At 42.2% G+C, this 72089-nt stretch overlaps 1 protein-coding gene across 1 annotated transcript; it reads left to right on the top strand.

The window, feature by feature from the left end:
• Nucleotides 1–27365: 27365 nt before the first annotated feature.
• On the top strand, nt 27366–65400 carry lrrn1 (leucine rich repeat neuronal 1). Its single transcript, XM_078209430.1, has 2 exons — nt 27366–27710; nt 62173–65400. Exon 2 carries the CDS (start codon nt 62402–62404, stop codon nt 64547–64549), a length of 2148 nt encoding a protein of 715 aa, XP_078065556.1. The 5' UTR covers nt 27366–27710; nt 62173–62401; the 3' UTR covers nt 64550–65400.
• The last annotated feature ends 6689 nt before the right edge of the window (nt 65401–72089 follow it).

Here is a 72089-nt window from a genome sequence, read left to right as displayed (position 1 = left end):
GTTTGCAGAGTGAGCTGCATCTGTTGTTCCTGCCCTCAAGTCAGATAAGTTGGTTCGACTTTGTGGAGACTATAAGCTTACTGTCAGTAGGGTTTCTAAACTGACAGATACCCCATACCCCGGATTGAAGACCTGTACGCCAGATTAATTGGTGGCCAAGCATTTTTAAAGTAGGAACTGAGCCATATGTATCACCAACTTGAATTAGACATGCCACCCCAGAAGTATGTGACTATTCAAACGCAAAGTCCTATATGAGTACACTCACCTGCCCTTCGGGATCTCATCCGCACGCACCCATTTTTTAACAAGTCCAATAGAATAGAATCACTAGAATGCAGAAACAGGTCATTCAGCCCATTAAGTCTGCTTCGACCCTCCAAAAGAGCACTCTACCTAGATTCACTGCCCCACCCTATCCTTATAACCGCACGCATTTACTATGACTAATCCACCTAACCTTGGAGTGTGGGAGGAAACCGGAGGAAACCCATGCAGACATGGGAAGAATGTGCAAACTCAACACAGTCACCCAAGGTCAGAATCAAACTCAGGTCCCTGCCACTGTGAAGGTGATAGGGTGCTGTCCTAATGTGCTTGATTCCATTGGGTTTGCTGAACAGGTAGTACATGAAGAAGCAACCCGCAACATCCATAGAGACCAACCTGACACGGTTTTTATTCAACTACAGGAATGAGATGGATTGAAAGCTGGTTAGCAGGAAGGAAGGAAAGGGTTGGCACAAATGTTTTTTTCCTGATTGGCAGTCAGTTACTAGTGGGGTTCCGCAGGGATCTGTGCTAGGACCCCAACTGTTCACATTATATATTAATTATTTGGGAGAGGGATTTGAATGTATTATCTCCAAATTTGCAGACGATACAAAACTGGGTGGGAGGGTGAGCTGTGAGGAGGATGCAGAGCTGCGTGGGGCGACATGGTGGCACAGTGGTTAGCACTGCTACCTCACAGCGCCAGGAACCCGGGTTCGATTCCCAGCTTGGGTTACTGTCTGTGTGGAGTTTGCACATTCTCCAGTGTCTGCATGGGTTTCCTCCGGGTGCTCTAATTTCCTCCCGCAGTCCAAAGATGTATGGGTTAGGTGGATTGGCCATGCTAAATTGCCCCTTAGTGTCAGAGGGACGAGCAGGGTAAATGCATGGGGTTATGGGGATAGGATCTGGGTGGGACATAGATTAGTAAAATCAGAATTGAAAATAGAAAATATAGGAGTGCATGAAGTTTAAAAAAAAGAACAGAGAGAATGTTGAGAGTATAACAGTTTGAATATTGCTCTTTGAATCCTGCTCAAATTGATCAGATGGGAGATTCTTTTTCCTTTTGATAAATGAAGCCTAGGTTAAATGAGTGGTTCTAATCCTATTTATTGAATTGAAGGTCTGCAGCATGCCAGAATCTTGTACTATTTAGCACAATGTTATCAATGCCACTTACCACACAGTTTCTCAGTTTGGGAAACAGAGATGGCACACTCAACAGAAAAAAATCTCTCTTTGGAATTAGGGATTTGAGACCTCCCAGTTAGTTCACTTTGAGCCTTTCTCTTCATCAGCCTCAAGCCCTACCTGACCTGAGAGTACTCCGAAGATAAGAAAATGATGATGACCCCTAATCTTGAGGATAAAAATAAATCGCTATAAATGAAACAGTGAGGGAGCTCGAAAAAGGCTGAAACCACAGGAAGGAAAAGACAATGAAAGGCGAAGAGAAAAAGAAAGAAACAGAGGAGAGATCCAACAAGCAAGGAAATTTCAGTGTCAATAAATTCCGTCATTCAGAAATGTGCAGGGAAACACAAAAACATTTTTGATGCTCAATGTCAAATGTATATAGGGTGGAACTGCTAAAAAGAGAATTTAGCATGCCCAATGCACCTAACCAGCACGTCTTTCGGACTGTGGAAGGAAACCGGAGCACCCGAAGGAAACCCATGCAGAAACAGGGAGAACGTGCAAGCTCCACACAGATAGCAACCCAAGCCGGGAATTGAACCCACATCTCTAGCGCTGTGAGACAGCAGTGCTAACCACTGTGTCACCATGCCGCCCAATCACATGAGGGAAGAGATGGGGGAAGCATGGCGTAGTGGTATCGTCACTGGACTAGTATATCAGAGACCCGGGTTCAAATTTCGCATGGCAGATGGTGGGAGTTGATAAAAATAATTCAATAAAAGTTGGCATTAAAAAAAATCTAATGACGACTATGAAGCCATTGTCGATTGTCATAAAAATCCATCTGATTCACTAGTGCCCTTTAGGGAAGGAAATCTGCTGTCCTTACCTGGTCTGGCTTACATGTGACTCAATGGACAATTAATGCCAGCCCAGTCAGTGAGGCTCACATCCCCTGAACGAATATTGAAAACAAAATCAGTCCTGAAGCACAAACAGGGATTTATTCACAGTCAGATAAGTACAGACTCGGATTATGTTTTTATTATCTTCTGTTGATAATCCTATGAGTTTTGTATTCTGATCGCAAGTGTGTGTCTAATCCTTCCAGTGTTTGTATATTATTAAAGTGATAGCATCAAACATCAGATAAATGATCTCGTAATGAGTTGCACACTGAAAAACAAATGAAGGCAACCAATTAGTTAAGATGATGCTTACATCAGGTTATAATAATAGAATGGTTCGCTGTGAGGTTAATTTCTGGGAGGTTGCTCGGTGATGTTAATCAAACACCAATATGTTCTTCTCCACCCATACCCACAAAATGTCATTTTTTTGCTGTTAGCCTCACTGTTTTAAAGTATGATTTTTACAATGCAAATGACATGCTATATATTTCAGCAAATACATGAAGTGGTAACATGAGCCTTTATTTTTTTGTATTCATTCGTGGGATATGGGCATATTTGATGAGCCAGCATTTATTGCCCATCCCTAGTTGCCATTGAGCTGCATGGTTTGCTCTGCCATTTCAGAAGCCAGATGAAAGTCGACCACGTTGTTGTGGCTCTGGAGGCACTTGTACGCCAGACCGGATAAGGACTGCAGATTTCCTTCCCTTAAGGACATTAGTGAACCAGATGGGTTTTACCGATGATCAACAATGGTTTCGTGGTCATCAGTAGATTCTTAATTCCAGATATCTTTTATTGAATTCAAATTCCACCATCTGCCATGGCGCGATTCGAACCCGGGTCCCCAGAACATTAGCTGAGTTTCTGGATTAACAGTCTAACCATAAAACCACTAGGCCATCATAAAGCACGATGAAGGGAACTAACAAACTCAATGTACCTGGGAAGTCTAAAATAAGAGTATTTAGCAAGAGCCCTGAGTCCTTATCCCTTTTGACCCGGCAGAGTGTGTCAAGGGTGGAGTCTGTGTCCAAATGCTGGAGGTTAGCAATTCTTTACCATCCCTGGAAACTCCTGAAACGAACTGCTGGGTTGGATCTGATTGTTTTAAGTACTAATATTCAATCATAATACTTCTGAAAATTAAACGTGGTGCATTTGCATTGCACCTTTCATAACTTCAGCATGTTCCAGAGTGCTCTGCAGTTAATTAGCTATCTTTGAAAGGTAATGTAGGAACTGGGGTGACTGATTGTGTACAGCAAGGCCCCACAAGCAAATGAACAATCTGATCATCACTTTTAGGCGTTAAGCTTTGAGGGATAAATGTTGGCCAGAATCCTGTTCGCCTTTAAATAATGGTGTGGGATCTTTTGTGCTCACCTGAGATGGTGGGTGAGGTATCAGTTCAATGGCTAATCCGAAAGATGGTGGGGGTGATATATTGGACTCTCCACGTCTAGCGCAGAGCGCAGCAATCCCAGAAAACTGCGCATGGGCCTAAAAATGGGTTTTGAGCCAAATAGTTTGCAATCATCCTGGTTTCTTGCTACTGGCACAAACCGGATCTTGCCCAGAAAGGGTGTGATGCTAATTAGCAAATTTAAAGCAGCATTTAAATGTGCTTAGCCCATTCAATGTCAGATTCTCCTGGCTCCTGGGATCTTCTGGCGTGAATCCGGCGAGAGTTAATAATAGTCTCCAGTAACAGAGACCAGGCGTGATGACCATGGCGGGGGCTCGGAGACCATTGAAACCCCTGGATGATCGGGGACATGGCTGGGCAATGTCCATCTAGCAGTGCTTACCTGGTACAATGGCAGTGCCCAATTTGCACTGTCGGGTGGGTGCTGCCAGTGTGCCAAGGACAATACCAAGGGGCTGGGGCCTGAGTAGAAGTAGGGCCTGAGTGGGGGTCATGGAGTGGGGGCTATGAAATGGGGAGGGGTTGTGAAGAGATGGGACATGAATGGAGGGGCACTGAGGAGTGGGGCATAGGGGGGGGCATGTCAGGAGTCATGAAGGGTGACCCATTGGGAGGACCACAATGCCCTGATGCCAACAATCCATGTCAGGGAGGGGGTGGGGAAACATGCCACCAATTGGGGGGCAGGGGGTGGGGGGGGGGGCAATGTCTGTTGTGGTAGGTAAGGTTCTTCCAGTGCACTGTGAGATCAGGATGCCCTTTCAAAATGGTGCCCAAACGCTTTACAGCCAGGCTCACCACTGTGTTTAGGACCCACCCTTCCAGAACCAGCACGCAACTCTCTACTCTCCCAAAAGACTGATTAAGTGTGGGAGGATTGTGGTCCAGGTCCATGCCGGTCAGTCGCTTTGATTTTCCCACCATTATGACATTTAGTCATTTTTTTGGAAAATTCTGCCTGGTATCTCCAACAATGCAGCACCACCTCAACCCAACATATGTACTCAAGTCTTTGGAGAGGGATTTAATCACACAACCTTCTACTCAGAGACAAGTGTGCAATCAATTAATGTCAAAAAATCTAGTTCATTGAAGCCTTTGGGCATAGATTTCATCAGTTAGAAATAATGTTTGTTCTGTGTGGCAATTGCTATCACAGGTCACTTTGGTACATTTTAATGCTGCAACAACGATGGCGCAAAGTAACTGAGGAACCAGCTGCAAACCACTGTAAAAGCTCTTTGATTTAATGATGTAAATGTTGTTTCCTAACAAGCTGCCTCTGTCAGCAACTCTTTATGATTATGAGTCAAAACCCCCATCCCTCTTATTTGTGGAGGAATGTTGTCACGAGAAAGGATTTAAGATTTCTGTCTCATTATCAGAGTTATTGGCTGGATCTTCTGGTCGTGCCCACCACTGGGATCGTCCAGTCCCACTGAAAGCCAATGGCAGGATTTTCTGTGCATCCTGCCATGTGCTTCGTGGAGGCAGCCTGCCATTCGCTGACAACTGGATCTTCCGGTCCCCACCATTGTTAATGAAGTTTCCCTTTGAATGTGCTCCTCGCTGCCATGAAACCCGCGGTGGGACGCACCATCGGCGGGACAGGAAGATCCCGTCAGCATGAGCGGCCAGAAAGTTCGGCCAATAGATTTTTGGTTGGGCTGCCACGTCCCCCACAGTGGGTCCCACTTTGGCCGGGCCAAACAAACCTGGCCACTGTCTTCATCCTCAATCCCTAACTGTCCTGGACTTTTGGAGATTTTGAGTTTTCAGTTAGCAGAAAACTGTTGGCTCTCTTTTCAGATCAGATCACAATGATAAAGTCAAGAATAGATTAATGTGTCATTTGTCTTTACAACTCTCTGATCACAAACATTTGTTATCAAGAATCAAGCAGAACATTCAGGCTCCTTATCACAGTTTGGGAAAACGCTTATCTTCTGTTGCAGTCAGAAAAATAATGTGTTTCAGAAAAGTGATCCAGTTCCTGATGCCTGAAGATATTTGTTATTATTGCACAGACTCCCAACCTTGCATTCAGTTCAACCCTTGAGACTTTTTCCTTCAGGTTGATGCTAATACTGAATGAATAATGATTATTTTTCTCTTGCAAGTTCGCTATCAACAAATACACAGTCAGTGTTCGGCATTTAATCCAGTGTTGCATTAACTATACATTAACCTAAGTGTAATCAGCAACTCAGCCCACATGAATAGAACAGACTTCCAGCCCGGTATTGTGTAGGAATCCCTATTCAACTGTTTCCAAGCAGCAGAGACTCGGAAGTGTTAATGATTGATGCCGGTACCGTGCGCCTGAATGGGAGATAAATTAGAATTCTGGTTATGTTTCATTCAACTCATTCCCTGCTATCCACTCCATTAACTGCAGTAATGCACATGGGGAAGGGCAGAGGTTGAGTGAATGCTGAACCTGAGAAGAATGGAGTGACCTCCGAGATGACGTGGATAATAATTGCTATTGACCATTTACATGCAAAATTGAAAATGATTCAGACACACATAATGCAGACTGACAATCCAGTGAGGTACTGAGGGAATGCCACACTGTTGAGGTGGCATGCTGAGGCTGTATTTGTAGGGGGTTAAATGATCCCACGTTCAATTCGAAGAGCAGCAGGGGAATTCAACTTGATGTCCTGGCAAAGAATTATCCCTCCACTAATATCACTAAAAAGATTATCTGGTCATTATCATATGTGGGATCCTGCTGTGCCCAAGTGTTTCCTGCCTTACAACAGTACTCTTCAAAAGTGGTTGCAAAGTACGTTAGGACATCGGTGGCTGTGATAGGTGAATGCTCTTTCGTTTTCCTTCCATCTTTTTATCAGATTGTTCTCCATTCGAACAGACCGAGATCCACTATGGTGGGTACGAGTTAATTCTACCTCACTATGTACATCCCTGCAGAATGTGTGACAATGATAGCAAAGTTTTTAAAAAATTTATACTTTTCCAATTCAATCAAATCAAATCCAATTCAGAGTCTCAACAAGTTGAGACATTTCAGATCCAGGCTGACAAGACAGGGCGAGCGACCAAACCACCCTGTCCTGGGCCTGATCTACATGAGCCAAGCTGATTGGAGAAGGGGGAGGTTCCTCCTCCAAGACTTGAGCTCATTTGCATCTTAGCCAAAAGGCCGAGATGCCGCTTTAAAAAATTGCTTCATATGAAACATATGAAGCTTCAGTGTAACCTAATGACCTCAACCAAGTGCGGCCGACCATGGGCTGCCGACCATACTACACTTGATCTTAGCCAAAAGGCCGAGAAGCAAGCAAAGTTATCTACAGGCTGAGTGAGCTGAATCTGACGGTAGGTATGTGGATGGTTCATAATTCGGAGTTTAAACCTTGCACCACATCACAAGTAAATGAATCTGCCACAGTTACTTACCCGCCTGAGTGTGCCCACAGCATGACATCAGCATGCCACCAGCAGACTGCAGTGAATGGAATTACATTTCTTGGTTGTTTCTGCAAAAGCAGAGCACAAATGTTGCTGTGGCTGTAATTTAGATTCAAGCAGCACGAATGCACAATTTGAATACGTTCTACTATCCAATTCATTTAGAAACAAGTCAATTGTTGCAATCTGGATAAACAAAACTGAGTCCCCGGCATCGGAATATCTGCCCTCGGGAATGACCTCCTGAGGGCAAGGTCCAGTTTAATAGACTGTCATGGGTTTGCAATCCAGAACTCATGTCACGTTTGCCATCTGTGGCCAAACAAATACATCAGGGTGATTATTCTTTATTGTGTAAAAGCTGCTTATCAGCAGGGACAGATTGTAGCACAGAACCCACATGATTCACTCCTCATCTACTCTCACAGCAACAGTGTCTCTTACCTGTACAAGAAAATAAGCCATTTAAGATGCCATTCAGCCTCTTGGGCCTGTTGCACATATGCACACATGCTTGATGGCATGTGTTCCTACAACCTATTCTACAGATAAACACAAATTCTGGGAGCACAGGGGCAAGCATGACAGATAATGGCCATAATTCTCCAACACTACTCGTGGCTAGGATTCTCCTAGGTCCTGCTGCTGTGAATGGAGATTTGACTGAGCGTCAAATTGTCCATTCTCACTGGCAGCAGTGGCATAGTGCAGGACATCAGAGAATTTCCAGCCAATGTCTATCTGGGTGCATGCAGCAAACACTAGCACTCCATAATCAGTCTCATTAAAATTCCCTTTTCTAGTTTGAATTTGTCTCAAATTGATAAGAGAATTGTAGGAATTAAATAACAATTCAGGCAACATCACAGCCTTGACAAGCCAGGAGACGTGTCTATCACCTCAGACCTCTCCACTTTCGAGAACCCCTTGATCACTGTAGGATATAAAGAGACCAATAGGTTCCCACTGTGTTTGTCCCTATTAACCTTTCAAATCGTCTGATGGGAGCCATGTGAAAAACATTGACAGGCCCTCATTCGTTCCATAAAATGTTTGTACTTCAAAGCAAAATTAATATTTCATTCAATTAGCTAAGCTGAGGGAGAGATACAGAATATTAGTAAGAGTAACAATCAGAAATATTTATTCTTAAATTTAAATTACTATGGTAGTAGTGTAGCCCTTAAAGTGTTCCAAGGGCCACGTGACCAGTGGGGACCGTATGGACCGCCCCAGGGGGAAGCTGAGACAATCGGCAGGAGGGCGCGGACCATGGGTCGAGGAGGGACTCACAGTTGGTACCAGGGAGTGAAGAATAGTCACACTCATAATCTAGGCTAGTCATACCTTGTTGTACATGTATATAATTACTCTGTAGGCACTTAAGCCTTTGTTGTTAAAGCTGCATTGAGTCATCCTCGATCTATTACAATTATATATGTAGCTCGTGTGATCGTGACATTTTCAAAGGACATTTATTGTGAAAAATGCAACGGAATCACATCTTCTACCAACTGAAATAATAGTTTTCCAAAAGGAAGGTTCTAGATGTAGAGAGAAAAATTCCTCCTGGTTCATAGAATCCCTACAGTGCAGAAGGAGGTTATCGGCTCATTGAGGTCTGCACCGACACAATCCCACTCAGGCCCTATCCCCATAACCCCCTGCATTTACCCTAGCTAGTCCCCCTAACATTAAGGGACAATTTTTAGCATGGCCAATCCACCTAACCTGCACATCTTTGGTTCAGTTTCCATTTGGATTTATTAAATTGCCCATAATTATAAAAAGCATTGATTAATTACTAATGTTATTAGTTACCGATGTATGAACAACAGCCTTACTGAGCTAAATTATTATGAAAATGCTACGATTATATTTGAGGGCTGTGCTAACCAAAAGATTGCAAATAACTCGTCTTATGTTACAATCAGGCAAATTCCCAATTTTTTTGGTTCTTTTTTGATTCATTCATGGGCCGGCATTTATTGCCCATCTTCAGATATGACCTGACTGTTTACTAAGTATAGATTAAAATTCAAATCATTGGCTGGCTAGCTCCTCAAATCAGCTCCTGCTCTACAGCAAAGCTGCACCGGTGAAGCAGGAACCAGTCTGAAGAATTCCCCGCCCATTGTTTTTTTAATCCTTGTAACCCATTGAATAAATAAAAGTTCCATCTCTAAAGGCAATATGGACTCTGTTCTGAGACTTCAATCCCATGCTGCATGGATCAGAGGATTTGTTCTTTGGCCATTTGGACTGGCTGGGAATATGCCAGAGTTATTTTTTTTCTCAGTTTGGCTTAATGCTTTTCCCATATCTTTGGTCTGCCTCTTCCATGAGTTTGGGTGGCTATGGAGGTTTAGAAGGGTGGTGGTGGTGGGGGTTAGGGGTGAATGCAGAAGTTGCTTTGACCTAAAGTGTGTGTAGCTTGCAGCATGCAGGATAAGACAAGCTTGGTGAACCAGTTGATTTTTTTTTACTGTCCTCTCTTGTATGCTCGAATATTATACCTCAGATTCCAATGTGGATGAAAGGGCCTGAAATATTGGAGGAATTTCACTCGGCCTTTAGAGATAGCTTTCGAGGAGGGGGAGGTGTGAGAAAAATTAGGGAAAAATGGCATTGGGCAGGCATATTGATATGGTCCCACCCTGACCTGTTTTCCCTGAGAGAAACCTTCTGTGCAGTGATAGCAATCCACCCAGTAGTGGTGGAAAGCCAATTGAAGTTATTGATTGAAATAACTCTTCAGAGGCCAGTGTTCCCCACCAGATTCTCTTTATTTACAAACTCTCTTCCACTCCTGAGAGTGTTGTGGGTACAAAGTCAGAAACCAGAGTGTCAGTAGCTCTGACACTCCTCAATATATATACAGGCAAGACTCCCTGATTGGACACGCAATCATTACCTCAATCAGGGAGCTCATATTCTAAGAGACCCAACCTCATAGTCCTCATTGAGGTCATTACATTAATGAAGCAATTAACAGGCGTTTTCTCAGGGCACTATGTCGGCAGCTCATGAACTCCCAGTAACGGCAAGTCAGTGCCATGGAAATAATATCCACCAACATCTTTATGGAGCAAATCAACAAAACTGAAATTAGGTCATTTGTTTAAAGTTTATTTATTAGTGTCACAAGTAGGTTTACATTAATGCTGCAATGAAGTTACTGTGAAAATCCCCTAGTCACCACACTCTGGCACCAGTTCGGGTACACTGAGGGAGAATTTAGTGTGGCCAAAGCACCTAACCAGCATGTCTTTTGGAATGTGGGAAGAAACTGGAGTACCCGGAGGAAACTGGAGCAGACACGGGGAGAAAGGGTAGACTCCGCACAGACAGTGACCCAAGCTGGGAATCGAACCTGAGTCCCTGGTGCTGTGAGGCACCAATGCTAACCACTGTGCCACCATTCCACATTTATAAATAAAGGCTTGCAGTTTCACGATTATCTCCCGCAAACTGATGTCACAGCTATTGCTGGTGAGGCAGAGGTGGCTGCCATCTTGTCCAGCCATATCATGCCTCCATATCAACTGACCCTCTTTCATCACACTCAAGTCATGAAGCTCTCTCACTACTGATGGCTGCAGCAGCCCTTGCACTCATGTGCCGAATCCCCACCCCTCTCCTTCCTCAGTCACAAATTGGATGGCGATCACAGGGGCACTTTCTGAAATGAATGCCTCTCAGAAAATTTTAATGGGGCCATCTTGTTGCTATGGCGATCGGAATCATTACCAAAAATGATCCTGCAATCCAGAAAAAAAACCTTGGGTGAAATAATTCAGTTCAGTAACTTGGGTAAGAATGGATCTGGCCCAGATAAATTGAAATCAAAGACCAGCGGGCAAAACTGTAACTGAAAAATGAGCTGCCTTTATAGAAGAGACAATCCAAGTACAATCCAAGTATATTCTGATAAAAAGGAGGAAGGTAGGGCAAACAAATCCATAGCTCCATGGATGATGAAAGAGATAGAGATTAAGATGAAGCATGAAAAGGGGTTCCAACAGATGTCATGCAGATAATGCAATTGAGAACTGGACCATATATAGAAGATTCGGAGAGTGGCAAAGAGAGAGTGTGAGAAGCGGTTGACAGCTAACATAAAAGAAAATCCCAAAGTTTTTTATAGGCATATAAATAGTAAAAGGATGGGAAAGGAGGAGTGGGGCTGAATTGGGATGAAAAAGGGGATTTTTGCAGCAAGGCAGTGGGCATGGCTGTGGTACTAAATGAATACTTTGCAACTGTCTTTATAACAGAAGTAGATACTGCATAGGTTATTGTGAAAGGGGACATATTTCATACACTTGAAAGATTTAAAATTGATAAGAATGTGGTATTAGATAGGCTGCCATTACTTAAGTTGACAAGGCATTGGGACCAGATGAGGTCCATCCAAGGATATTGAGGGAAGTAAGAGTGGAAATTGCAGAGGCACTGCCCATAGTTTTCCAATCATCTCCAGACTCAGGGGTGGTAAATGTTACATCCTTGTTTAGAAAAATATATAAAGATGAACCCAGTAACTACAGACCAGACAGCTTAACTTTGATGGGTGGGAAGCTTTCAAAAACAATAATTCAGGACAAAATAATTCATCACTTGGACTAATGTGGTTTAATTAAGAAAAGCCAGCATGGATTTGTTAAGGGTTAATAAGTTTTTGAAGTAACAAAGAAGGTTGATGAGGGCAATGTTTTTGATGTGGTGTACATGGACTTCCAGAAGGCATTTGAGGGAGTGTCACACAACAGACTGGTGATCAAAGTTATAGCTCATGGAATAAAAAGACAGTGGCAAGCAACATAGATACAGAATCGGCTGGGTGACAGGAAACAAAGGCCAGAATTTTACATTCAGAGCAAAATAGAATCAAATGATGTCAGAGTTCTTCCTGACATCATCATGCATGTGCGCAATTTCAAGGTTGGTTGGCTCACTTGAGAGTTGGATGCACGAATGCTGACAATTAAAGTGCCAATTAAAGCCGTTAATGAGACAATCGTAAGCGATTTGATGGCGCCTGTGCGATTTCCACCTTATTGCACGGGCAAAATAGGTGGGCAGAAAGCACATTTTTATCATTTTCTCATCCAAGGGCCGGATAAAAGGCCCCCTGAGCACAAGCACTTTCACTCTCATTACGAGTTAGGCGCTGTGTCACCACAGAGTCGTCCCAAAGTGTCTTTTGATTTCAGTAGCCTTTCTGGATTTCAGGACCATAGCTTCCCTGGAAGATGTCCCGAAGGATTGCAGCACAATGTACATGAATTTGCAAGACACAGGTCCTCTGCATCTGATTTAATGGGGATAGTGTACTCAGCTGCTGGGACCTCCTCTGAAGAGGAAGAAAGGGATAGGAGAGAGAGTAGGCCAGGTGAGCACAAGCAGCATCACAGGAAGATCTATAAGAGGAGGGGAACACAGGCTCTGTTGGTGTTGGGCCAGCAGGGAGGTCAATGCAAAAGAATCTACCAAAGACACCATTACTCAGTAGCTATAGTCTACAGGCAATGCCCCAACTTCCTCCAAATGTTAGAGGTCCAGTGCCACAGGAAGATCTGCCTCTCTAAGGATACAGTGACAGAAATATGCCACAGGATTGGTCCAGTTGCATGGAAGGACACCCCATGCCAATGGATTTGAAAGTCACTGTGGCTCTCAACTTCTACGCATCCAGTTTTTTTTCAGGGTTCAGTGTGAGATCTGTGTGGTGTACCTCAGACTGGTGCTTGGTTCCGACACTGTGCTGTGATGCTGGCACAGGTGCAATGTTTAATGGAGGGTGTTCGCAGTCACAGGCAGCTCCTGTGAATGGTGCATCTGCAGGAGGAAGGGAAAGTATCAGTACATTCATTGTCAGAATGCTTGTTAGGCAGGCTGACGTGAGAATGCAGACCTGCAACATGGTGCCATCTGCATTGGAGCTTCAATACACACTCTGGCTCTGCCTTTTACTTTTCAGATGAGCAGACCCCATAATGCTGTTGTACCCACTACACAAACACCTATGAACTGCACTCTTTGCACAAGACCCACATCTCAACTGGAGGAGCAAGCTAGCCATTGGCACTCCAGCTCCAGTGTGTCACTCTCATGTTTGACAATAATTATGAAATCTCAGTTCATTGGTGGGTTTCTAGCTGAGTTAGCTTCTCAAATTGAGCAACACTTTTATTCTGATGAGGGAGAGTGTAATGTTCAACTTGTTTCCTCTGCTGAAAACTTTCTTGACACCACCTGTGTCACTTGCAATCACTCTCACAGTTGGGAAGCCTTGCCTTGAAATGTTTCACCCATTGTGTATTTCCAAGAAGTTTTGGGTGGGTCTGTTCTGTGGCAGCCATTGTTTCAATATTTAGTACTTTGCATTTTTAGAATGTCTTCCTTAGACAGTTAAAGTTTCGATGGGTGTCTGGATTATAGCAAATGTCTCTCTCTTTACATTTCCCTCAGAGTGATTTATTGGTTTCTCACCTTGACCTTGGAATGTGGTCTTGTATTTTAAAAGAAGTTTGCACTGTCTCAGTTCAAATTACAAAATGTGCAGTCAGTTGAAAGATCATGGCTGAGATTCTGTCAAAAAAAAACTAAGTTCTCAATGTGCAGGAAAATGGGAGTAAATTCCACTGGTTTTTTAGCGTGAATTCGAGAATGAATCTCCTATACTCTGTGCATCACAGAATGCCTCAGCGCGATTCACTCTGAAAATCAGGGGCGGGGCCTATTCCCGCCCAGGAGGCTGGCAGCATAGCGCTTAGCGGCCACTGCACTTGCACTGATCCCCGCGTTGACAGATCAGTACATGTGCAGTGGCTCTGCTTTGCCGGTCTCCTGATCATTGGCCAGTCTGATAGCTGGCCAGCCCCACAACCCCCAAATTCCTTAAGTGGCATGTTGCTTAAGATAATAACAACATAGGTGAGTTAATTTCTGAGGAAAGGTCGTCACCCTGAAATGTGAGCTAAATCTTGTTGGCACTGGAGAAATCCTGCTGCCTGGACCAAAGGTGAGAGATGACTCTGTGCTGGCTGCTGGCAGCCAATGAACAGCATGCTGCCAGGACTCCTGTCCAACTGAAGACAGAGCCCGACCTCCTAGAGCTATTGACCCAGTCAGAGGATGGGCATCACAGCAACCTCGGTAGCAACGCAAATAGTGATGATCGTGACCAAGGCTTTGAGATAAAAGAATAAGAACCTCTGTGGCAAAATGCCATCAAAAAGATCAACTAAGTTTCTTTCAGTAAGTTGAGATCACCAGGCAGACAGGCCTCTGTCATCAGGGGAGGAGGTTTCATATTGGGATGATGCCATTTTAACCATCGGGGCAGCCATTGCCACCTGGACATTTCTCCATGAGCAAATAAACAGCCACAAAGGAAAATACACTCCCCCCCCCCCCCCGTCCTCCTCCCCCCCACCCCCCCTCCCCCCCCCCCCACCTTGGGAACACGTTTCCGCCCCCCCCCCCCCCCCCCACCTTGGGAACACGTTTCCGCCCCCCCCCCCCACCCCACCTTGGGAACACGTTAGGGAGCTGCCAGAGTTTACCTGATCATCTTCCCCCAACATGTCTGAGGACCCTCCCAACATGGGTAGTTTCTGGTCAGGGTGGGAACTGGCCCTTAATTGGGTCCTTAAGTGGATCAATTAGCCGTCCAAAGGACGGCTGCACCATTAAGGCTCTCAGCACTGGTGTTATGCTATAGCAACAGAAAAACGTTGGGCTCCCCTTCTGACTCTTTCACTGACTATATGACCATCCCTCCTACCTCCCTGCCTGTCAAAGTGTGGTGGGGTAAATTCATTCCATTTACTCTCTCCACAGATGCTACCAGAGCTGCTGAGTATTTCCAGCATTTTCTGTTCAGGGTACCCATTTTAACCCACACAAGTTTCCTTCAATCATCTTCAATAATATTGTTATGGACAGGAGGGGTTTTAATTTAAACAACCTTCATTTCTCCTCCCACCACCCCATCATAAACCGAAAGGTGTTTTTTGATTTGCTTCCCCTTTTATAAGCGGTGGCATATTTCCTAACTTCTCGGTTTTCGTGTCGTCCAATTTTTATTAATAACCCCACGGCAAACTCAAGATAGGATGAACTCAGAGGGTTAGTTGATGCGCACATACTTAAAATGCAATGTCACTGTCTAGATCTGGGTGAGAGTCAGATCTGGGGGAGGGTGGGTGTGATAGGCAGTAAAAAACTGTGAGAAAATTGATTCAATTTCAAAGGCCTTTCAATTGTTGTGAGAAGATGAGATTTTAATTAACTTCCTAAATCTGACCAGAGATAATTTTACATATATTTTTTTCAATGATAATAACTAATTGCAATGAATAAAAAGATGAGAAACAAGAATGTTACAAAAAGCTGATGGATTATAAACAAGTGAAATTAATCTGAAATCTTAAGAGAAATAAATGTATAATTTAATTAAGAATTCAATGTTTGGACTGCATACTGCATAATCCTGCAGTGAAAAGGGGAAACTGCAAATACATGTCGTTTTAATGAAAAAATAAATTTGAAGACTCTGCATGGAAAGCGCAAGGCTTTAAAACCAGATGTACGACCTTGGGAAGCGCACAGATGATCTATATCAAACCTCTGAACCATATTGGAGCTGTATATGTTTCCATTTCCTTCCTGGCTCCACTCTCCAAGCATTTATGAGACTCTGGAACTCTTTCAAAAGAAGTTAGAAAATTAGTCATGCTTGAAAGAGACCATTTTGTCTTTGTGGGTACCAGAGAATTGGAGAAATGTATTTCTGTTTAGAACTCTGGGAGCCAAAAGGATGTAATAAAACATACACAGACGTAAAAAAACAAACACACACATTGACAACATGCATGCGCACACATATAAACACACACACATTAACACACACATATTAACATGCACATACACACATTAACACACACACATACATAAGACACACGTAAATACACACATATTCATAAATACACATACAGTTAAACACAAACACATAAACACACATGAACGTAAGGACACACATACACAAATCAAAACACATAAACACATACACAAATAAACACACAAGCAAAAACATACACACACATAACATGCACAAACATGAACGCACACGCATGCATAAAAACAAACACATAAAAATACACACACACACATCCATCCACCAAGATGAAACGTGTCAGGGGTGTACAGAGTGGGCAATCACTAAGCAAACAGCAGTCAACTGGACAAAGAGAAAAATGTTCAGGGAAATAATTTTGTGTTTGAACACCTTTCACGAAAAGTGTTCAAGCCCCACCAAATAGCTCCCTCAACCAGCAAAAGTATTTCTTATCAAATGTGGCCTAGTGAAGTGTCAATTCACTGCACTAACCACAGAATAGGAAAATGCAGATGTTAGCCTACACAGTGGCTCAGAGTTTTGCTCCAAAAGCTGGGATAAATTGGAAAATTTTCTGGCTTATTGCACCTGCCTTGGGAAAAAGTGCCCCCATTCCCAAATGGCACTTTTGTTTAGTAGTTGGGGGGGAGGGGGGGTGGGGGGATTGCGGTAGCACGGATGTTGTTGCATACTGGTGTTGGGCCCTACTGCCCCTAGACATAGATTGGAGGCAGCCACGGGGACTGTTAATTGCCAAGACGGGCTAGTTATAAGGCCTGCTTCAGTGCTATGGGGCTTTATCACTGTAGTGTTGTTTAATTTTTAAGTCTACTAGCCTACCGGCCTTCATCCCTCACACCCCCAGCCACCTCCATGCAGTATCATGCCATAATATGACTCTCCACCAACTGCCATGGTTCTTTATAGTCCTTATGCCAATTTAGTGTTGACTCATGCCAAGATACGAACCTCCCCACTCATCCCATTGCCCCTTGAAGACCCTTTCAAAGCTTTGTGCCAACCTATTCATTCCTCAACATCTCTTATACCTCTATTCCAATTTAGTACCAGCTCATGTTAACGCATAACCTCTCCCCACGCACCATCTTTTTTCCTTACATCCTCCATGCCAAGTCACCCAGTTTCCATGATGAGCAGACCTCAGAAGCCATGCTGAGATGAAACAAAGTAAGGTCCAAGGACAAAATTTTACAATCATGCCAGCAGTAGCTTTCATGGTAGATGGGAGTGGAAAATTTGTTTTTCTTTGTATGTGACCCTGCACACAGCCTCGGGTGTGGTCCACATGGAGACATCAACAGTGTTGGATTCCAGGGAGGACTGGAATTTTTCTTTTTAACTCATTTCCTGGATTTGGGCATTGCTAAATGGGCCATTTCTGTAGAATTATTGTCATGATCTAACTATATTAGTGGTTGTGGGTTTTAAACAAGAAGTAAAAGATGTGGGCTAGGATCTCCCCAAAATATTCTAAGTGCCAAATTCACCTAAAAACTGGAGTAAATCCCACTGGCTTTTTCAGCAGAAGTTTCAAAATGAATCTCCCACACTCTGTGCATCACAGAGTGTCCTAGCGTGATTCACGATAAAAATGTGGGGGCTGGGCCTATTCCCGCTGGAGAGGCAGGCAGCATATAACTGAATGGGCCACTGCGCATGCGCCGATCTGTCATAGCGGGGATTGGTGCATGCGCAGTAATCCTGCACTGCCAGCCTCCCGGTCACTGGCCAGCTCAATTGCTGACCAGCCCCACGACCTTGCATGACTGTCCCTCTGTTCCCCCCCCCCCCCCCCCCCCCACCCCAGTCCCGATCGCTCCAGATGTCTCCGGGCCAGCCCCAACCTGCCTCAATTTTCTGATTCCCCCCCATCCACCAGCAGCCCTGACCCCCCCCCCCCAACTCCCCTCCAGTCCCGACACTCCCCCCGCAGTCTCAACCCCCCCCCCCCTCCCCTGCAGCCCTGAGCCCCCCGCAGGACAACACCCCCCATCCCAATGACCAGCCCCAATCGCTGTCCACCCTCCTTCTGCCACCGATCCCAAATACAGAGTGGCAACAGGATCCCCCAGCCTCACCAATCTCCCCGCAAATGCCTCTCCTCACCCAATAGGCCCCTCTCTGGCCCCCGCCCCCTTGGTATTGCCTGATGCCCGGTGGGCAAGGTACCCCCTTGGCATTGCCACATTTCCCCTTGGGCAGTGCCAGATGGCACTGTCAGGCTGGCAATGCTCATGGGACACCCCTCTTCCCCTGACATCCATGGGGGCCTCCATGGCTTCCCTTCACTTCAATGGGGGAATGGGCTGCCACTCCCCGCTAGTGGAGAGTTGTGGAGTGAACCTCAGTTTGAACAGTGTAAGAAATTGGACCTGCTTTTGCTAAAACTATGGCCAGTATCCATTTCTCACTTGTGGAATAAATACGCACTAACACTCAATCTCCTTGCTGAAATAAGTGTTGTTTTACCCTCATGTCTTGTCTTGCAACTTGAGATTTTAGTTGACAGTCCAATCCCTCTGAAGTTTCTGGAGGTAATAACATATCAAACTAAGTTTTCAACTTTCTCTTTAAGAATAGTAATGCAGGTGAACATTGGGTTGTCGCATGAGTAGTGTTTCTATACGATGCCAAAAAGCTATTCACATTACGTGATAATGAACCTTGCTCTTTTGAAGGTTTTAAAGAATGTTTCAAAGATTGTACAAATCTTTCAGTTAATCCATTGGTTGATGGATAATAAGGTGTAGATTTTATATGATGAGTATCATTTACTTTGAGACAATCCTGTTGTGAAGTAGCTGTGAATCATTATCACTAACAATCTATTCTGGTTTACCAAATCTTGCAAAACTTTTGTCACTTTTTTCATGGTTTGTTCTGGTGTAGTAAATTTCATGATAACTTCTGGCCACTCTGAATGTGCATTGTTTATGACGAAGAACATGTACCCTCAAGCGGACCAGCAAAATCTACATGCAATCATTGTCATGGCATTCTAGGCCACTTCCAAGGGCATAAAGGAGACAATGGGTGGCACAGTAGCACACTGGTTAACATTGCTACCTCACAACACCAGGCTCGTGGCTTCGATTTCAGCCATGGGTGACTGTGTAGCGTTTGCACATCCTCTCTGCATCTGTGTGGGTTTCCTCTGGGTGCTCGGTTTCCTCCCACAGTCCAAAGATGTGCAGGTTAGGTGGATTGGCCATGCTAAATTGTCCCTTAGTGTCCAAAGATGTGTAGGTTGGGGGGATTAGCCATGATAAATGCACAGGGTTATGGGGATAGGGCGGGCGGGTGAAGGGTGGGCCTAGGTAAGATTCTGAGTCGATGGGCCAAATAGCTTTCTTCTGCACTATAAGTTTTCCATGATTCTATGATTTCTCATTCATGCACAGAATTAATGTTGTCCCAATCTGATTATCCAGACGGGGCCATCAAAAATAACTATGAGCTAATACCTTCATCTGGATAATAGCAGGATATCCTTCATGTAGTTGTTCAAGAACTCTTTCACACAGACTATGAGGAATGATCATTCAGATTCCCCACAATAGACACCCACACTGGAATGTCAACTCAAGCTTTATTGACACAGATGGTTGCAGATGATGCATTCCAGCTATCATTCCTTCCAATACCATATCCACCAGCTTCTCATTACAGGATCATTTCTGGTATGTCACTAAGCTTGAGAAGCTGTCAAATGATCTACTAGTGAAAAATAAAAAAAATTTGCAAAACTAGTTGGTGGCATCTGCTCAATAGGTAAAGGTAAGTGTGATAATGCATAAGCATTAGCTTGGCATTCTGATTGGCGATACATTATACCATGGAGTGTGCAGATAAAATCAGTAACTCTTTGGCTGGCAGCTAATGAGGTTCTGCCTTTATAAGGTTCAAAAACAGTAGTTAAGCATTAAAGATCAGTCAATAATGTGAAATGATGACCACGTAAATAATGATGAAACCTTCTAACGTCAAGAAATATACTCAATGCTTCTTTTCTTAGCTGAGCATAATTAGATTCAGCACTAGTCAAAGTATGTGAAGCAAAAGCTATTGGTCATTCTTCTCCCAAAGGACTAATCTGTGAAACAATTGCCCCTACTCCACATGGTGAAGCATTGCAAGCAAACAGTGATGGTAACTTTGGATTAAAATGAACCAATACTTCAAACTTCTGCAAAGCATCTTTGACATCCTTGTATGCCTTCTCACATTCTGTTATCCAGTCCTCTGACAGTTTAACACTTAGTGAATTATGCAATGGCTTCAATAATGTCGCTAAGTTAGGAACAAATTTGCTATAACAATTTACTAACCCTCGAAAATACCACAATTGCATCACATTCATTGGATGTGATGCTTCTAAGATAGCACCACCTTTTATGTGGGCCTTTACGATCAATAAAATAACCCAAATATTGGACTGACATCTGAAAAAAGTCACAATTTTCTTTCTAGATACACAGACCATGTGCTTCTAAGCTATTCAACTGCTCTTGATCACTAGACTCTGCAATTGGAATATCATCCAGGTAACATTGTACACCAGAGAGACCACTTAAAATCTGATCTATCGATCTTTGGAATAGGGTTGGTGTGGATGTTATTCTAAAAGGAAATATTTTATAATAAGAAAGGCATTTATGAATAATGATGATAAGCAATGGTTGGGCTACATCCATCTGTAAATATGCTTGTGAAGGATCAATCTTGCTGAGCTTCTGTCCACCTGATAACACAGCAAACAAATCTTCAATTAAAGGAAGTGGATATTGGTCAGCACACAACACTGGATTTATGATTGTTTTAAAATCACCACAAATATGAACTGTACCACCTGATTTCATGACAGGTATAATGGGGGTAGCCCAGTCACTCACCACCACCAGCTCTAACACACCAGTGTTAACAAGTTGTACTCATTCGACCTTGGGATGAATTTCGTGTGGCACCGCTCTTGCTTTGAGACTCTTTGGTTGACTATTAGGCTTTATCTTAAGTTTCATTTGAACTCCCTTCATTTAGCCAAGTGTCTCTTTGAATACACTCTAGTATTAATCCAGAAGATGCTGTGAGTCTTTTTTAGCATTGACCAATCTGTTGACAACATTCCAGTTAAGCTTTATCTTCTCAACCATGATCTCCCAAAAAGAACTGGAAAATTACTATGGACCACATGGAGAGGCAACTCTGCTGTTCGTCTAATCAACTCTACATTGACCATGATGTAATCTTTTAATGGTATGATTTCCTCTGCCCTTAAAATCACATCAGCTAGTTTTAAATGAAGATGTTTCAGCATTTGTTGATATGTCGTCTCAAGAATTAAAGGTACAGCAGCCAGTATCTACCTCCATCCTAATAAACTGTCCACTTAACTTTGGAATTACCCAGAATCTACGTGATTCACCCTGTATGGATAAGCCATTCAGTTGGAGCTCTTTATCATATTTCTAGACATTCTTTTCTTCACGGTTGTAATTTTTTTCTTCCATGCTGTAAATTCTTTTTGTCGAAGGCAACCTCTTCATTTTGAAGGCACCCAATTTCTTCTTCTGAATATTCCTCTCAGGGAAGCTGGTCTACTCCAACAAGCTTTTGTAATGTGATCCATTTTGTCACAATTCTTGCATTTATTATCCTGCTCCAGCATTCATTCACTAAATAGTCCATTTTGGCACAACTATGACATGCTTATTGCTGTTTTGACTTATTATGAGCAGTTCCCAACTTGTGGACCTTCAATCCTGCACCAAATTGTGAAGCTTCTTTAGCAGCCAATTGCATCGACATTGCAACTTCTACTGCTGTTTTTAAAGTCAAAGAATGTTCAGTAAATAATCTTCTTTGGAGAGCCTCATTTTGGAGACCACAAACTAGACGATCTCAAAGTGTATCTTCTAATGACTCACAAGTTATGGCCTTCCTTCACTGGCACTTCCATCTTTAACCATAGAACCATAGAATCCCTACGGTGCAGAAGGCCATTGAGCCTTCCCACCCAGGCCCTATCCCGTAACCCCACATACTTATCTTGACACTAAGGGGCAATTTACCATAGCCAATCTGCCTAACTCGCATATCTTTGGACTGTGGGAGGAAACTAGAGCACCTGAAGGAAACCCAAGCAGTCATGGGGAGAATGTACAAACTCCACACAGTCAACCGAGCCTGGAATTAAACCACTGTGCCACTGTGCCAACCCTGTTGTTGATTTTCTCCAGCCTTCTAATATTCAAAGTGTGTTTTATTTTACCATTTAGGATATTTTCTCAATGCTCTTGATGGAACAAAATCTTGACTCATCACCAATTTTCTTATTGTGATATCCTAACTATATTAGGGGTTGTGGGTTTTAAACAAAAATAAAAAGGTGTCGGGGGCAATTCTCCCAGCCCACTGTGCTGCTCTAGCAATGCAGTGTGCTGGGGAACATCAGCGGAGGCCATTTCACAGGCGTCCCGCTGGGTGCTATGGCCTCTGAGAGTCTCTGCAGCTAGGATTTCCAGTGTAATTAGCTCCACATTGGAAATTGGCGCAGAGATGTTACAATATGGAAATCACCAGGCTGAAGTCTCTTGGCCCACTAGCATCTCCCCTGCCCAAGCTAGCCTGGCACCTGGCACTCCCCAAGGGGAAAACTGGCAATGCCCAAGGGGCACCTTGGCATTGCCCACCAGGCATTGGGCAGTGCTAAGGTGATGGGACGAGAGGGGACAGGGCCTGCCTGTTGGGGGTGATCGGTGGGGTGGGGGGGGGGGTGGTGCGGGTGGCCCCGCTGCCACTCTGCACAGGGATCGCAGGCAGAGGGAGGGAGGACAGCGATCAGGGCTGGCCATCCGGGTGGGTGGGGGGTAGGGACCACCAAGGGGATCGGGACTGCTGGGTGGGTTTCGGGACTGTTGGGGGGGGAGGGGGGGGGAGGGGTTGCCGGGGGAAGGGGGGTCAGGAGATTGGGGCTGGCCAGGTGGGGTGATTGGGAGATTGCATCTGTCTGGGGGAGGGGGAGGAGACATTGGAGCTTGACGGGGAGGGCCAGGAGTCTGTGATTGGGCGGCTAGGGCTCTGTAAGGCCAGCAATGGGGATTACGGGGCTGGCAAGCATTCAGGCTGGCCAGTGATCGGGAGGCTGGCAATGCGGGACTACTGCACATGTGCCAATCTTGCCACTGACAGATCGGCACATGCACAGTGACCCATTCAGTGCTATGCTGCCAGTTTCTCAGGTGGGAATAGGCCCTGCCTCCAGATTTTCAGAAGGAATGCTGCTAGGGCAGTCTGTGATGCATAGATTGTCGGAGATCCACTGTGGAAATCACGCTGAAGAAACCAACCGGAGTTACTCCCATTTTCCCACAAACTGGGGACTTCGAATTTTTTTGAGAGAATCCCAGCCTTGATTTGCATACGTAGATTCAAAATAACAACAGGTGTATTGCAGGAGCTGCTGCTTGTGCAGAGTAGAAAACTATGAAAGGAGCCTGTGAAACACCCCAATTACATCATCATCAAATTATGTGAATGGCGCTTAAAGCAATTACTTAAATATATAACAATTATGAAGTTGACTTGATTCAGATCTTTACTTTGGTTTCAAAGAGAGAAATCCTTACTGTTCTCTTATAGCAGTGTTTCAGATGACTGCCATGTTCATCTTTCCTTCTCCTTTTGCCTGCTTGGCAGAACCCACTTTTAAAACTTCTGTCTGTATATTCCAGGAAAGAAATTTGATTAGCATGTCTTGCAGTCATTGTTACAGACAAATGAATCCCTTTTTATGATCTTTTCATCCCTGAGACTTTTCACACTTTTCAAGATAGAAATAAACATAAGGTGGGGTTATTTCATCCTCCACAGAGGGTTTTAAATGGGTAGTAGTTCCCATTGCCTTGATAGAAAGAAAGTTGACTAAAGTCCAGCACTTTGCATTTTTAATGCCTTCCTTTCAAGAGTCCCTGTGTTATGTGGACATTGACAATACGCCCACTCCCCAGCCAGATGTGAAATTGCATGCAGTGCAATTCTGATGGATGTTTCCCAGAGAAGTGGTCAAATTACAGTATCCAATATCAGGTGACTGATGGCAATCATTTTTTGATAAGTTTTTTTTAAAAAATGCCTTCTTTAAACATTCCAGTACATGCAAAGTTAGGTCCAAAGTGTGCAAGTTAGGTGGGTTGACCATGTTAAATTGTTCTTTCGTGTGCAAAGGTGTATAGGTTAGATGGATTAGCCATGATCAATGCATGAGGTTACAGGGATAGGGCGGGGGAGTGTGCCTAGGTAGAATACTCTTTCAGAGAGTTGGTGCAGACTTGATGGGCCAAATGGTCTCCATCTGTAATGTTTCTATGGTTTCTATATCTTCAGTTAGCTGGTGAAGTTGTAAGTAGGTTTTATTCAATAACAGTTTCCTGTCATTGCGATGTGGAAAAAAGCATTTGTATACATAACCTCACGCCAAAAACAGCTAATTCCTTAATGACCTCTTGGAGTTTGAGATCATAATGTTAACTTACAACACACCCTGCAACCCACTGTGATGATAACTGTTGGGGAAGCAAACAGTAATATTGTGACAATTATAGCACTGAGGGTTATGTCAATAAACATCTATCGAAACCGCATGCACCAGCTTTTTTTAAATCACAGAGACAGAAGCTGGCAGGGGTTTTTCAAAATTTAAAGTGCAAGGGTCTTAAATAACTTGACGACTTGACAGTTCCACAGATCCTTCTCTGCCTTTTATGAACATTTATGGCTACTCTTAAAAAGAAATCATAAGTCACACACGGCAGGATAAGGCACTCGCTCTAGTGACAAAAGGATGTGATTGAACTCAGCACTGAGTTCCAATAGTCCTATTGAGTTTGGAATTCCCTATGTTTGAATTACATCGTGTCCCCATTCCCCTATTAGCAAAAATATGATCTGTCAGAATTGGGGACAGGACTTTCAGATCTGGGGTCCTAGTGCCATTTTGGATAAGGCGCAGAGTCTCCATGGCACCATACAAATCTAAGTCACTGAGTCCCTAATCTCAGGTACGGACTGAGGAATGCTAATAGTACCAATCGGAACTTACCCACAAGGAATGTGAATCACCAAGAGAGATTGCCAACCAATTCATTTCAGGTGGATGCGCTTACAGACTTTGGTCTGAAATATTCTTGGCCATTTCGTTGTATGACTTCCAACTGCACAGTTTAGTGAGAGTGTTTCCACCCTCTCCCTATCTCCAATGTCTATATAAGTAATTGTCATCATCGTGTGTGCTGTGCTCAGAGGCAGGTCCTTGGCTCATTGTCTGCTTATGTTTCATCCTGAGCTGTTCTCTTGGCAGGTTTCATCAGTTATGGTTTGCCAGTGCCTTCCCTTCAGAACAGGGTAATGAGGCAAGTCCGAGTCTAGCTCAGCCAGAACAGGGAACAAACCTGCGTTGTTGGCGTCATTCTTAGCTTCACATTGGCCATCTGAGCAAATCTGTTCTCTATATGAGTAAGAAATGCAAGTATTCAAAGAAAACAGGGGGATAAAAAACCACCCACGCAATTAATTTTTTAATGCCTCTATGATTTTTCTCCTGGTTTGCTCACAGCAGCAGCCTGGAGATTAATTTTTAATCGTTGGAAACTCCAGAACAATCCTGTGTGGGTTGGGAGGCCTAAGAATGGTACTGGCGAATTGTTGCAAGAAGAAGTCTCCTACTCTCTCTCAGCCATTGTTGGATGAGAGTCAAAAAAGGAGAAAGGAAATTAAAACAAAACTCAAAGTATGGCTGCAAGAAATGCAAATGCACATTTTGTTACATCAATCAAGCTCTGCTTGACCTCCATAATATTCATGGGCACAGGCATAGCGGTGGTTAGCTCTGCTGCCTCACAACGTCAGAGACCCGGGTTCGGTTCCCGGCTTGGGTGACTGTCTGTGTGGAGTGGGTTTCCTCCGGGTGCTCCGGTTTCCTCCCACAGTCCAAAAGATGTGCTGGTTAGGTGCATTGGCCATGCTAAATTCTCCCTCTGTGTACCCAACCAGACACCAGTGTGATTAGCTCCGGGGAGGGGAATTTCACAATAACTTCATTGCATTGTTAATGTAAGCCTACTTGTGACTAATAAATAAACTTTTAACCTGGATTTAAGACAAGTGTCATGCATCACCGGTCGAATAATTAGTATTGGTTGCCATGTGTGGAAATGGGGAGAAAATAGAGGGGCAGAAAGTAATTAGGGAAATGAGAAGATCTGAATGGCTGTCACATTCAAAGTGATGATAAATCCCATTTTGTTTAATGATTCTTTGCCCTGCTGTTCCCATTTTACAAAGGCCCTAAAAACAGGCGCAGATTTTAAGCTCAAAAAGATAGATTCATCAGTTGCTTGTAACCTCAGCGTAACCAGACTGATTGACGTAAGACTTTGTAAAAGCTGTTTCTAATTCTGCTGAACAAGTTTACAGATATGTATTTCTCACTCACATTGCAATCAAAAAACGGGAAATATCTGAAGGATGAAAATGAAAAATTATATAAATGCCATGGATTTAAAAAGGTCATTGTGAATATCTCCGTCTTTGCTGTGTTAGTTTTAATTTGCTGCATACATTATATTTGCTCTGAGCTTTCTCACCGTAAGTCATTTTATTAATTGAATCCAGCATCATTAAAACGTAAGATTCTGACCCTCATTTCTCCTTTCAGCCTGTGAAAGACTTTCAGCCAAAAAAAAACTACAGAAGAATTTCTGCACTGCAGTGCAAGATTCAGGGGACAGCATTTTCTCTCTCCCCCCGCAATCCCCCATCAATCTACAAGCTTTTCAAATCAGTTACCTTTCCTTCCCTCCCTATAGTCTCCGGATGTGAGCAGTTTGATCTTTAGGAGTTTTTAAGATAAGGAGGACAGACTTCAGCAAGGACTCAGTGGGTCTCAGCTCGAACCTTCGATTTTGCCAGCACATTTGCCGGAACTCATTAACCAACGCTTAACAGGAAAATCGAGCTGGAGGATTCCTTCGTCCCCGATTTCCCATCCCCTCAACTCTTTCCCCTGCCAATTCCTCCCCAGTCAGACCCCCCCCCTCCCTCCCCCCCATTGTATGCACAGCAAGCTTTGCAGATGGGCTTTTGCTTGTCTGAATGTTCTGTGATCGACAGCTGGCATCCACCAATCCAGTGCTTGGAGTTAGCTCATTGCTGTATTATAGTACCAGGTGCTAACGCTACCAGAAGCAGTGGAGGAAGCCGATGCTGGGGAGAGTTGATCCTCTGAGGTGGTGGAAACCTCGTGTGCTTTTGCAGTCAGCAGAGATTTTACAGAAATGCCATTAAAGAATTTGAATTTTTAGTTTATCTTTTGTTGATGGAAGAAATGCTGCTGAAAACCTGAAAAGAGAGAGAGAGGGAGAGATAAGGACACAGAGGGTGAGAGAAAAGGAGACTATTGAGTGTTTGCAATTAACTAAATGAGTCCTTCACAGTGACTGCACACAACACTGCTGAGTGCCCCAAATCGCCGTGAAGCAGTTTCCAGTCAGAATTTAACCTGCAGCTGGATACAACACTTCAATTTACTTGGGTAAGGCTCTGCTATTTTTATTCTCTCTCTTTCTCATGCTTGCGTTAGCTGTGTAATTCCTCAAGCAATTATTAATTTGACCACAGTTTGTTTTCAAGTTGAAATGATTGTCTGCTAAGCAGAGGCATGTCCCACCCCCACTAATCTCTGATTTACATTTAAATGCGACTGCATTCTGGAAGGAGCTTTCCTTCCTTTATTCACACTCAGGAATCTAAGGAGACAATAGGCCCTGAAGAAGCAAAGTGAAAAGCTCAGCATGGGCCCTATGTTTCTAAGATCATAGAGTCCGCTGTCACCTCTGAAGCTGATGAAGGGGCTGGGAAGAGCCCTTCACCTTCGCCTCTGTCTTTCGCACTCTTGAAAGGCAGCACCCTCTGTCCCTCGTCCCAGCACCATACAAGAGCGGTTCCCAGACAAAAGGCTGCTAGCAAGTTGTGGTGTATGAGAGCGCGTGTGAATCTGGCCATTAACTATAGCTGTCAGTGTTTGCTTGGGGCTGTGTGACAGGGTCCCAGACCTCATGGTATAAAGCCGATGAATGAACTATTCACATGGAAGGCATAATCCTCCCATTTCCACCCCCCCCCCCTCCCCCCATTCCTAGGAAGGTATTATTCAAGGAGGCAGTCAAACACTGAAAGGAGTCTGAGCTGCCAAATGAGAGATAGTCTAAAGGTATGCAAACAAGGCGAGCAGCTGCTGGCGTGTTCTGTATTTAGAGTATACAAATGTTGCTCTGCTTCACTTTGTGCTTCCTTGCCTCTCATTCCCCTTGGCAGCTGTTTCTTTTTGGGAAGGTAAAGAAGAGGGGGGGGGGGGGTGGTGGTGCGGGAAAAAGGATAATTTGCTGACTCTACAAAACAATCGGCATTCTTCTTTTCAAATGTGTCCTCTCTCTTTCTTGCTCTCTCTCTCTTCCCTGCCCCCAAGTTCAGTGTTTAGCTCCTGATCTTCCCTTTGGTAGGAAAATGTTAAGGTGTAAGGAGACTGTGTGAGACAGGTTACGTACCGTGTGATGAGATTCCTATAACTTTTCTTTCAGATAATAACGTCAAGAATTTCTTTCAAAGGAAATTTTCAAACAATATATCAATTTACGTCTGAGCTTCTGGAGAAATGTGCATTGTAATATTTAATGAGTTTTTTTTTACTTTATCGAAGGACCCATTCTTACGGTGCACTTTCATTCAGAGTACAGGAATATTGTTACTTCAATTTTAAACTGAGATTTTTGTAATTATTCCTTGTGTTTGAGTAATTTCACAAATTCCCCCTGCCATTGGAAGTGCTTAAAATACAGACAAGTGACTTGAATCACCTTCTCAGCAATACGCGTAATCATTTGGATAATATCTGAAAGCGTTTGACAAAGGAACAGTGGAAACATGAACCAGTAGACAGTGTTTCGGGGCAGTCGTCTTTTGGAGCAAAAGAATTAAACCCCAATGTCTGTATGTATGAAAGTATCGCTGGAGCTAATCATATTTAATTAGCACAATTTATTGAGCAGTTTAGTATTTATGAATATGTAAATTTATGAAAAGATATGCAGAATGTCGGTCTTCGGTTATTTATGTGCAGTTTTGCATTGGAAGCAGCTACTTAGGTGATCTTGTTCTGCAATTTTCCCACATCCTCGTGGAAGTAAATGAGTTGAGTTGTTTCAGTTTATTGTACTACTTTCTAAATTGTGAGGATTCTATCTCCCTTTTGATAGTGCGTGCCTTAAAACGCAACATTAAGTTTGTGTGCACTCGCCTTACCGATATTAAGTGACAGCTATGAAAATGAATGATCGTGTCAAATCATAGTCAATTATATGCATTCTTCTTTTCAAGTAGTTTGTTTTTTAATCCAGTGACTGAACCGGCTTTCAATTCTTAAAGGGTTAATTGGAGTAAAGTCACTAGAGTTTAACTGGTTTCCACTTCCAATTAATAGCACCGATAAAAATTCCTTGTACTGTCCCACTTTGGCAGTCTGAGTATCAGTGCTGAGAGCTTTAAGAACTCGCATTTCAGATTTCCTCCAGTATGAATAACTTTGTGACCTGCGCTCGCACTAGTCTATTTACTATCCATGGAATAGGAGATTCAGATGACGAATTGCAAACGAGTCACAAGCAAAATGAATGAAGGAAGTTTGGAAATACACGGGGCGAGTTTTATATCTTGCCCTAAGTCTTCTATCTGGCAAAGGTGCTTGGGGCATCACTTCACACAAGCCTGTGAGCATGGGTGGACCATGGTGATGTAGTTGGTGACATTGCCAGCCTGCTGAGTTATTTCTGATCCCATGTCCTGCTCAAAATTCTTTATCAATAATTCTTCTGTCCAGCATAGAAATGAAGCCCTGTCAAGTTTAGCCAGTGAATGTGGCTTGCACATTGGAGCTCTGAGAAATTACTGAGGTAGCACAAAAGTCATTTGCCCTCACGTCAACCAAGTTGTTCAAAAAAGCAAGTTGGTTCAAGTGTGCTACAAGGCTGCACTGCCCTGATTGGTCAGCACGTTTGTGCCATGTTGAGGAACTGCACTACTCTTGGATACAGGGCATCAGTTCATTAATTTTGATTTACTGTTCTGTAATGTTGTTTCATGATGCTGAATAAATATTAGAGGCTATTTGAATTGCTTCTAACTGGCGTTCTGCATTAGTGCTGTAAAAGTTTTAGCAGGGGCTAGGGAATGGAAGTGGTCTCCATTACTTGAATGAGGCTTGCATACGAAGGACAGAGGCATCGTTTAGCACATTAATATTATCAGATTCAATTTCACAAAGTAGCTTGCAGTATGATGTTGCCCCCGTCACCCGATACAATACTAACTAGCACCAAATTAATCTTGCACCTGACTCTTGAAAAAAATTCTCTCTCTCTCTTTCTCCACCCCCCCCCCCCCCCCCAGCAGAAATTTGCAACAATGCATGCAGCCTTTGCTTTTGGAAGTTGCAGAGTAAGCTCATTTTTTCACTGTGCGCATTAAGTCGAATTTAACCCCATCATGGGGTCATGTGCTTGTGCTGTGAACACCAAAGCTTGGGTGGATTATGTAGTCACAAGACAGATGAGGTTGAGGGAGGCCATTCAACCCAATGTAGATTACCAAACTCAAAATATGTCTCTCGCCCTCTCATTATTTATATATATCCCACCCAATGACCTTTTTTGTGTGAAGAATTTCTAGGCAGTGGTACAAACTGTTCTGTTTTATTTTTAAACCTGTGATGTCTTATTTAACTGTCAGTATGAATGACTTTGTGAATAATGTTGAAAGATGTGATTTTAGTTATTAATACAGTCCACAATCACTATACTGAGGAGTCCATCTGGATGGCCTGATTTTAACTCTTAAGTGGATGTATTTTGAGTGGGTTAAATCTCACCCTCTCCTCATCAAAGTATAAAATGTAGAGTCTAACTATGCCAGTAACAGAGGCATAAAGTGTTTGGGTAAAAAAGAAAACACCTTTTCATATCTGTAGTACAGTGGAGGGAGCAGATTGAACTGTCGATGAAAGTTACCATGGAGATCTCAGTCAAACACTCCCACCCCCAATTCTGCTGATTTCCAATTCCTCTGAGGGTCTTAAGGAAAGTGCCAGGCACTTTCTCAAAGGAAAGGAAAATGGAGAATCATTCATTCTTGATCCGTTCTTCAGCACTGGTCAAAAGCAAGGTTAGTAGAAATGCAGGAGTTTGCCATCAATCCCCGCCTACAGTGAGGGTGATCTGACCTATGATCTGGATAAACGAGGCCAGTTTTTAATTAAGAAATTAACTGGACAAAAAACCTCTAGTAATATCAACAAGTTTAGAAAGGGCAAGGAAGATAATAATGTAAATTGGATGACCGCAATCTTCTGCCTGTATGTTGATTTGTGGGAGGAGAGGAAGACTTGAGTAGAAAACAGGATTGTTTTGCTCTTTCGCTACACAAAAAAAATACTCTTAATTATGACCGATTCTATTAAAGACGATTCACTGTAAATGGAAGGTTTTAATAGTGTGGGGTGTGCAAGCTCTGCGGCAATGGTTAGATAGATGTTTTGATACTGCTTGATTTAATAAAAACTGCTCAGTTGACTATTAGAAATGATTGCTGGGTCCAAAGCATTCAGTAGTTAGAATTCTCTTAATGCACCCCCGCATCAATTCTTTTCTTTGAAATGTCTCAAATCCCATCCAGTTCTTTTTTTTTCAACTGACTTTTTAATCTGAAATGCTGTTTGAGTTCATTTCATTAATTGACTGCATTAATTAGCCGAAGAGAAGCTGTTCCAGTGTCGGCATTGAATGCAACAGTGAACAAAGACCTCACAATCCGTGCGTCTGGTTGTCCTGGCAGACATGTGAACTGTGCAGATGTCTCCTCATTTGTTCCCAAGCTGGACAGTGGTGGCATTTATAGGGCTCCATGGTGATGAGGTAAAATGCAGACACGATGCTTGAACTCATTTCAAAGTTGCACTGCATTAATCAGAATTCGACTCTGTGGCGTACACATGCCCTGGTGAAGAATAGGCTTCCTTATCTTTTAATTTAACTTTTAAAATGACTGACACACTGTTCTAAAGTCTGGTATATCTGGAGCAGATTAAGAAGATTCATTTGCTTTGCTATTAGTGCTAGTACTCTTTCCATCTCAAACTTCAGTAATCCCCTTCGCAATAATCTGCTTTTCTATTTCAGAAACCGTGAACACAAACACACACATCTGTAGCTGGGTTGATTCCAGGAGCGTTTTGTTTCTGTTTAGTGGAGTAAATTAAAATATATTTCTTTCAATCACAGGACACAATACTGTTCCTGTTCTTTTCTGTCTATTTTTAGATGAGGCCCAGGAAAGATGTGTGCCCACAATGGGACTGCGTTGTTACCTTAGCTGCTCAGTTTTCTTTGAATGTCATTCTGAGGCCAATAAATGATATTGCAGATTAGCATTTGCACAAAACACACTCGCCTTAAAAGTTTGTGACAATCTAGATGCAATGTCAGTACAAACTGGTGGTAAATTCTGAACAGAAGTTCTCTCCACCTATCCAGGTTGCCATTATTTCTCCCTCTGTCCATAGACTCGCCTCTCATTACCTGCTGCACCCTCCTGTCATCTTTCTCCCGTACCTTTGGCAGGAGTTTGGTGGAAACACCTTTCACGTGTGCTGAGCCTTCTGCCAAAATTACAGTGCAGTAAGGCTCTGTGGAAATTCCTGACAAGAACATCTAAAAACAATTGAGAATAACAAACCTAAACGGCACAGTGCCAGGGACCTGGGTTCAATTCTGGCCTTGGGTGTCTGTCTGTGTGGAGTTTACACGTTCTTCCCATGTCTGCGTGGATTTCCTCTGGGTGCTCTGGTTTCTTCCTACACTCCAACGATGTGTGGGTTAGGTTGATTGACCATGTTAAATTGCCCCTTGGTGTAGGGGGATTAGCAGGTAAATATGTGGGATTATGGGGATAAGGCCTAGGTGGTATTGTTGTCGGTGTAGGCTCGACAGGCTAAATGGCCGCCTTCTGCACTGTAGGGATTCTATAAACAAAAAGGGAGGTTGTAGAGAAACATTATGTACATGCTGTCATGATCTGAAGTTATTTAAATCTTCAGACCTTGTATGATGAAAAAGCTGGGCTGCAATTGTCAGCTACAGTAAAATAAAAGAGAACCGCTGCTGGAGGGTCTTGGTTGACAGGCTATCTAGTGTAGCTTAGTAAAACGAAACATTAGCAACTTGTTCCCACAATTTCAATAGACTTCGTTCGTAAAATTTTTCAAGTGCTATTATTAGAGTCCATTATTAATTCTTGGCTGAGTTTCAAAAGTTCCAAAACCACTTATTGTGCCAAGGGGAACTGACTCAACATTTTGATCAGCAGTTTCAGGAGGCTATTAAAGGGATTAGCTGCTTTGATGTGGTTAGTGAATAGAAGTTTATTTTTACAACAGATAACCACTTGAGGGGATTTAAATTTTGCATGGGTTTCATGAATGGGAGGTCTTTTTTGGTTCACTATCATGTATGAGTGAGAGCTCCCTTAGATTGTTTGTTTTAATTATTTCATCTCCACATTGCTCCTGAGATCCGCCTATTGTAGACACTAATTGAGTGGCTGTAGGGGTGGCATAGCATTAGGGAAAATGGAGTTGATTTGGGCATACAAGGGAGCATGGGGGTCTGACATAGGGGTGCACGGGGAAATGGGGATTTGACAGGGACATGATGAATGGTAAGGGTGAGAAGCCATATACCCTTCTGTACAACCTAGCTAACATTTCAGAGAACGAAAGCAGACCTCCTAACCAGTCTGTTGTGGTAGTCACTTGCCTCTGTGCCTGCCTACAAAGGTGGCAGGCCTGACTCCATTCCCCCCTGGAGTGAAATAGCATGCAGTGGTTATTTCCATGGAGATGGGTCTGCCGAGTCAAGATATTTCCCGACTTGAGCTTCCAGCATCAACGGCAAAAACCCAGTCCTCTGTTTGTTTATTTTTGGTTAGTATCCCACAGGTATGTTACGAAAGATTTGGCGTACAAATAATTATTATGTGGCAGTATTTTCATGTAAGATCCCATAAACAATCTCTGAGATAAATTGCCACCCAATCTGGCTCTGGCGGTAGTTGAGGGAATAATGTTGGCCATTGCAATGTGACAACTCCCTGCCCGTCTTTAATTAATGCTGTGGGATCTTTAACATTCACCCGAACCAGCAGTACACAATGATGGGCCACAGGTGAATACCATGTCCACGAGTGGCACCTTTGCCAATGCAGCATTCCTCCAGATCTGAGCTGGAATGATTGTGCTCAAGTTCTGGAGTGGTAATCTGAACCCAGAAATTTCTAACTAAATATGATTGCATTATCAATTTGAACCAAGAAAAGCTCAGATGTTCTTTAGTAATAAACTCCATGTAAACAGAAACTGGATGATCTATTCTGGTATCCCCTGCCAATTATCAGGCCTTCCCCAGAGTTTACATCACACAAAAATTGTGCTGATACAACACCCATAGGTACGGATGCAGCTGCATAAACAGGTACTTTAGGTGGATACCTGGATCGTTCAGATGTCTGCTGCCAATTAATGATAGGTCACAGATATTTTGACAGCCATTTAGATCTGGATATGTTTGTGTCCTTTAGGTAGCAGGCTCCTGAATCATACAACACTTAGATTTTCTAAAATTGTCATGTATTCCCTCCTTTTGCCATATGACCATTCCAAATCTTTGTCAGTGTTGGATCTTTTGTTTGGACTTGTGTGTTTATAGTGCGAGCACCTGTTTCCCAACAAACACTAAGCTCGGCCTAGCCAACAAATGCCCACATCCAGTGAAAGAATAAATAAAAAACATGTGCCTGTCACATGTCATCTGGTACAGTGTGCATACACTTTTAAATGTGCTGGAAACTACGTCTAATTAAATTATCGGAGGCCATGTGTAAAAATTACAGATGGAAGCTTAGGCCTTCACAAAGCTTTTTAACAAAAAGCCAGTCGTCTGCACTTTCTGGTTGGTGAAACATGATTTTCTTTTTCCTTTTCACATGAACTGAAATACTAATGCCCCTGTAGCTGGGCATCAAGATTTTTTTCCCCTTCCAAACTTGCTTGAATTTGAACAGATCGTAGCCTAGTTGATGTCGCAGCTACCCTATTCACTGCCTCATTTAACCTTTTCACCCTTTTTGTGTGCCAATCAATGACCAGCCCTTCTGTGCTCTCATTCTTCTGCATCTGCGCTGCTTAATCTTGTAACGCTATTGACTGTGACTATTCATTCTGCTTTGGAGCCATTATAGATTACCACTGGATCAAAATTAAAAGCTGATATTTTCATCAGGTTGGCAGAGTTTTGGCAGGAGCAAGTGCAGAGAGTTAGGACCGTGCGTCAGGATTGGATTATCCCTCATCGTGGAGTTGTGCCGAACTCTTCCCAAATCTGGTGCCTTACAAAGGAACCGGGATCATCTTGAATTCTTCAGCGTAGCTGAAACAAGGACCCCTAAGAAGTAGTGGTTTTGTGATGTGATGCTGATTGATATTTCAATGTCCTCTCTCTCAAAATAAAACGCTCAGTCAGTAGATCAACTTTGCAAGGGCAGTGCCCTTCGCTGGACTTCATGGTAAAAAGAGGGAGAAGAAAGCACAATTTGCCTTTTTGTTTTGGTTCAGACTAACAATCATGCAAGATAAAATAGCACACATGTTCGTGCCAGTCAGCACTCCATCTGTTGCCTCTGGCTGCAGTTTAAATCCCCTTCCCATGTTTGGTCACAGGAATGATTCTGGCACAGGTCTGTGTGACCAGCGATTAAAGTTAATTTGCTTGGTGAGAAGTCCTTTCATTAACATTGAGCATTCTTTTATTCAGCCGGTCATGTTTTCCCGCTACCACTGGAAAGTTGCCTGAAGCAGAAGCCTGGCATTTGTTTTTTGCTTGTGGTACAATTTTATTCCTATCGTCTGTAAACTGACACCTCCTTAGTACAATAGAAATTTGTAACAGAAGGAGGTCCTTTGGCCCATCATGTTCGTATTGGTTCTTCACTCCGGCAATCTAAAACAAATTTCACCTCCTTGTCATCTCCTGGTAATAATGCATCTTCCTCTGTTTTAGATAACTTTCCTTCTTGAAAAATGCAGCAGTCTCTGTTTCAACTGAGGCAAAGATTTGATACACTTGACAACCTGCTCCATATAGAGAGAATTATCCAAATCTCCCTCCCTTGTATCTTGAAATTGATCATTCTGATTCCCTCCTCAGGGTGGGTTAACTCGGAGAGATAAAATACTGCAGATGCTGGAATTTGAAACAGAAAGTGCTGGAAGCTCTCAGCAGCTCTGACAGCATCTGCAGAGAGAGAATAGAGCCGATGTTTCAAGTCTAGATGCCCCTTTGTCAGAGCTCTGACCAAGTGTCACATAGACTTGAAACATTGGTTCTATTCTCTCTCCACAGATGCTGTCAGACCTGCTGAGATTTTCCAGTATTTTCTGTTTCTACGGTGGGTTAACTCAGTTGGCTAGATATCTGGAGTATGGCATCAAATCACACTAACAGTGTGGGTTCATTTTCTGTAGTGGTTGTGGTCGTTCTTGGGGACTGCTTTCTTGTTTTACCCCATAGTGATTTCATGGTCCAAACCATAGAGAGAAAGAGAGACTTTTCATTGCCATGTCTTCTGTTGCCGAGGTTCCATACTCTGGAATTCCCTCTTCCACCCTCTACTTGTTTTCTTCCTTCACCAAGATTTTGGCCATCAGATTTCTTAACTCCTTAGTGGTTCAAGCCCGTACTTGGTTTCATAATGCTCCTGTGAATTACCCTGAGATATATACTTATGTTAAATATGCTATATAAGTTGTTTTCTGTGTTCTCTCCGCAGATGCTGTCAGACCAGCTGAGAATTTCCAGCTTTTCGCGTTTATAAAAGTCATTGTCGGATGACAAATGTAGTCTTTTAAGTCTATTTGAATGCTATCTATTTTTAAAGGCTACGAGAGTGTTTTTCACAGTTCAGATGTCAGACTTTGTTCAGTTATGATTTGTGTACAAAGATGTAAAAAGTAACACCCAGTTATTTCTTTGTTTTCTAACCTTGAAATATTGCGGTAACCAGAAGAGGAATCGATCACCACCAATTTACATTTCTGCACTTTAATTCCAAAACTTCAATGAATGTTGGGAGAGGAGAGAATGTGTTTTAATACCTCCAGTTGATTTAAATGGATGTGCTGCTAAGTGGGTTCTGCACTACTAGGAGCAGCTGGGGTGGGGGGAGAGAGTCAGCCCAGGTTCCTGACTTGCAGTCTCAATGGAAGGAAGCATCATCTTCAGGAGCCCATTCAGGCACATGACAGCTTTAGATTTAAGTGCGAGTTCCTCAGAAGTTGCAGCCTCAGTAGTGGTGAAATTCTCAATAATATTGGGACAGCAAGATCCAAGTCATGATGTATGCCAAGTGTGCATGCTTGGAAGGAACACACAACTTCAGATCTAGCAATCCCCAAACACTCTGCAACTTTGGGGTGGTGGCTGGTAGATCTCTCATTTTGCCTTGTAGAGACAAATTGATTGCCATGATTTGTCAACAACTCCACTTTCATCGTATCCTGTACCTACCAGAATGGGGAAAACCAAACACAATGATCTTTGGATTTTTTTAATTTAGCAATTCCAATGATTAAAGCATTAATGTGGAGCTTGATTTGTTCAAGTCAGGCTACTCCTTCCCCACAATACTAACTAGCTTTTTCCCTTTTGAGGGGGTTTCATTATACATTTTTGGCCTTCATTTTTATCTCAATATTTAGACACAACTAGAGTCACCCATTCGCCTCCCAAGTGACTTGCTGTGGGGGGGGGGGAATATAGGCGGCCTCCACTTTCTTGATGCAGAAAGAAATACAAAATTGACAAATAAAGTTTCTATGGATTGAAAAAAAGTACTGCATAGTGAATTGGTAATATCTGAAAATTCCTTCAGTTACCTCCAGTTATCTCCAATTTTGAAAATCAAATCTCTTGGAGATTTTTCAGAGAAGGTTCAAGGACATAAATATGTGAAGCTCTGCAAAAATAAGTGTTTTTCTTATTAGCATCAAGGAGAATGTAGGGACAATGTGAGGACAAAAATAAATTTGACAGCTCTTGAACAGTCAGAAATCGTGTTCAAGTGAAGGAGAAACTGCAAATTCTATAAATTTGATATCATTAACAGCGCTGGCAGAACATAACACTGGATTTCCATGGGAATTCTCCTAATCGTCTGCTGTGATGTCAGCAGAGCTCTTGAGAAGTGTTGGAAAAAAACGTTTGCACTGCTTTTCCAGTGGTCTGCCACAGAACTATTGGACAAAGATCCGTCATGGCTGTTCGAAGAGACAGGTTAATGTTTCAGGTCTTTATACTTTTCACCTTCCTGGCACTCCCATTACCCATTCTCACCTTCTTTGTTGTGTATTGGACCCAGTCAAGTTAGGAAACAATGTTGGCCATTCTGTCCCTTAAGCCATTTCTGCCATTGATTTTTTTATCAGGGCTGGTCTGTATTTTAACTCCACTTACCCAGATGGATTGGGTAGATGAAGGTTGAGGGCTTTGGAGCTCAATTCCACTAAGAAAATACATTTTGTTAGCTTTGCCTGTTCTGCAGCATTTCTTTTCTCTTGGAGAGTATTTAGAACAATGCAAACTGGGTTCATTTTAAGAATGTTCATTAGATTAATTGTATTCTTTGGGTGTCACTGACTTTGACTTAACCATCTAAATTCATAAAATTTGGCTATTTATGTATTGAGAATTAGTGGCAGAATTTGGTGTTTTAAAAAAAATTTCTGATTGCATGACATTCCAGTCTGGAGATCAAGCATGATAAAGTAAAAACATGTATATAGTAGTAATCATCATCAATCCCATGGAATGAGGGTGATTTATTCCAGGCTTCATGATTTGTGTCTCCTCGTGTGACTCAGCAGGCTAATCCTGGAGGTACAGGTCTTTGGGCAAGGCGGACAAGAGTTGTCCCAGAGAGTGGCGAGGTGGGATGCCAGATGGTGTTCTATTGCCCCCTCTTTCATGCTGGCCATAACCATGCAAGCAAATATCAGACAATTCCCCAGAGAAAGCAGAAGTTGCCCCAGTCTCCTCTTGCACCCCCTGATGGGTGGTTTGAGAGTGGCAAATCTGAACAAGTTGATCTTCCACTCTGGTGGCTGTAATATCCAACATTTCCTCTTGGTGTTGGATTGTGAAGCCAGTGGAAATCCAGAGAGAGGTGGAAGAAAAGGCAGCAGGAATCTATCCACTGGCCCCAGGCTCTCTGCTGGGTGGAGGATTGCCAGCTGGAATGACACCAGAATTTCAATATATTTGCCCATATCTGGGGACAAGCAGATGGAATATTAAAATACTGTACATGTTATAGAAATACTTCATTGAAAATATTCACTGTTAGTTGAACCATGGCAATTATAGCAAACATAAGGACTGCCTGTTTGTCATTGGTGACCAGTGTCGTAACTTGGGCTTTTCTTGGCTCTTTAAAATCTTAATTAGCAAAGTAATCGAATTCACATAAGCTACTGACTATGTGACCTGGGATGACCTACCCAGCCTGTCACAGACAGTCTCTGCCTCCTCCAAATGGACTTCCCAGTAAATGAAGGCTGAGCTGCTAACATTTTGCGCACCCTCGGGTACATCAATACCTCCTGAAAAAGTAGGTCACGCGTTGTTACAAAGAATGTAAATGTTTGGTTTACATTTGTAAAATAGCAATTAAACCTGCAGGAACTGCAAATACCTTGCTGCTTTCAGAACTCTCGACAAAGGAACCACCTGTCAAATCATATGGTGATCACTCAGAGGTGATGTACTTGCATTCAATGTGCATCTTGTGGCACATTCTCTCCTCAAAGAAATTTGGTACCTACACTGTACAGTTCAAAAAGAAGCCATCATTGCAATATAGGGAAGCTTCTTGACTTCTATCATCATCTTGAATTGCTCCTTTAAGCATTTTTTTTCAAAACTTATCACAATCATCTGCAGTGACATTTATCCCATGCAGTCCTTCCATCAGCTCGGCTATGTTTTTTTGTTTGAAAGCTGCTGGTTCTGAGCTAATCTCAGTATCCAGAGGTGTTGTCCAAAGAGATGTGCAGCAATTGTTCATTGAGACTCGCTTCACAAAACCCATGAAGATTTGAGCAATATGTCGGTGTATGGAATCATTGCTTCTGGATATTGCTCCCACTTTAAATGCTTAAATCATAAGGAACTAAGTAGATGCACAATGCACTATTCTTCTGGGGAACAAGTACCATTGAACAGATGCATGAGGCTGACGTTATAGGAGGGTTGATGTTCTGTCTGACCAGACTATCCAGGGTTTCCTTCAGCTTATCCCTTAAAGCCATTGGTACATGGCATGGAACATGTTGGTGTTGTTCAGTCTGATTTGATATTCACACTCAACTTATTCTACTCCATCACTGAACGCCCATGTGTATTTCAGTGCCATTCTTGTCATTGATCATAGATCCCATTATTCCAGTAGATGGCATGTTATTAATTGCATAATTATTGTGATGCTTCTGGCATGTCCAGACAAGCAGCTGTGGTATAGTCATGCCATCAATATTATCAGCACATCGGACCAGAAATCCTGTTTATCATGGGGAGACTTGTTCTGATACAAGCTAGAATTGCTGACTTAAGTGGTTCCATCTCTGCAAGCTTAAAATCGTTTGTTACTTCTTAGTAATGCATGAAGTGGAATCATGTTACCTTGTGCACCTGTCTCTATTGAAAATCTTAGGCACTTGCCTGGCTCCAGCTCGAGTGTAGCACACTGAATTATCAAAACCAATGGAACTGAGCTCATTGATTCTTAATTGCTCTAGCTATCTGTTTGTGTGCAGGCAATTCTCATGATATATTTTGCTTTGAAATGGCTGTTCTCTCTGTATTTGTTGCACACCTTCCCAAATTGCTCTTTGTTGTGTATTGCACTGAGGAAGACAACCACATCCTCAGCTGCAGGCAGCCATTTTTGAAATAACTTCATTTACACTTCCACAACAGGCAGTAAAGAGAGCAATATAACAAGATTCTCAGATTTTGCAATATACTACACCCTCTTGTAGAATTTCTGTTTTTTTTCCAGCAATGAATCTTGGATTCTTTAGCTTTGATCCAAAGCTTGCCTTGCCTTGTCTCTCATGGTTTCCTTGACTTGAAGTATCGCACTCACATTCTATCCATACAAATACAAATAACTTTTCTGTTGCTCTACAAGGCTATCGGTCCCATGACAAATCTTATCCATCACCAACAAGGTTAAATTAGACTCTCAAAGCAATCTCTCTCTCACACCCTTGAATTCACAATTCCAAATACGAGCCAGTCTGTGTTGCTTCTGGCAGTAGTGTCAAACTCGCACTGTTCAGTGAGTTTTCAATGTTGTACAATTCTGGTCATAGGTTTCACTGATTATCATGCATTCCCCTATTGTAAAGGAATGATTTTGGATGGTCGGCAGCACTGAGGAAATGTCAGCAATGGCTTAACTTTACAACTGTCTCTAGCATTGACCCAGACTCTGTGTGGAATAGACTTGTGTGCATCAAGCCCTATTGCTGTGAGCAGTGGCGCCATTTGCATTCAGTACAATTCCTGATTGAGCTTCATCGCTAAGGAGTAGCATTTCCAGGCTTGAACCTCCACAAGATTCACATTATGGATTTCATCGAGCACCTCCCACTAGCACGATGAACTCACTATAATTTTCATGTAATTTTACAAACTGTGCCAGTCACTTAAGGTGTCCACTAAACTAGTAAAGATTGTTTTAAATGTGCCACTGCCATGTGTTGTTACCTTTATTACAAAAACTCATGCTTACTCCTGCTATTTGAAGTTTCAGTATTTGTATATAAAAGAACAAATTAACTAACCTGCAGCTCCTGAATTGTTTGCCATGCTGTTTAGTGTATCTCTGACTAGAGAGGCGCGGGGGTGAGAAGAAAGGAATGATCAACTGACGAGCCACATGAATGATTGCATAGACGCCATATCATAGAATCCCTACAATGCAGAAGGAGGCCATTTGGCCCATCGAGTTCACACTGACTCTGAAAGAGCATCTTATCCAGGCCCATTCCGCACCCTATGTCCATAACTCCACACATTTACCCCACTAATTACCTTCATCCCCTGCACATCTTGGGACGCTAAGGGATAATTTAGCATAGCCGATCTACGTAACCTGCACATCTTTGGACTGGGAGGAAACCAGAGTACCTGGAGGAAACCCATGCAGTCACGGGGAGAATGTGCGCAGTTTGCACAATCACGCATGGCTGGAATCAAACTCTGGTCCCTAGCACTGTGAGGAAAACCAGTGTGTATGATATTAACAGTTGGCATATGATGGAGGAATAATACAACAGCTTGTCTTTTACTTTCAGCAAGCTTATTGTGCTTCCAACTCGGCTAAGGTATAAAACCCACAGAGCAACTGTTCCAGCTATATCCATTTATATTCTTTTGGGGTTGAGCCAATAACCATTACCTGTCTTTAATAAGGCAATTAGTTTAACAATGTAATTCTCTCAGCCTGCACTTGCTGAAACATTGAGAGATTCCTGGTCTGCCATGTGATGAAAAGAACATTGGGGCTTCTACTATTAGCCTCTCGATAGCTCCTGACTATAGATTATAATATGCATCTAAGAAGTGCATGTTGCCACAGTAACTCAGACTCTGAGTGAACTGTAACGCACCCACCACCACTTGGTTCAAATCATTGGTAAAATTGTAGTTGTAACAGTTGCTGTCGTACTTGATTTTTAAAATTAAATACACAAGGTTTTTCAACTTTGACTTTCCATGGGAATTTAAGCTAAGTAAGAGCAAATGGTGAAGATGATCATTGACTCCTAATTGAGTGAATTAAAGAGGAAGGAGGACGTGGTAAACTGACCGAGATCAGGGAGAGACAAAGATGAGGGTTGAGAGAAAATGAATTGGAAACATGGGAAAAGCTCTGGAACTTGGCTTTGAAGTTGCCTTCGATAATTACCCAACTGCTCCTCTACTGTTTAGTCTATACTTCACTATAGTCCATAAGTGAATGTAAGCCAAGAACAATACAGCCCTCATCTATAATACCACCAAATCGCTAGCTGCATATTGTCATATTGATTCTCTTAATTGGACTTTTGTTTGTTGTAATTCAGCTTCTAGAAATATATTGTGCGTGTGCGTGCGCGTGTACGTGCGTGTGCGTGTGTCAGTTAACCGAAACGTCAATATGCTCATCGTGCATGTCTCTCTGTTGTATTTGTATATACCTTGTTGTATTTGTGGAGGCATTGGTTCCAGGCCTTTTCCAATATGACAGAGCAGTCCTCCTTTGTACTATGCAAGAGATGTTCAAATCTCTGGAGTAGGTCATTAAACTGAGACCCCCCTCTGCTCTCTTGGGAAGACATAAAAGATGTTGAAAAACAGTAGGGAGTTCTCCTGGTGTATTAACCTACATTTAATCCTAAATCTATACTACACTACACTATACTATAGTGTAGTGTAGTATAGATTTACTATACTATACTACACTATAAACACTAAAATATTGCACATGTGAACTTGTTGTGTGAATATTGACTGTCACATCTGCCTACATTACAACAGTCGGTCACTGCATTTCAACAGTACTTTCTTGGCTTTGAAATGCTTTGGGACATCTTGTGTGAGGTGCTATATAAATGCAAGTTATTTTTTTCTGAGAATAAACCGAGGTCAATAGAATGTAGTATACATTCAAGGACTTGGAGAGAACTTGTTTTTCTATGTAACTTTAATACCATTCACCAAAATATAGTAGTTGTTGTCAGGAGATTACAAGTCAGGAAATTATGCAGTATATACCAAGGGAAATATGGTAACCACGAGCAACTTTAATCTTAGACTAGGTAAACCGATTTGCGATAATAGCATGTGAAGAGCAAGTAGGAAATATGCTATTTTAGATCAAGTATTGTGTCATGAGAGTCTTTATTAATAGCTTTGTAAAGGAGCCTGATTTTGAGTGGGGGGGCAATTATACTTGAATTTTACGTCGAGTGTGACAGTGATATGACAGTTAAGTCTGAATCTAGGGTCATAAATCTCAACAAAGTAAACTATGTAGATATGAAGGGCAAATTCGCTAAGGTAGCTTGGGAAACTACTGTGAAAGGAATGATAAGCCAAGTACAAATAGTTTAAATTCACAAGAACTACGCAAGTCCTTGAGAAATGAAAACCACAGGGAAAATGAACAAGAAGTTGGGGGATTGTATTAGGTTACAAGGAACAGGCTTATACCATTGACAAAAAGCCTATCAAGCCTGAGGAATGGGAAGATTTTAGAATTCATCAAAGGATGACAAAGAAATTGATGGAGAAAATGAGAGTAAGCTAGCAGGAGACATGAAAAACCTTTTCAATTAAAAAAAAAAATAATGTAAAAAGAAATGTAAAAATGAAGAGAAGTGAGCGCAAATATGTCTCTCTTATGGGACGAGACAGGAGAAATTGTAATGAGTAAGGAAATGTCAAACATAACATGCTTTGTTTCCAGAATATTTTGTGCATAGGAACAATGGGGAATCGAGGGTTTAGTGAAAATGAGGAATATAAAAAATTCCCTCTGCTTGCATTGCATTAAAAATATGTCTACTGAGGGAGGTGATGGCCTAGTGCTATTGTCACTAGACTATTAATCCAGAAACTCAGCTAATGTTTTAGGGACTTGGGTTCAAATCCCACCATGGCAGATGGTGGAATTTGACTTCAATGAAAAATATCTGGAATTAAGAATCTACCGATGACCATGAAACTATTGTCGGAAAAACCCACCTGGTTCACTAATGTCCTTTAGGAAAGGAAATCTGCCGTCCTTACCTGGTCTGCCTACATGTGACTCTGGACCCACAGCAATGTGGTTGACTCTCAATTGCTCTCTGATATGGCCTAGCAAGCCACTCAGTTCAAGGGCAACTAGAATGGGCAATAAATGCTGGCCAACCAGCAACACCCATGTCCCACAAATGAATTAAAAATAAAAGATAGTGAATGCATTTTTGATCTTCCATAATTTCCTAGGTTTTAGAATGGCCCTTGCAGATTGAATGATGACAAGCATCACTCTGCTATTCAAGAAAGGAACGAGAGAGAAAACTGGCAACTATGGGCCAGTTGGCCTGCTATCAGTAGTAGGCAAAATGTTAGAATCTACTACTTGTATTAGGGATGTGGTATCAGAGCACTGATTTAATGTAAGCGAGATGTGGTTGACAAATCTATTAGTGTTCTGCAATTGTAGCCAGCATCATGGATAGTGAGGGAACTAGTGGATATAATTATTTTGATTTACAAAAATAATTCAATGAAGTTTCACACAAAAGGAGCCAGATTCTCTGACCTCGCCTGCAGCTGGGATTCTCCAGTCCCGCTGCTGTGAACGGAGATTTGGTTGAGTGCCAAATTCTCCATTCTCACTGGCAGCAACCGCGGGGTGTGAATGTCCGGATAATTCCGGCTGAGACAGTTACTCAAAATTAGGTCTTGATTGGATTAATATATTAGCTTGGATTGAGGGTGGGTTAACAAACAGAAAACAATAGAAGTAAACAGGTCCTTTTTTTTGGATGGGCAGACAATAACTAGTGCGATGCCTTAAACATCAGTCCTTGAGCCTCAGCTATTTAAAATCTATGTTGAAGACTTGAATGATGAAACAGTGCAACATAATCAAGTTTGCTGATAGTACAAAACTAGGTAGGAAGGTGTGAGGAGAATGCAGCGGCTGCCAAGGAATAGTGACGGGTTAAGTGTGTGGGCAAGAACATGACAGATGGAATATAATGAGGAGTTATCTAGATTGGTAGGAAAAATAGGCAGAATATTTTTAAATCATGAGAGACTGGGAAATGTTAAATATTCAGAGACCTGGGTGACCTTGTTCATGAATCACAAAATTAACACGCAAGCATGAGAAGCAATTAGGAAAGCAAATCATGTGTTAGTCTTTATTACAAAAGGATTGGTGCATTCATAAATAAGCCTTACTGCAATTATATGGGCCCTAGAAGAGCCCACTTCTGAAGTACAAGTTTTGATCTCCTTCACTGAGGAAGGATATATAGAGGGAATTCAACGAAGATTACTAGATCAATTCCTGGGATGGATGAATTGTTCTATGTTCCCTAGTGTCTCAAAGAATGAGGGAAAATTCCATTAAAGTAAATAAGGTTCTTAATCAAATTGAGAAGTAAATGGTGTGGATTGGGGGAGGGCTTTGTCTTTCTGAGGTGTTTCAGTGTAGACATTATGGCATTACAATCTTCAAGGATTGAGATGAAGTAAAATTTCTTCATTCAAAGAGTTGTAAATCTTTGGAATTCTCTACTCCAGAGAGCTTTGGACACTCGCGACATTCAGAATAAAGATCAATAGATTTGTTGATATCAAGGGGTTTGGGGCAGTCAGGGAAACTGGAGTTGAAGTGGAAGGTCAACCACAAACTTATTGGATGGTAGAGCAGTGTCAACAACCTCAATGGCTTTGTCGTGCTCCTATTAAGTTCATGTGAATAAAACCGCGTCCTGAAATCTTTTATATCCATGAGAGGAAAAACAGCGCTTCTGGTTCATGTGTTATCTAAAAGACAGAACTTTCAACAGCACTCCCTCATTGGCACACTCAACTGTCAGTTTCAGAATGGGGCTTGTATCTATCCCCCTTAGACTCCAAGATAAGATTGCAATTAATGACAAATGGTTGATCAATAAAATTTGTCCACTGGATTAAACTGCATTAAGTCCAGGAACAGTGTTTGTTTGAAATTGTTGCCTTCTTAATTAAAGTGCAATAAAATGTGCAAAAGAAATTTGATTCTGGGCTAAAAAGTTAATATCTGAAGATAAATTAATAGAATGTTGACTATATTGACTTGCTTATGAAAAGTGATCATGCCTCGCTTTATATTAATCTAGAAAGAACTCCTGTTTACCAATTCTGAAGGGTAATGGGATTGCTGTTGACTACTAATTATACGAAGCAGATGGTCCGAGAAGATTTGTCCACCTGAATTGCTATTTGGTATACTTTGCAGGAAAATTAAAACTGGATCCCCTGAGTTGGCGAACAGATGTAGGACTTGTGACTAATGATCAAGAAGTATTCTGTAATATGACTAACCTCTTAGCACACCAAAGGTCTATCTCTGTAATTTCCATCAGTGAGTTGCAGATGGTGATGTGTAGCAATAAAAGGAGCAGGTTGCGCAAGCTTCAAAAATATATCCACAAATTGCTCAAATTGTCTATTGTGCTCCGGATAATACTTGCTACCAATGAAATTACATTCTTCCAGGAATATTCTAGTTCTCTTAATGCCTTAGCTTGTATCCTCGTGGTTTATTTCTGTTTAGTCTCTTAGTAAGTGGCCTATTCATTTTGAAAATTTCATTGGAGGGAGAGAAGAGAGAAACTCAATTATGAAATCTTTAGCCTGAATGTAGTTAGGTGTTCAATTATGTGCCTGTTGACACTTCTCCATGCTGTTAGTCAAGTAGGGATGTGGTCACAGGGAATCAGAAACTAAACTGCTCAAGAATCTGTAAGCATAAGAACAGACATTTTTAAAAGCACATGGAAATAAACTCCTGCTCAGATGCTTTTTGTATGTCATCTTTTGCATATCTCCGAGTACCTTGGTTTATGCCAATACAATATTATTTGAATGTTTCCAATGGAAGCTGGCTAAAAATGGTACACCAACTAAAGCAAAGCAATCCCGGTCACTGCATCTTCAAAGACTGCAAAATAATTTATTGTTGTTTAAATATAACCTGACAATTGCCGCTATCGCCGCGGGAGATTAATAGCCCTGAAAATACAAAGAGCATAAATGTCACAATTTGTTGCTAAGTATAGTTGGTCCATTGACACATCTGTGTTTGTGATAGACCATCTTCAGCCCTGCTGATGCACCTGAATGAACACAACATTCAGTACTTTGTGCTGTAGCAGTCATTTTGAAGAGAACCACTGTAGATAATGTGAAAACTTCTAACCATTTTAAAAGTGGATTCTTGCTCTGTTCTTGGGTGGGGTGTATAACCCTGAGTGAGAGGGGTAAGTGCATCATTTTGTACTTCCACCTTGAAAATGTTTTTTTCTCTTTGCACGAAAATGGAAGTATAGATGTAAGAGAATTATTTTTGGTATGGGGATGCTGTTTAGTGCTTATCAAGGCAAGTGTACTTCTATTGGCAGGCAGTCTGAATATCAGGATAATGGGCAGAATTTTACGAGAATGATTATGTCCAGCTAGTGTGAAAATGGGAGAGTTCCTGAACCGATTTTTTTTTTTTTGGGTGAGTTTTCACACCCAATCTTAAGTACTTAGTCATTGAAAAATTGGTGGAGACTATAGATCTTGCAGGCAGTGGGCTGGACTTAATTAATGGGCTTAATTAAGGGGCTTGGGGCTCCGTAAGCTTGTGTGACTTTTGCTACCAAATAAACCTGTTGGACTTTAACCTGGTGTTGTAAAACTTCTTACTTAATTCACCAGCCAGCCTGTAGAGGGAGCTACTACACATGTGATGCTGCACATGCACAATTTCAGCAGCAGGGATTTGACAGAGAGTGCTGTCGGGCTCCTGCTGCTGGAGCCAGCATGAACTGCTTTCACCCCACCCCCCTTGCAATCGTGGGAGCCCGCATCCGATCATGAGCCCCATAACACAAGGGCATCCAGTCCCCGCCACCCAGACTGATCATGGTTTTTCTACCCCAAACCCCACGCCCCCCCCACCCCCCCGCAACCAAAATCCAATCGCATCTGTAGAGCGGCAGCACACCCCCCCCACCCCCACTACTCTCCCACCAATCCAATCACATTTGCAGAATGCACAGTGGCTCCCCCTTGCCCTTGGCCTCCACTGGGGTGGGAGGGGGGGGGGGGCGGGGGGGTGGAGTGAAGAGTGTCAATGTCCACCGGTGAGGCCACACGACTGTTCCCTTTCGTGAGGAGCAGGCATTTTTCTTGCCAGAGCGAACCTCTCCCAGTGAGGCCATAAACACAAGTGAGCTCAGACGATTGAGCGCCAGGCTCACTAAACACATGTAAATAAACATTTTAAATAAATTATTCAGCATCTCGCCCATTTCCGGCAAGAGGCTGATGTCGCCAGAAATTCAGCTCTCATAAAATCGTGAGAGCCAAGAAATCGGGCATGGTCCTGACCTCTCAGCTCTTGCACGATTTTACCAGCTTGCTCCACCCATCAATGGGCAGGGCGAGCTGGTAGAATTCCACCAAATGTGTCTATCCTAATCAGGTACTTTTCCAAACATCGGGATTGTGAGACCAATTTGGCCTCTCATGGCCTTCTGAATGAGATTGCTGCATCAGTGCCGGTTTAGTGGGGTGAGCTCATACCCATAAGGAACTGGGTAGAGATTGCTCAAACCCATTTTATCTTGGGAAACCTTCCAGCCAGTGGCACGGGCATACATTTGGTCTTAACTCTGGTCCTAGAGGCTGCACTAAGTGTGCTATTTAACTAGTGACCCAGTTTATGTTCTGGATGACATAACTGAAAGTTCAACTGCTGATGCAGTCCATCCATGATGAAAATAAAACACCAAACGTGTCTTCCTAGCTGAGTTTGAAGGCTTAACACAGGACTCTTAATTTTTCAAGGGGAAAAATGTGCCACTATATATTATTAAACTTGCTTTTTGGCAACCACACGAGTTTGAACTTTGCCTTCAAAGCAATTCAATTCTGTTTAATAGGGGATGGTTGCTTTAATTTAGTCCTTGTACTCACATTGGGAACAATATAGTGCTGCCAATTTTCTGTTGACATCATCCACCTTTTTATAGGCAGTATTGAACCTCTCACATCTCAATGTGTTGTACACAAAATTAAAATTGAAAAATGCACTGATGCGATTTACCTTTAAAATTATTGAAAGGAGTAGAAAGTTATTCTGGTAGGATTAGATGAAGGGGGCTCGTGTGAATTATGAATACTGGCATGGATAAGTTGGGCTGAATGGCCTGCTTCTGGGTTGTGGATTCTATGCAATGTCACCAAGCATTAACTGTTGTTAAAAATTAATATGGCTTGCTTTTTTCGAATTGACCTTTTCAGTATTTGCACACATCAGATCAATGGTGGACTTGTGCAATTCAAACTGCATTTACTTCAAACATATTGAGAACATGAGATTTCATAATATGCTATTCCACTTTCATTGTCTCCCTGTGGTATACATTTCCTCCGTGAAGTGATTAAGTCCCAGGTTTCTGGCAATGCCGTTCTATTGCTGGTGAGACGCACACAAACTACCCTGTGCTTTTTTTCCTCTGTTCCTCAGGAAGCAATTACTTAACGAAACAACCTCCACATTTATATTGTGCCTTTAATTTGCTAAAATGTAAAAATTTGACACTGGGTGGAATTTTGAAACTCCCTAGCGGCATCTTTTCCGGCGTTGCCGGTGGCTCACCATTGGCTGCCGGTGGGATATTCCTGTCCCACTGATGTCTGAGGTGTTTTGCATGGCTTGCCCATCCCACCACCAGAGAACCTGCCATGAAGGGGTGGGGGGGGGGGGGCACCCCTTGCCCCAAACCAGCACTGGGACACGAGACGACCAAAATCTTGATTAAAATTGTAAGTTTTAATGAAAGGAAATGTGCGCAAGAGAGGGGCGGGGGGGGGGGGGGGGGGGGGGGGTGGGGGAGGGTGCGGAAAACTCAGGAAGGGAAACAGAGTGAGGCACGGTGGCACAGTGGTTAGCTTTGCTGTCATGCAGTGATAGGGAATTGGGTTAGATTCCAGTCTCAGGTGATTGTTTGTTTGTGTGGAGTTTGCACGTTCTCAGTGTCTGCGTGGGCTTCCTCCAGGTTCTGCAGTTTCCTTCCACTGTCCAAGATGTGCGGGTTAGGTTGATTGGCCATACTAAATTGCCCCTTGGTGTCAAGGGGTTTAGCAGGATAAACACATGGGGTTACTGGGATAGGGTGGGATTGTTGTCAGTGCATGCTCGATGGGCTGAATGGACTCCTTCTACACTGTAGGGATTCTATGATTCAGGCTGAGACAGCTGAAGGCATAGCCACCAACAGTGAGGCAATGGAAAGCAGGGATGCGCTGCAGGTGAACCAGTTGGATATCTGTCTTTCAATGCAGACATGTTCCTGCATGTTTGATTTTGAGATGCTGTCTCTTCAATGGAACTGATAAGATGTCATGCATAGTTTCACAGGTTGCATGGTTAAAGCACACCCCCTTCAGGAATATACGATCAATCCAAATAAACAGCTTTTTTAATTACCTTAGTGAAGCAGCTGAGACGCGGGTTATAGGCTGAACTGAGAGATGTTGGAACATTTGATGTGAATATTTCCTTTGACAGTTACAAAACCTCAGGAAATCATGACAATTTTTTTCCTTTCAAAGCCTATTTCTGCATATGACGGTGACAGCAAAACTTGTGTTTGAAAACTGCAAGGTTTCTGAATCTGAAATTGCAGCCAATTTAATTTAAGTCAGAAAATCTATTTACATAACCTTTTTTTGCAACTCCTGTATAACTTCATTAGATGTCGTCTCTTGACTAAGACTGGGGCAGAAAAGGAGCAAAATTCAATTCCAAAACTCTGGAAGAGGAGAAAAAAAATGTTCTCTGGATTTAAATTGCAGTTTTTAGGGAAGCCTGTAAAGTGTAATGGAAACACACCACCACATTCTCGCAACTTAAGCATACTAAGAGTAGTGGTGCAAAGAGCAATACAAGCATTGTGGGCCTCTTAAATTGGGCTGTTGTCCATCTAATCAGACATACTATATATAGTTTTATGACAGTTTAAATTATCCTATAGTTTTGTTGCCTGCAATGGGTCAGAGCTTCAGTTAACTATCAAAGGCATTTCAACAGGATCTCCCCCCACCTCCCGCCTCCCACCCAACTGTGTTCTTGAGTTGGAATTTGGGCTCACTTGCATGTTTTTGAGGCCCTGGACTTTTCAGAATTGCAAAAGGTTTTTGGAGAGGGGGAGCTTTGATTTACTTTCCCAAAGAAAGGTAATTAGTTGAAGCCTAAACTGACTAAATGTCATCTGCTAATTCGCCAGCAAGTTTTTTTGCATGACTTTAGCAAAGCAGTGATGAAAATATAGGGAATGTGAACAAAATAAGTTGTCGAAACAGCTACAAAGCATCTAGCTGAGAAACCTTTAACTGTTGGCATGTGCCATTCAGTTTAATGATTAGGATTGTCTTGTAACTGCCCCAATTTTAATATTGCATTGAAGACAAATCGGGGAAGACATCCATGGTACTATGTGCACAGAGACACAAGCATTAAATAAGAAAAAGCACATGTTTCAAATGCACTGTAATAAAGATCCTGTTCTCACACACACACACCTGTCATCTCTGCATATCACTGAGGCATTAAAAACACCACAAACAATAAAGATCACTTTCTTTCATCTTTTTCACTGCTATCTTCTGTCCCAGTATGTTGTAGCAATGCTGTCCTCTGCAAACAGAGCAACCCACTGGTACCCAATTTCATAGAACAGTGGATCCAATTCACCAGTAACCAAATGGCATTCAGGCCGATGCTACTCAAAGATTTAGAGTAATTGTCATAGAGGTTTATAGCAAGGAAACAGGCTCTTCGGCCCAACTTGTTCATGCCAGCCCTTTTTTTTAAACCCCTAAACTAATCTCAATTGCCTGCATTTAGCCCATATCCCTCTATACCCATCTTACCCATGTAACTGTCCAAATGCTTTTTAAAAGACAAAATTGTACCCACCTCTATTACTACCTCTGGCAGCTTGTTCCAGACACACACCTCTGTGTGAAACGATTGCCCCTCTGGACACTTTTGTATCTCTCCCCTCTCACCTTAAACCTATGCCCTCTAGTTTTAGACTCCCCTATCTTTGGGAAAATATATTGATTATCTAACTGATCTGTGCCCCTCATTATTTTATGGACCTCTATAAGATCAGCTTTTAGGGTGGCATGGTAGCACAGTGGTTAGCACTGCTGCTTTACAGCTCCAGGGACCTGGGTTTGATTCCCGGCTTGGGTCACTGTCTGTGTGGAGTTTGTACATTCTCCTCGTGTCTGCGTGGGTTTCCTCTGGGTGCTCCAGTTTCCTCCCACAGTCCAAAGATGTGCGGGTTAGGTTGATTGGCCATACTAAAATTGCCCCTTAGTATCCTGAGATGTGTAGGTTAGAGGGATTAGTGGGTAAAATATGTAGGGATATGGGGGTAGGGCCTGGGTGGGATTGTGGTCGGTGCAGACTCGATGGGCCGAATGGCCTCTTTCTGTACTGTAGGGATTTTATGATCACCCCGCAGCCTTCTACACTCCAGAGAAAAAAGTCCCAGTCTGTCCAGCCTCTCCTTATAACTCAAACCATCAAGTCCCAGTAGCATCCTAGTAAATCTTTTCTGCACTCTTTTTTTTCTAGTTGAATAATATCCCTTCTATATTAGGGTGTACAGTTCTGGTCAGTTGTCTACTGACTGCTTTTTCTCTCTGAACCAGTTGTCGTGTTGACCAGTAACATGCCACTGTCAGTAACATGCCACTGTCAGTAACATGCCACTGTCAGTAACATGCCACTGTCAGTAACATGCCACTGTCAGTAACATGCCACTGTCAGTAACATGCCACTGTCAGTAACATGCCACTGTCAGTAACATGCCACTGTCAGTAACATGCCACTGTCAGTAACATGCCACTGTCAGTAACATGCCACTGTCAGTAACATGCCACTGTCAGTAACATGCCACTGTCAGTAACATGCCACTGTCAGTAACATGCCACTGTCAGTAACATGCCACTGTCAGTAACATGCCACTGTCAGTAACATGCCACTGTCAGTAACATGCCACTGTCAGTAACATGCCACTGTCAGTAACATGCCACTGTCAGTAACATGCCACTGTCAGTAACATGCCACTGTCAGTAACATGCCACTGTCAGCTTTTCAGAAAACGGAAATATCAATTTCCAGCATTTACCCCCATTTTGTAAAAGCTGGTAACATTTATGTGGTCATGTATAGGCAGAGAACTTCATTACCTTTAAGTGAACGCACTACACAGCAGCCCTATAGAGCTGATACTATTTCTACAGTCCCAACCCTGTCTTTTAATGAACTCCCAGATTCGCACCCAAATTGGGACTGGGAGATCATCACATTTTTTTAATCTTGAGGCAAAGTCAGGGAAATCCCAGGTGCCTTGTCCCAACTGGCAAAGGCTTGGCGTAAAGTTCACCAATCTGTTGTTTGGCAAGTTTTCTTTAACTTCAGGAAAATCGACCCTCTATTTTTGTCAGAAAAGGTCATGTCGCTTCTAACTGTGATGAACATAACCTGTGAATTTTGCACTTGGTGTATTCAGACTGTTCAGCCAGTGTCACTGTTGGAGTCGGAGCCCATCAGGTATGAGCCCTTGGAACTGGAAACGTAGTGACAGGAGGTGAGCATTTAGTCTCTTGAGCCTGATTCATCATGGCTGATCTGTGATCTAACTCCATATGCCTACCTTGTATCCCATTTCCTTGTGAACAGATTTGGTTTCCTTATCTAAGAAAATATATACTGGCACTGGAGGCAGTCCAGAGAAGGTTCACCAGGTTGATCCTGGGGATGGAGGGATTTTCTTATGAGGACAGGTTGAGTAGGTTGGGCCTGTACTTGGGTTTAAAAGAGTGAGAGGTGACCTTATGGAGACATAGAGGATTCTCGGGGCTTGACAGGGTAGATGCTGAGAGGTTGTTTCCCCTTTTGGGAGAGTCTAGGACCAGAGGGCATAATCTGAGAGTAAGGGGTCACCCTTTAAGACAGAGGTGAGGGGGAATTTCTTCTCTCGGGGAATAGTGAATCTGTGGAATTTTTTACTGCAGAGGCTGAGTCATTACATATGTTCAAAGCTGAGATAGACTCCTAATCAGTAAGGAATCGGGTTATGCGGGTGTGGTGAACCATAGATGGTTACCACTGTGGGTACTTGTACATATGTTACTCTTGTTACTGTTGGGGTTAGGGTTTGGGTGTTCCACCTGTTATTATTGTTTATGTGGTACACTCCGTTCGGCTCCGCCTTCTTACAGGAGTATAAAGGTCACTGCTACTTCCTAGTAGCCCTTAGTCTGGGATAATATTAAGTAGTGTGCTCCAATCTTGTTGTGAATAAAAGCCTTTATTCCCGGGTACGTCCTAGCCTCCCGTGTGAATCAATCGTGCATCAGCGGGTAAGGCAGGAAAGTGGATGAGTCATAATCTCATTGAATGGCAGAGCAGATCCAATGGGCTGAATGGCCTATTTCCGCTCCTGCGTCTTATGGTCTTCATACGCTGTTGGGTCACCAAGAGTCACTGGCGAGAAACAGAAATAGGAGCCACGTCTAACTTCCTCTCCCCTCTGACCCCCACCTAGAACAATTATAAACTACTGTCGGAACAGCTAGTTTGGTACAAATTCAGGGATCAATTGCAAAATATTATGCTTGCATATGGCTAAACCTGCTGAGGTATTCTTGGAAACAAAAGGTTGAGCAAGCAAAGCAGTCTAGTCACTTGCTGATAGTTGACATAAAGTGTATATTGTAACTCTTGCATAAATGTACCACTATGTTGGTTTTTAATTGCCATGCTGTATATTTTAATGGCTAATTACCAGATGGTTTTCCTTTTGGACTGTGTATGTACAAAGGAGATTGTTGGTGAGTATTCTTAAGGATTAAATCATTTTAAAAAGATGATATCTAAATCGCTGAGAAGTTCTCATTGTCTTGCAACCTATTGGTACAATGCCAGTACAGTCATTGCTCACTGTGATGATGGTGATAGTCTCATTGTGCATAACTACCAGCATAGACCTGTTGGGCTGAATGGTCTGTTCCTGTGTTATAAAATGCTACATAACATAAAAACACTTTGTACAGAAATAGATCCAGCTTCAGTTAAGGTTGCTTGAGAACAAATAATGCTTTTTGTATCAAACTGCTGAAGGCCAATGAGTTCAAACCCAGATCCTGGAAATACATTTGAATCAAATGTAATAACAGACTCCTTAAGTCACAATTGTTTGACACATTGTTCATTTAGGACAATACTTGAAAGGCAAGCAGATGAATTCAGAAAGTTTCAACCCAATCACTGAAAGATGTGCGGGGTAGGTTGTATGGCCATGCTAAATTGACCCCAGTGTCATGAGGATTAGCAGGGTAAATGTGTGGGGTTATGGGAATAGGGCCTGGGTGGGATTGTGGTCAGTACAGAATCAATGGGCTAAATGGCCTCCTTCTGCACTGTAGGGATTCTATGATAAAATCATAACTGACCATAATGTTGTGCAAAATTAAACTGATTTCCACCTGAGTTTCTTTGAGCCCTGGATACTGAAAGGTGCAATCCTACTTGACTGGATTTTTAAAGCTTTACTCTCTGGTTTGAGTTGTCAAAAAAGATATGACAGCTTTCTTGATTGCTAAAATTCTGTCCTATTAGGATTAGGTCACCTTTTCTCTTTTCATTGAGATGTAATGTATATGTTTGAACACTTAAACTATCGTTTTTACACTAACTATTAATGGAGAACCATTTTGAATGCACAGAATAATGGTTCATTGCAAATATGTCCTTGACATATATTTATACAGTGACATTTTATTTTTGTGACGCCCCTTTCTATCTTGTCTGTCCAACATATAAAATGAACCTTTACAGACATGGCTGCACTAACACTGATTTACATTAACAAATGGTTTGTGTATTTGTGTGGATATGTAGAAGTGCATATGGTTTGCTGCTACAAGCTTGGTCAAGAAATAAAACCACCTAATGTATTCAACATGCTCCTATGATTTGAGAGAAACAATGGTAATGAGGCCTACAATTAGTTAAACAAAAGATTAGTGTTTACAGTAAGGAGTACCATCTTTGGATCCAATCACTAAAGCTCATGTTACAATGTTGTTTCACCCAGGAGGGCTTTTAGGCTTTCCTTTAGGAAATGTCCAGGTCATTTGTTGTCTGATGTTGAATATAAATAAGCAAAGCTCTTAGAGTGGCTGAGATAATCGCCACTTCCAAAACACATCTTAACATTTAGGTGTCAGCTGTGGCTTAGTTGGTTTCATAGTCGCCAGAGTCAGAAGATTCCAGCCCCACTCCAAATACTTGAGCATAAAAGCGGTGCTGACATCTGAGCAGTGCTGAAATGAATGTTGCACTGGAGGTGCTATCTTTAGTATGAAATATTAACCTAAAGGCCCTGTCTACATTCTCTAATAGGTGTGAAAAGTCCCAAAACACTGGGAGTCTTTTGCTGATGACCTGGCTAATATATATCCCTCAACCAACATCCTTAAAACAGATTGGGCGGGATTTTATGGCCTCACTCGACCAGAAACTGTAAAATCCCACCCGAGGTCAACGGACCTTTCCATGGCCTATCCCTCGCCTGCTCCGATTCCCGTGGTGTGTGGGGCAGTAAAACTCTGGCCATTATCGAATAATTATCACATTGCTATTTAGGAAACCTACTGTAGATAAGTTTGCTGTCACATTTTCTACATGTCTTTGGCTATAAAGCACCTTGGTATGTGCTGAAGGCATGAAAAGTGCGATATAAATGCGAGTCTTTCTCTTGTCAGTTGTCTCCAAAGTTTATTCATGGGTCTAAGTTTTCTCATTAGAGAAACTGCAGAAAAAAGTAACCAACAGACAAGAAAAACTTGCATTTATACAGTCCCTTCCATGACCACCAGAAATCTCAAAGTGCTTTATCATCAGTGAAGCCATGTTGAATCGTAAGATGGGATTTTATGGCCTCGCTTGGTCTGAAACCAAAAAATCCTGCCCGAGATCAACGGACCATGATCCGCCTCTTGCCCGCTCCAATTCCCGTGGCAGGCAGGCCAGTAAAATTCCAGCCGTTGTCTCTGTTGTAATGTAGGAAGCACAGCAGGCAGCCTGTGCACAGCAAGCTCCCACTAACAGCAATGGATAATGACCAGGCAATCTGTTTTTTGTGATGTTGATGGGGTCGGGACACTGGGTAACTCCCTATTTTTCTTCACTGGATAAACGACTTCTAAAAACAAAAGAAAACCAACATGAACAGTCGACTTGCATGTTGATTTAAACACTGTTCCTCGTTGAATTGACAATATCCTTGTGAAAGGTGCACAGTGTGCCTGAACAGTACATGCAGTTTGTACCAAAGAACCCCACTTGTGAGAAGTCACACATTTCCAGGATAATTGGCCTGATAATAAATGGGCCGCAAGCTCAACCTAATTCCAAGCTTGCCAATTAGAGTTTTTGTTGTGAAGTGCGATCTGCTGTTTGCAAATCAAATGTGAATAGCATCATTATGATAATAGTTTCCAAAGTGGGAATTAGGACTGCACTGTTCGTACAGTCATTTCCGTTTCAAAGGCCCCAGGGCTACAGTAAAGCAGATGCAATAATGCAGAATGCAGTTATAAAAGAAGATTACCTGTTCCAAAAAGGAAAATAGTCTCCAACTGGAGTGGCAAAACACACAACCAGAAGGAGCTGAAGTGACATTCATCATAGGAGATTGCTGGGTAACAAATGCCAAACCAATTCAATGTTCAGATTATTGTTTTGTCAGAATGTGTGCAGAATGCTGACAATTGATGGAGATTTTTTTTATTTTTAAAGATGTATTGTCCAACTTTAACTGGGATTGTATATTTCTGTTTTTGTTTCCCTATTTTGGTGATGGATTTCATTTTGGTTCAGAGATGCTTCCAATTTGACGCAATACATTATTTAAATTGTCACTATGGATCTCGCCATATTTTGTAGCAACTGGAGTGAGTTCCTTGTGGTATTTTAAGGTATTTTGGACTGAATTTTGCAGTATAAATAAGGGTGAGGCAAACCGTCATCGTTATTTGCATGGAAATCAGATAGCATCTTCCAGCAAAGACACGCAGTTGAATGTGTAAATCAGGAAGGTGCTGACTTGAGATGTCTGGATCCTTCAGAAGCTGCTTAATCTGATTCACCACTGAAATATCTGTGCAAAGGTCTTGTCCTGAGCTTAGATACTGTCCTTACCTTGGGTACAATCCTTATCTCAGAGACAAACAAAACTTGCCAGAAAAAGTTGCCACTTGTCCAAAGCAGTATTAGTACCCCTTTTAATGGTGATATGTCTTGACTACAGCACAGCAACCACATATGTTTAAAGACACGACATAAATATAAAACATACTAAGGAGCTTCACTGAAACATTTTAAGCAACATTTGACACTGAACCACGTAGGAAGTGTGAGGGCTTGACGAGAGGAAGATTTTAAGCCTTCATGTTGGAAAGAGGATTAGCAACTAAGAGGTTTAGGGAAGAAATTCCTGAGCTCGAAGCCTTGACTGCTAACGGCAGAAAAAATGGAACAATAAGGCCAAAGAAGTATTTGAAAAGAAGAATGCGAGTTTTAAGTTCAAAGTGTTGCTTAACCAGGAGCTAATGAAGATGAGCACACGCTGGCGTGATGGATAAATGGGATTTGGTGTGAGTAAGGACACAGGCAGTAGAGTTTTTGGTCACTTCCAGTTTGTGGCGGGTAGGATGTGTGAGCACTGGAATAGTCAATTCTAGGGGTAACACAGGCATGGATGAGAGTTTCAGCAACAGATAAGTTGAGGGTGAATGTATACAGGTGGAAATAGGCGGTCTTGATGATTTGTGGTTAGAAATTCAGTTTGGGGTCCAATATGACAGCAAGGTTGCAAACCATTTCGTTCAGCCTCACTGTTGCCTGGGACGGGGAGGGAATGAAGTTTGTGGTAGGGCAAAGACAATGGGTGGGATTTTCCAGCCCTGGCACCAGTGGACATTGTTGTAGATGAGATGGGAAAATTTGGAGAGGTGTTGACTTTTAATGACTCTCCATATTTTTATGTCCTGCCATAATGATGCCCACCGGAGTTGGGACAGAAAATCCCACCCAACAACTTTGTTCTTGGCAATTAAGAAATCTTGTATTTAATTTAAACAAACTCTGGTACTAAAAATTAACCTTTAACACATGGAATAACATTCCTTCAGATTTCAATTTGGGACATTATTTTATATTTTCAATTTCTACTGTCTTATCTTTGTCTCTTAATCCCATCTTTCTGTCCCCATGTTTATTTCACGTTCTGTACCTGACCTGACACATTCTCATTGACCATTCCTAGTTCAGACTCTGTGCTGCTCATCAACATTTCTTCAACCTTATTGGTTAAGGAGAGTCCAAGATGCTTGGCCTGTTCACGCAGGCACTGGTGGCCCTGTTGAAATGATGTGGAAATGCCGGCATTGGACTGGGGTAAACACAGTAAGAAGTTTAACAACACCAGGTTAAAGTCCAACAGGTTTATTTGGTAGCAAAAACTAAAGCTTGTGTGGCTTTTGCTACCAAATAAACCTGTTGGACTTTAACCTGGTGTTGTTAAACTTCTTACTGTGTTGGCCCTGTTGAAGCCATATGTTTTTTGGTTGTTCGGCAAATGGGGACGGGGAAAACAATTCACCACTGACCACAACATTTGGCGCGTGAATGGATTTTAAATTGTTCTGTTTGCGCTCGTGGCAATGGTTTGTTACACATTTTAAGTTTGCATACCTCACATGACAAAATTCATTCAGTGCTGCTTCTGCACTTCAAAGTTGAGCATTCTCGTGTAAGGTCATTAAAATTCTCTGCAGCAGTCCAACACAATATTTTAAAAAGTAAATTTGACCACTACTGAGAAATAGATGGCAAGTAAGCTCAACAGAAATGATGATTCCACCAAATGTTCCCTCAGTTGACCATTTTGTAGGCTGTGAACATTTTTATATTCTTATCACATCTAATTTCACTTTCGGGTGTCAACTTGCACACTTGTCCCACAGACAGCTGGCCAGTTTTAGGTATTGTTTGAGGCCTAACTGTTGGCCCATGCACTGAGAACTCCCCTGACCCCTAGTGCCACAATCTTGTGTCTGTCTCAAAAGGAAACCTGGGATCCTGCCTCCGGAAAAGATGGCACCTTCCAGAGTGCAGCACTTCCTCAGCCATGAACTGCAAGACCCCTGTAGGTGATGTTCAAGTCTTTGAAACGGGACTGGAACCCATGACTCTTCTGACTCGGGGCGGGGGGGTGGCGACCAGCCTCCATTTTGTGCTCCGTTCCTGGAGTGAGGCTCCTTGATTTGGAGGCAAGAATGCTGCCAGTTGAGTCAAAGCTTCCATCGGTGAGGGGAAAATGTTGAAATTAAGATTCATTCACCTTGGGCTACTCTTGCGTGCTGGCACGCAACTGTGCAATTATTAGATGCCTGGAAACAGAGTGAGCATTTTCTCTCGAGAGAGGGGAATGCCACAGGGGTGAGGGAGAATTCTGAAAAGGAAGATGGAAATAACTAAATATTGGTGAACAAATTTAACTTGAGCATGCATGTTTGCGAGCAAAATAATCAAATAAATAAGGAAAAATATAATTTTAGTTCCTATATATTTGTGAATTAATATGAAATGTAGATAATCAAAGTTTCCTTGGCTATCATAATCTAGAATGATCAATGATGTTCTACTTCTAGGTATCATCATTATTTAATGTGATAAGTGGATTGATTCAATGCACAGAAACTATATCTTTTTTATACCATTTCTAAAATGGGATAAATATTTTGAATGACTTTTTCCAAGTCCCAGCTACCTGTCCACAATGTATTGTCTCACTTACAATCCATTAAATACAGTTAACCTGTAGAATTTATATCCTGCTCTCCTTAAAGGCTACACACTGATTTTTTTTTCTTATCTTCTTGCAGATGCTGCTGGTGTCAAGACGCACCTGACATAAGTAAAAGCTTTGACCATGCATCTTTAACAAAAGAGCAGCTGAGGATCAGGATAATTCCCAGCACATTGGAAACACAGGAGTCAAAAACTCTAGCTATCCTCCTCTACCCAGGGCACTATTTCCAGCCGACTTGTCTTCTGCATTCAAGCATCAAATCCCTTGATAATTTGTCATTCGGTTCAAGAAAAGTAAAGAAAATGTGTAAAAAGAACTGTTTCACCCTTTCTCATGTAATGATGGGTTTCCTGACTCTTTGTCTAATTGAAGCTTCTCCGCAGCCCAGTGAATGCCCTCAGCTGTGCGTTTGTGAAATCCGGCCATGGTTCACACCACAGTCGACGTACAGAGAAGCCGCTACTGTGGACTGCAATGATCTTCGCTTGACCAGAATTCCTAGCAACCTTTCTGCAGACACTCAGGTGCTATTGCTTCAGAGCAACAATATTGCCAAGACAACCGATGAGTTTCAGCAAATGTTTAACCTCACAGAGCTGGACCTCTCTCAGAATAATTTTACCAATATCCAAGATGTAGGCCTGACCAACCTTACGCAGCTCACCACCCTACACTTAGAGGAGAACCAGATAGCGCACATGCCTGATTATTGCTTACAGGACCTAGTCAACCTCCAGGAACTGTACATAAATCACAACCAGATTAATAGCATATCAGCAAATGCCTTTTCTGGTTTAAGGAATTTACTGAGACTTCACCTGAATTCTAACAAACTGAGAGTGATTGACAGCCGTTGGTTTGAGTCGACCCCTAATTTGGAGATTCTCATGATTGGAGAAAACCCTGTAATTGGTATCCTAGATATGAACTTCAAACCTCTTAGCAACCTGCGAAGTCTGGTTTTAGCAGGCATGGAGCTCACAGAAATCCCTGGGAATGCTTTAGTGGGACTGGACAGCCTAGAAAGTCTCTCATTCTATGATAATAAACTGGTAAGAGTGCCTCAGCTTGCACTTCAGAAGGTGCCAGCCTTGAAATTCTTAGATCTAAACAAGAACCCTGTTCATAAAATTCAAGAAGGTGACTTCAGAAACATGCTTCGCTTGAAAGAACTCGGTATTAACAATATGGTTGAACTTGTTTCTATTGACAGATATGCGCTGGATAACCTTCCTGAACTTACAAAATTGGAAGCAACAAATAACCCTAAATTGTCATACATACATCGCTATGCATTTCGGGAAGTTCCTTCCCTCGAAAGCCTGATGCTTAATAATAATGCATTAAATGCCCTGTATCAAAAGACTGTGGATAACCTCCCCAATCTACGTGAAGTAAGTATTCACAGCAACCCGATCAGGTGCGACTGTGTTATCCAGTGGATGAATTCAAACAAAACGACCATCCGGTTCATGGAGCCTCAGTCTATGTTTTGCGCTCTGCCACCAGAATACAGAGGGCAGCAAGTTAAAGAAGTTCTCATGCAGGAGACTGCGGAACAATGTCTTCCAATGATTGCGCATGACACTTTTCCAAATCACCTGAATGTAGATGTTGATATGACAATCTCCTTGGATTGTCGTGCAATGGCAGAACCTGAACCTGAAATCTACTGGGTCACACCCCTCGGAAGTAAAATCACAGTTGACACCCTGTCAGATAAATATAAACTGAGCAATGAGGGGACTCTTGAGGTTTCTCACATTCGCATTGAGGACTCTGGCCGGTACACTTGTGTTGCTCAGAACTCTGAAGGAGCTGATACAAGAGTTGCCACCATTCGTGTTAATGGAACCCTCCTGGATGGAACTCAGGTTCTGAAAATCTATGTGAAGCAAGCTGAATCCCACTCTATCTTAGTTTCGTGGAGAGTAAATTCAAATGTCATGACTTCGAATTTGAAGTGGTCATCAGCCACCATGAAAATTGACAACCCTCACATTACGTACACTGCAAGGGTTCCCGTTGATGTCCATGAATATAACCTGACGCACCTCCAACCTTCCACCGAATATGAGGTCTGTCTTACTGTATCTAACATCCACCAGTTGACTCAGAAATCATGTGTCAACGTTACTACAAAGGGGGTGACATTCTCACTGGATATTTCTGACCAGGGGACAAGCACAGCTCTAGCAGCTGTAATGGGCTCAATGTTTGCTATAATTAGCATTGCCTCAATAGCTGTTTACATTGCCAAACGCCTCAAGCGGAAGAACTACCACCACTCACTGAAGAAGTACATGCAGAAGACCTCTTCCATCCCCTTGAATGAGCTTTATCCACCACTTATAAATCTATGGGAAGGGGATAGTGAGAAGGAAAAGGATGGCTCTTCTGATGTGAAACCTACACCCGTTGACACATCAAGAAGCTACTATGTGTGGTAACTCTGGAGGAATTTTGCTTCTAGTTAAAGGGAGCACAGATACTTATTTTGCTTTTTTCTGCAAAAGTGAAAGTTCTGAACTTTTTTGTATTTTGACTTTGCTAACTTGTGGCAGAGCTGTGAGGACAGGTGGATATTTCAGAGACTATTAGTATAGCGTATCGCCTTTGTTGAACATTTTAAAGAAAAGAGGGCAGCTCAGTTTATCTTGCGAAATGCCTCAGTTGCTGTGCTTGATTACTTATTTCTCTCCACTGCAGAATTCCCAATATAAATTGGTGACAATACAAAGCATTCTATGTTTTTAAAGGAGTGATAAGCCTTCGGAGGGTGTGCTCTTTTAGTAAAGGCTGTTTACTTAAACTGTTGGGCACTGATCCATTTCCAGGTTATAGTTTTTTTTAGAATATTGAAGCTGACATATGGAATTAGATGCCATTCATTCTTCTATTGAATGCTGTTAGCCAACTGAACTGTATTGTTGTATCAACTATAATTTGCTCTTTTTGCAATTTGAAAGCCCAAACACTTGTACATTTTTATTTGCCTTCTTTGCTTGAACTAGTTTTACAATTTACCTTAGACAAATATGTGGTTAATGTTAAAACCAATAATAGTGTAATGTGCTCTAAAACTGCAACATTTAAAAATAATTTTGGTGATTTATTGAGGGACTTTAGCTGCCAGATTTTTTCTGAATGTCTCTCTGACTGCATTTAGTATCGATGGTTTAAAACAATGAATTTTATTGTGAGACGTATAGTGTAAAATGAGGACAAAACTATAATAAATTGGTTTTGAGCTTGATTTTAATAGAGCTTTGTCTCTGATTAAACTGTTCTTCTTTGAAGCTATGCCTATTGTCTCAGCAGATTTTCCACATCTCCTTTTGACATTTGACAAATTGAGTTGTTTGACCATAAGTCCTTCTTGATTGAAGAAAATAATAAAGCTCGTCACTGGCAGCAGAGTATGCCACCTAGCAAATTTAATGGATCATTCTGGATAAAAAGCTTATTGTGAAATGGGGCTCTTGTACTGATGAAGAAAAATTTCCAAAAGAGTAGGAACTGAGGTTAAGTAATCTTCTATCTCTTAATGCATATCAAAATGCTGAAAGTAGGTTTTCTGTACAATCTTCTTGGATTAAGGACCAAGGGTTGGCCTGCCCAAACTCACTATGCTTTGTGATAGTTTTTCTGCACAACAAATTAACCGGGGTCTATTCCAATATATGAAAATTAATCCTCATCTCCACCAAACTGCTTTCATTTGCTTTTTTGTGAACGCTTTTTGCTGACGTTAGTCTTTGTAGCTGGCTCCTACTGCTGAAGCAACTCCGGTCCTAACAGGATGAAATGTAAGCCAATGAAACTGTTTAATTTTATTCCTGTAGCTGCATTAACCTTTACTTAATCTGACACCGATGATACCAATGTTCGATATCATACATAAAAAAGGTTTGTAGAGTTATTGTCATTGCCGAAACTGGAGAAATAATAGTTAATTAAAAAAGCTCTTGCCTATGAGTTAATCTTCCAAATGCTGCAAATATCTATGCTAAGCATTCAGATAAAGAATCAAATGAGTGTATTGTTCACTGTAAAGGACTTGAATGAGTTATTGCCTTTAGTCAGCTAAAGTCACATAAGCACGTACACTATTAAACCCATTCTTGCAAATAAATGCAGCTGAAACATAATTCACTGGGATATCTTTGCACTGTCATCCAAAGGTTATTCTCTCAATATTTATGGCCTTGAAGGATAATTTTACAAATGCCACCATTTGGTTTCAGTGGAACAATGTGTCATCTTGGTACTGATGTTAAGAGAGTTGAAAATCTATTGCTCATATTTCAGCACCATGGACAGCACCTAGTTGCTTAAACTTCCTGCTAGTTTTGTTTCTAACTTGCAGAACAATTGAAGAATTCCCAAGTCTGTGGTGGTGTTTGAACTCCAGATATTGTTCTTCGTATAAAAATTCTTGACTTTGACATTTTGGTATTCACAAAATTAACAGCTGGCTACGATTTCATTACTCTGAAGGAATTGTGCCTGAGGATTAAAATGTTTGACTTGGATTCTCGGTGTAGACTCTCCATCCTTGCAAGGAAGGACCAACAGACATCTTAAAATTATAGCTCTGCTTGAATGTAAAAGGAAAAACGTCACACAAAAATCATTTTTCATCAATTGGTGGAGTTTTTCTTATTAACTGTGATTGCTATATTTTGACATTGTATTGTTTGATTCATTGATGTTAACTTTGGTCTTAAAGCACATAGGTTTGTTTGATTTTAATATGTAGATAGTCTAATGGAATTAAATAATGTTCCATTTGTGGAAAGTCATGTTTGCAGACATGTAAAATGTCCATATTTGACCTTTCCATTAAAAATAATACTTTGGAAAATCTATTTTTCCCTTCCATTTAATGACAATATGCTTGAAGAATTGTTTGATTTATTGTACCTGTCAAGGATTCAAACCGACAGGTGGGAAGGGATCATGAATTCCTCTTCCACACAAGTAATGCTGAAATAGACAGAACTCATAGCACAGTGTCTCCAAACTGGCAACCTCTGGACCGAGTCTATGCACATTTTGTTTCTTGTTAAGCTGAGTATGCAGAGTATTGAGGGTATGTTTTCCAAGTAAGGATTGCAAAGGGCAATTTTGAAAGAAATAGAGACTCTGCTGCAAGATGAGCCAGGACATTCTTTGCAGCTGTTTCGGGCCTGTCAGTGTTACTTTGCCAGAAGTATAGCAGAGTTTCCATTGTGTGCATCAGAATGGGGTTTCCGCTGCGTATCAATGGAGTGGAAGCTACTCCAAGGAATTTTCCAGCCACACAGTTAGACCAAAGGTGTCTGTGAGGAGTGACGGCAGCTTTAAAGAAAAGTCCAGTTTTCAGATATCTCTGGTTTTTGAATAGCTGTACCTGTATTGAAACTTTACTTATCAAATGAAAAACAGGAGCTAAAGCCAAGGTTATTTTGTTTAAGGGCAACTATACATATCGTTTCTTGCACACAGTATTAAAAATGCCATCTAATTTTTACATTGGTCAATGCAAATTGGATTATTTGTGGCTTCATTGCCTGGTTCATGGGTAATATCTTCCACTTGAAAGGAAGTTTTCCATTTGATGAATATTTAAACCAACTGATGCCTGCATGTATTATGTGAAGGCATATGGATACTTGCCAAACTCGCCTGAAAATCCTATTTTAAACTCATACTTGTGTTGAAGGTTGTGCCTGCTGATGATGAAAAGTTCAGGAGGACTTTTCTCACCCATGCAAAGACTGTTATTTCCCTGTGGCAAACAGTTTCAGTGACTTCAGTAACTTGCAAGCTGTGCCTGCATCGTGTGATTATAAACCTGGTGGCAGTGTGATTGTCCCAGAAAGAATAACCATCCAAAGCAGAATGAGACCACCAATTCATCCCATCCTGAGAATTGACCAGCAAAATGTGGGCAGTTGCAGCTGCATGGCTGGTAAAACAGCTTGGTGCAAGAGTAGAAAAGATGAATCAAGAGGTGAGGTGGCTCTGAATGGATAATGTGCTTTCCATGCACACTGGCAGATGTAGGTGTGGGGCTACCTGTGATAATTTGGGTGTTGGGCCATTGTGCAGCCATTCCCCTCACAAACCCCTCTCTAGAACCTGTCATTGGTACTGTTAGGAGTGAATTGGTTCCCCTCTATTCAATCACATCAGTTGGTCACAATGTTTAAGTTTATTTTTCATGAGGTCATGCCTTTTCACAATCAGAATGTATTTAAGGTATGAGCAATAAAGAGCCAACCAGACAAGGTTTCATTGAGCCAAAGATTGAAGAAACTCATAAGATCCCACCCAAGGCCAATGGAGAATACTGTTCTGTGAGACTTTCCTGCCCCAATTCTGGGGCAGGCAAGGTGGTAAAATTCCAGCCAACATCAAGCAATTTTCCCTCAAGCAGTCATCCACACACACACACACACACACACACACACACACATGTACACAGACACACACACAAAGCTGCTAGGCAGTAGAGAGAGATTGCAAGTGATTAGAGTCTTCAGCAGAGGAAACAGGCTGAAAACTGCACTCTCAATGTCAAAGGACACAACCACGTGTGTGTATCGGGAATTAGAGCCCAATAAGGTAAGAGAATGTATGGTTAAGTGTCCTTTGATCTTGAGGTGTAGATTGTCATCAATTTTGGTTATCTGGTTCCTTGAATGTGGTCAGATGTAGAAGGTATTGTAATTCTTACAAGATCTTGGTTCATTGGTAGGTTTCTAGTTGAATTGGCTTCTTAAACCAGGCAAAGCATTTATTCCAAAAGTGAGGGGGAAGAGAGGGAGCAGCCTTCAGCCTGTTTTCTCTGCTGAAGAGTCTCATGTCACTTGCAATCTCTCTTTAGTGGCTGGCAGATTTGCCTTCAAATATTTAACTCATTGCGTACTTGAGGTTCTGTATGTGACTGTGTATGGCAGCCATCCACTCAATATCCAGTACTTTGCATTGCTAATGTTTCTTCTTTAGACAGTTATGAGTTTTGATGAGTGTCTGGATTATAAGAAATGTCTCTCTCTTCACCCTCCCCTGAGTGTGACTGGTTTGTTTCTCAGCTTCACCTTGGAACGTGCTCTTGCATTTTTAAGCAGTTTTCTCTGTCTCCGTTCAAATTTAAACATTTCCAGTCAGTTGAAAGTTGAAACATCATGTTTTCAAAAATAAAGGGACCAAGCCTCATGAGTGATGATCTGAGGTCTGAACCCAGAGTGAAAGTGGCGAAGGCCAATTGGAGGCATAGCGTGAACCAGCCAGATGAGTCTCTTGGTCGATCACAACAGTCAATGTCCGTGCACTTGTTTTCCATTATTTGAAATTTTGTACCATCAACTGTGTGTGTCATCTGCAGCTTTGGCAAATTGGGGCCAGCATTGGCCATACACAATGTCTTTTCCACTTCCTGAATACTCAGTAACCTGAGAACTGCTGCCTTTAGCTGATGCATTTTACTTTTGGCCTCCCAGACAAAAAATCCTTTGGTATCTTTGCGCTCCTCTAAATTTGGCACTTTTTCCAGAGCCTTTGCTGAACCCATCCTGGAAGAGTTTAATGGGACAGTTTAGAGGGAGCTTGATTGATGCAGAAGAAAGATCTCTCTATATTGTCCTATCAAATAATCCCCAAGTAGGTGCAGCATAGGTTAGATAAAGACTAGAGTTCCATCCAACTACACTCTGCCACCAAACATTCCCAGGGCAGGTAAAACATGGGTTAGGTACTGAATAAAGCTCCTGCTGTGTAGTGACTTACTAATGCAGTTTGGCTCAGCAAGGGTCACAAGGTTTGGAACACACATGGCAATTTTCTCATCCTGCCTCCCATGGGAATCGTAGCTGGCAGATGGACCATGCAAACGTCCATTGACCTCGGGCAGGATTTTCCCGTTTTGGGGCAAGCCCGGCTGGAAAATCTGCCCAGTCTTTAATGCTACAACCTGGGTATTTCACAGTCCCAGACAATCTAAGTAGTTCCACAAATATGCCAGATTCTGGAGAGACATTTACAATCCAAGTCAAACAGAGCCAGTGAGACTGGCATTTACACTTCACCCAAGCTCAGTACTGCCAACAGGTCCCAGTTCAAAGTCACACACTAATTGACACAGTGCCTTTCAATCTCAAACTAGTGCTGCCTTTGTCACAAGTTGGATTCGAACTGACTTGTGAGCTGCACTTCTCTGTTGCTCTGCTCTCCTTTGGAAATAAAGGCCTCTGAGATGTAGGCTACTGTCACTAGTCATCGTGGTCCTTGTGCTACATTAAATTGGATCTCAAATAAGTGGCACCTGCTTGTATATCAGACCTCTGAAATGCAGATCATACCTGCACAGAGTAATCTTTGGCAACAGAGCTATTAACACACACTTCTCTATAAATGTATGAAAAGGGAGTTGTGGGTGTTTACTGACATATTTTGCAGAGGTTTCCTCAGTTTTTTCTGCTGTTGCTGTGCCCTTCACTTGCTTCACTGGCATAGTTCAGGAAACTGATAGATTTGAGTTTAAAGGGAGCCATCCATATCAATATCACGTGAATTGAGTGATTAACATTTGTTAACTTTTGACACACTGAAGTGAAATGCGAAAGCTGATTGGCTGGAGCCAGCATTCAAGTGTGCTGTCCAATTAACTAATTAACACCACACCCCACCCCGTCAACCTAGATTTGAATCCTCATTCAGTTTAAAATTCAGCCCTCTGATTCTCCCTCTATATATATTCCATGCTGAAATGTAAAGTAATCAAAGTCTTTGTGAGTGAAATACCAGCAATGTTCAAATATATATTGTCTAGTGATAAGAGAATGATAAATATGTTGTCTTATCTTGACGTTTTTTTTCCAGCACACACTTGATGGAAAAGCCATGGTAAAGGAGGGTGGGAATTATTTTGAAAGCTATTTTGTAAACTTAAATTGATTTGACACACAACAGGAGGAGGGTGTCACTTGTTTAATCTAGCTGAATAATGCTGTCCCTCATGAAACCATGCACCAATTATTCAATTATTAACTCCAGCACAAAGCACGAACATCTCCGTAATATTGAAATGGGCTAATGTTCAACAGGGAGATTAATGGCAGGCATCACTTTTCCATTGAGGTCTGTAGGGGTTCACGGGAGAGGCCTCAGCATTACAGTTGTCCTGAAATGCCTCTAACTTTCTCCTGGTTTGAATATTGTTCACTGTGTGAAGTTTGAGGTAAACATAGGAGAGAAGTCACGTGCATTGATGGACACCCTTCATCCTCCTGCACAATGGTTAGATGCTCTCGCTGCAGATGGTCATTCTTGACACATCATGGTTTGTATATCGCTTTACATTTACTAACTGAAGTGCCATCTAGGTCTTGAACAATGAGGCATATAGTAAATTGCAAACATGGCTGGAAGCTGTGCAATCATGGGTGAGCAGCCTCCCTTCTGACCTCCCAATGGAGAGAAAGTTATTAAGGAAGCAATTGAATGTAGTTGAGGCTGAGATGTTGACCGGAGGCACTCCTGTGACTGAAATGATTACGTCCAAAAACCTCAATCATCTTGCCACCCAAGAGTCCCCTCCACCCCCACACTAGCCAAATATCATTGACTTCAGTTTTCCCCGGCTCCTTGGGGCTGCACTGGTCAACTATTTCCCTGATGTCGAAGGCAGGCACACTCGCCTCAGCTGTGGAATTCAGCCCATTTTTAGACCAAGGCTATAATAAGGTCTGGAGTCAACTGATGCTGGAAAAAGCAAACTGCAGTACATGAGACATGTTTCTGGAAATGCATTGTCTAAATGAGGACACCATGTCCTTTGATTTTTAAAAAAAATCCAAAGGTATGTGTGTGTGTGCAAATTCTGAGAAGTACCATTCAGAGGATGACTCTAATCAAAATTTCTGAATATTTAAACAGAACATTTTAATACCAACTACTATTGAAGTGGCATTTTCTACAGAAGGTCAATCTTTTTAGACATAT

The sequence above is a fragment of the Mustelus asterias genome, chromosome 3 (assembly GCF_964213995.1).
Source record: "Mustelus asterias chromosome 3, sMusAst1.hap1.1, whole genome shotgun sequence".
In the NCBI taxonomy this organism is placed as follows: domain Eukaryota; kingdom Metazoa; phylum Chordata; class Chondrichthyes; order Carcharhiniformes; family Triakidae; genus Mustelus; species Mustelus asterias.
This window is presented reverse-complemented; position numbering and strand designations above follow the sequence as displayed.

Bases quoted from the DNA above. Each gene is read 5' to 3' on its own strand.
- lrrn1 (XM_078209430.1), top strand. From the start codon at position 62,402: ATGTGTAAAAAGAACTGTTTCACCCTTTCTCATGTAATGATGGGTTTC.